The 71,183-nt window shown below is 43.9% G+C and overlaps 2 protein-coding genes across 8 annotated transcripts; one reads left to right on the plus strand and one right to left on the minus strand.

The window, feature by feature from the left end:
• Positions 1-1,666: 1,666 nt before the first annotated feature.
• RAB1A (RAB1A, member RAS oncogene family) lies at positions 1,667-31,714 on the plus strand. Its single transcript, XM_069583019.1, has 6 exons — positions 1,667-2,133; positions 17,411-17,483; positions 23,381-23,476; positions 28,039-28,134; positions 29,430-29,561; positions 29,905-31,714. The coding sequence occupies exons 1-6, from the start codon at positions 2,111-2,113 to the stop codon at positions 30,100-30,102; spliced, it is 618 nt and encodes a 205-aa protein (XP_069439120.1). The 5' UTR covers positions 1,667-2,110; the 3' UTR covers positions 30,103-31,714.
• Positions 31,551-58,331, minus strand: CEP68 (centrosomal protein 68). 7 transcript variants are annotated; one of them, XM_069583014.1, is made up of 8 exons: positions 58,189-58,331; positions 50,955-51,039; positions 46,894-47,288; positions 43,805-45,304; positions 42,294-42,416; positions 39,532-39,628; positions 35,708-35,880; positions 31,551-34,802 (listed from the first exon to the last, which is right to left on the minus strand). In XM_069583014.1, the coding sequence occupies exons 3-8, from the start codon at positions 47,245-47,247 to the stop codon at positions 34,779-34,781; spliced, it is 2,271 nt and encodes a 756-aa protein (XP_069439115.1). In that variant the 5' UTR covers positions 47,248-47,288; positions 50,955-51,039; positions 58,189-58,331; the 3' UTR covers positions 31,551-34,778. The 7 variants fall into 7 exon arrangements, with proteins under 7 accessions (XP_069439115.1, XP_069439117.1, XP_069439113.1 ...); XM_069583016.1 differs by lacking the exon at positions 42,294-42,416; XM_069583012.1 differs by lacking the exon at positions 31,551-34,802 and having other exon boundaries at positions 35,530-35,880.
• Positions 58,332-71,183: the final 12,852 nt, after the last annotated feature.

Raw genomic sequence — 71,183 nt, forward strand, 5'->3', positions numbered from 1 at the left:
TTTGTTGGGAAAGGAAATAAATAATTAAAGGAAGTATAGTCAGGTGGCTCAGGGGTAAAGAATCAGGAGATGTGGGTTTGACCCCTGGGTCTGGAAGATCGCCTGGTATAGAAATAGGCAACCCACTCCAGTATTCTTGCCTGTGAAATCCCATGAACAGAGGAGCTTGGTGGGTTCCACAGGGTCACAAAGAGCCAGACATGACTTAGAGTCTAAATAACAACAATATTATGGGTATAACTTCAAGGACAGGAACAGGTTAAATTTTTTATCTTTGGCTCAAGATGAATTCTTCAGAGATTTTCTGAGTTTTTCTTCTGTGCAATGACAATAAGCAGGAAGAGATGAGAGTCTAGGACAAAATACACTCTGTGGTGACTATCATTTATCAGGGTATTTTCCTGATGTGTTGATCACATTCATTTCAGAAGCCAAGATGATAAAGAGGAATTCTAGCGTACAGTTTGATGATATGGTCAACTAAAGCACATGTGTTGTATTTGTGTGCTAAAGGGGTACAGTGGGTAAACAAGTATAAACAAAAACTGCTTTCCTTCCTTCCATATTTTGATGTTATGGGAATTTAAAGTGATCTTGCAATGTCTTTGGAGATAATTTTCTTGGTTCTAAGAACAAGTTGGAAGATAAACTTTGACCAGTGTATTATACCATGCCCTTTGTAATTAAGTAACTCAAGATAAAATGTTAAAGTTCAGTGGAGATTTAAATTCCTGAGCTGATTAAAAAGAGCTGTTAATACGGTTTTTTAAAAAATGTGTTCATGTTACTTCTGGAGTTTCCAGGCATTATACAGTAATGATCTGCACTATCGCTTATACTTTCCAATCTTGTAGAATGGCTCAGAATTAAACAGCAACTAAAAATAAGTACATTTCAACCCGAAGGCTGGAACCAGGGCAGGAAGACTACTAATTTTTGTTTGGCTCAGGGTTGTGTCCTGTCCACGCAATGCGGAGGCACTGAAAGGTGTGGGGTTAGAGATGGAAATGTTTCAGGAAGATAAATCTGGATGTGAGTGCAAATGGCTTGGGGCAGAGTAGAGGCAGAGGCAGACAGTCCACTCGGAGACTGCTGCAATATCCAGGCTGAGGTGCTCAGAGCAGGGCTGGAAAGGGAACAGTAAGAAATCAAAAAATAAAATGGTCGTGCCAACACTGGTGGATAACCAGCCCAGTGGCGTTGGTTGAGTGAGGCGGAGAATGGAAAAGAAAGGCTTCGTGTTTTCCAGAGACCCAAAGTTTTCCGCAGAGGCCCCTCGAGTCTTCTTCCATCTTTAGAGCGGACATCCTGGGACCAGCGGGGAAGCTCAAGCCTGAAGCAGGTCAGACCAGCAAAAGGCACACAGGAGCCGAGACCCCCTAGTTCCCTTTTCCTCCACCTAGGCTCTCAGGCGGTCCCTCGGCTTCCGACCCCTCTCTCCCCAGCCCGCAGGGTCCCGGGATCCCCACCCCCTTCTTCCGCCAGCTGCCGGCACCGCCCTCTGTCCCTCCCCTCCCCTTCCCCTCCCCCTCCGCCGTGGGGCGCTGACTCGCCCGGCTGCCACGTCTCACTGATGACATCACCAGAGCCGCTCGGCCTTAGCCAATCCGCTAGGGGGAGTCCGAGCGAAGTCCTAGCCAGCGAGTCAGCGGGGAGGGGAGCAGGGAGAGGCGGAGCGAGGGGGGGTTGAGAGAAGGGGGAATGGGGCGAGCGACAGCCCCTCAAGTACGCGTGCGCCGTAAGCGCGGAGCTTGGCGGGAAGCTGAGTCCAGGTCTTGGCCCTGCACGTGGTTCCCTAGCGTCCGCAGCCGCGCTCGCAACTCTCTTTCCCGGCATGCCACGCGGTGCGGCCGCCCTTTGGGCTGTGTAAAGGCCCCTCGGTCTAAGGCTTTCCTATTTCCTGGTTCGCCGGCGGCCATTTTGGGTGGAAGCGATAGCTGAGTGGTGGCGGCTGCTGATTGTGTTCTAAAGGGACGGAGTGGGATAAAGACGTTTGCTCTCCTGGAACAGCCTATCTCATTCCTCTCCTTCGACTACCCGTGGCGCGGAGAGTCAGGGCGGCGGCTGCAGCAGCAAGGGCGGCGGTGGCGGCGGCGGCAGCTGCAGTGACATGTCCAGCATGAATCCCGAATAGTGAGTGCAGGAGAGCACCGGTCGGCTGGGTCCGTGGGCCACCTTGGGAAGGCTTAGAGGGGGCGAGGAGGGCGGAGAAAGGGGCCTCGGCCTCGGTGAGGTAAGGGTGATGGGTCAGGAGAGGTTGGCGGCTGGGAGTCGGGCCCCATTGTCTGACGGAGGAGGGGCGGCCGAGGGGAGGGGAGGGGTCGGGCCGGAGGGGTGAGCCGCCTGGGCCTGGACCCGGTTTGGTTGTAGTACTGGCCTGAGTGCCGGGCCGGTGTGTAGGGACAGTCCGCGAAGAGGGTTGGGGCGTCTGGGAGTCGGTGGTGGAGCCGTGGGAAGGGGTAGCTTTTTTTGGAGGCAGTGACTTTTCAAGGAGGGCCAGTTTTTTAAGGGGTGGGGATGAGGTGAGACAACTCTCTTAGAGGGCATTGTCAGACCCTACGCCCGCGCTCTGCGGAGCTGTCAGAACCTTCGGGGTGGAAACCAGCTTTACTTGTAAATCTTGAGCTTGTTGGCTGTTTCTTCCACCCTCCTCTCCAGGTTGCAGGTAATATGGATGCTTTTCAGGGCAGCGTGGGATTACGGGGAATGAATAGATGGTGAGAATCGATTTAAAAATTTTAGTTCTGTTTTTTTAGTTATTTCCTGGAGTTCTTTACGAACTCAGCGAGCCCATTGCCTTCCTGAAAAACCTGGGCGTTCGTGAGAATTTTTTTTTTTTTAAGAGGACACCGAAGTCCTTTTGCCTTGTGTAGGTCAAGGGAAAAACAAAACAAAACACTAGCACTAAACCTAGGGACATCTTTGTGGTATTACCAAATACAAGCAAGACTTTGCTGTAAAGTTGCGAGAAAAACGAATGGGCCCTTTGATAGATCTGTAGGTTTTGAATTACCTACTTGAAGGCTTGCAGATAGGGAATGAGGTTTCGTGACGTGTCATGAAAAGTTAATGCATTTCTTTTTCTTGCTTCCTCAAGAAGTCACCACAGCAGATGTGACACACCTGTCACCTTCCTGGGACCCGGTGTTTCTTTCCTTAGGAAGACTTTGTTGGGTTCTCCTTAATGGCCCTTAAAACAGTTTGCATTTTGAAATTAGTGAATAATTGAAGGAGATTTAATTGGTATTCCTGGGTGTCAGAAGGATTTGGGGGGAGATGGGGAATTTTTTAAAGCAGAGATCAATCTTTGACCTAAATGTTGAGTTTATTTGCTGTTTTGGTCAATTACTGCTAAATATTTCCCCTAAAAGGTACACCCATGGGTTTAGCTGACTGTCATGTGTGTGTCACATGGCTCTTGCAAAATGCATTCTGACTTCAACTTTTTTAATACTGTGGTTTGACGCAGAAATGTCCCTTTCTGTTCTGAACAGAAGCTGTAGTACTTTATTAAAATTTTATATACTTTAAGAAGTTGAAGATAGTGTTCTAATAGTGTCCTGTTGGCTATGCTGGCAGTTTTTTATCAAGAGCTCCAAGGACAAAGTTGGTTTTGCATAGTTGGACAGAGTTGAACTTGAGGCCTCTAATTTAGAAGTTGTCCTGGCAACAGTAAAGTACATGGATTTTCCATTTTATGGAGATTTGTCTTCTGTTCAGGGAGTTTCTTAAATTTGCTACATGTATAGACTCTGAATTTATTTCTCCTTTTGTAAAATTAGGACAACAGTGTTTATTCCTATTGGGGATATGTATATGTAAAAGAATTTGGTAAACTTGTAAGAGCAGGGTACATCATTGTATAAGGCTTTCCAGTCATAGTAAAATTTAGGAATATAACCCTTATCCTCAAGGAATTGATAATGGAATATTAAAAAATAGATATTATATATGTTAAATACCAGTAGATACGGCAAGTTCCAGATGTGTGACATGGATTGGAGCCACAAGATTTTAAAAGAAGTTGTGGGGTTGTGGTTGGCTGGTACCGTTCAGGAAGACCTTGTAGAGAATAAACCAGTAAGGGCATTATTAGCATTTGATTTGGAGAAGCAGAGGGAGTGAGAACGATTGTTCAGGAGGGAAGAAGAAAGAAGAATGGTTAATAAATGACAGGGATAGTAATTCTTAAGTAGAGTGTCAAACCATCCTTTGTTTTGACGGTTCTAGATTAATGACCTCAACAGAATCAATCCCAGAAATCATTTTTATATTTTTATGGCATGGAGTGTGCCAGTACCTGGGCTACTGTATTTATATTCTAGGCTGTCTCATAAGTAAAATAACCTAGTAGCTTGGAAAAACCTTTGGAAAAGCACTAATGAAAAGTACTTAAGGTGAGAAGAGGTGGTATTTTATTATGAAAGGTCACAAGGGCAACCAGTAAGCAGATTTTTAGAATCTGACTTGAGCAATTTCTTGTCTTTAATCAAGTTTATTAGCATCATTAAAGTAATTAGAGAAAAATTGGGAACTAGAGAAAAGAAGGAAATTCTTGGAATTTAATCATGCAGACACAAGCCCATTTGCTTTAAAACCGTGTTCTAAACTTTAAAATCCAAGGTTTTTTTTTTTTTAAGTTAAAACTTTTAATGGATGAGTACCTTTTATGATTCTACAGTGTTACCCTAATAGCTAACATTTATGGCCACTTATTATATGCCAGGTACAATATAGTGCATTATATAATACACATGTATTATAGTGTATACTTTATATGCTAATTTGAAACAATAGTATACAAGGGAATATTTACAGGTGCACCCCAGATGTTCCTTGTTTTGGTTTGTCATGTTCTTAGAGAAACTTTAAAAATCTGCTGTATGGGTGCTGCTGAATTTGGTAATAAAATGTGTTCTTGACAAAAGTTTGGTTCTCTCAGAATGAACAAGATTTTAGATTTGTTTAAGTTGATAACGATTACCTGTTGGTAGCTTTATTACTGAATGCTTTTATTTTATAATCTTTAAGTTGTAAGTTTTTGGTTTGGGAGTGAGAATAAGAAATATGTCCATTAATGATTAAATTTGAAGCTTTTTCTTTGACTACTTTCCATGTTATTTGGCTGATTTGGGAGAAATGGTCCTGGGTTATCTTTATTAGCAGAAATTAAGGGTAATGACTGACTCATTTGAACTTTGAATACTACAAACAAAAACAAAATGCAACCAGAGTGGAGTCTGAGCAGTGGAAAAAGTAGATGGAAAGTGTCAAAGCTCTTTTCTTTTTCTTCCGGAGATTTGAAGAAAGATTTTAATTTTCCTGAGCTAGGAGATGAAGCAGGCAGTGATTATTTCAGCACACTGGTTAAGAAATGCTTAACATTATTCTCATACCAGAAGCATTTTTCCTAATCCGCTAGCTTCTGTTGGATTTTTTTTTTTTAGTGTCAAAATCATTTTGGCTGCTTCATCTATAAGGAGTATGTTAAGAATGAAATACGTGTACCTATCTCAACCAGTTAACTCCAGTCAGAAGACCTGTATGTAGTAGTGTCTTTGGATTGGCTAGTTTTTTTTTTTTTTAAAGATCACATTTTTTTGGACATGTATATACTTCTTTATTTATATATTTTTGGCTGCTCTTAGTCTTTGTTGCTGCACGAGAGCTTTCTCTAGTTGCAGCGAGTGGTGGCTGCTCTAGTTTGGGTGCCCTTGCTTCTCATTGTGGTGGCTTCTCTTGTAGAGTTGTGGCACAGGGACTCATTCGTTGTGGCTCATGGGCCTTAGAGCGTGCAGGCTTCAGTCCAGAGGGCTCAGTTGCTCCACCATATGTGGAATCTTCCTGGAGCAAGGATGGAACCCATGTGTCCTGCATTGGCAGGTGGATTCTTACCCACTGCGCCACCAGGGTAGTCCCTGGATCAACTAGTTCATTGCAGAAAAATTTGTAAAAGAAAAAAATTTTTTAAACCTTGCTTTTTTACGTTTTAACATAATTATGGCATATATTTTAATCAGTCTCCTAAACTTTGTTTTGTGTCATGGTAGATTCAAGGAACATTTGACTTTTTTTTTTTTTTTGGACCAGTGCTCTGCTTTGAATAAGTCTATCTTTTAATTTAAGGATTTGAAAGTAAAAACAAGTTAATCAGTTCTATTATCTGGCTAACAGTGTAATTTCATTGATAAATACATCATTACTGCCTTTTACATAATTTTTAGTTAATTTTTTTTTATTAGAAAAGAAGCAGAAACCAACTAAAAATAGGTTTTATTTTTGTTGGTTGCTTTGATGACTTTTTGATGGTGTTAGTAGTGATTTGGGAAATTCAAAAAAGTTTAAAGAAGTATTCTCACTGTCCAAAATATGACTATTTAATGTCTGTAGAGAATCAGTGTATGTAATTTCTCTGCATAGTGTAAGTTCCCAGTAGCTATGTAGACTTTCCACAAAATGCATCTTACGAGTTTGGCGTGAGTGGATGATCTTGTAGGATCATTTAAAGAAACTGAAATTTTACATTTAAAATTTCTTCTCCTTTTCATCATGAATAGGTTAAAGTATAGGATGTTGACAGTGTCTTACATATTGAAAGTTTTTTTTTTTTTAAAGGTAGAAGAGCTTTAGAATCAGGTGTTCTCTTGCCAACTGTTGACTTTTAAAGAGAATTTTGCTTTGTGAGTAATTTTATTTCTTTAGTATTTCAATTTTTGTTCTAGAAGCAATAAGTGATTTTTCTAAGTGATGTAACAAGTGCTTAACGTCTTGTTATGTTCATATCCTGTCAGCAGTCCTTTGGCTGTGTATGTGTTTTTTGCTCTCCTTGGCAACTTCTGACTACAAATATGATGGTTTTACCACTTGTAGTTGTAATACTTAAGTTTCCTTTTTGATAGTTAAGAGCTTACTTTTGCTGTTACCTATTGGCTCTTTCCTAATGTATGAAAATGGGGTTAAATAAAATGCTTTTTAAGATTCTGAGATTTTTTTTTTAATTTGCAAAATAAAAAGATGAAGAGAAACTAAAAATGGGTGTAGGATGCCAGTGCCTGGGATATCTTAGATGTGTTGACTTTCCTGCTTTTTACCACTGTTCATCTGAACTGCATTTTGAAGTTTTAGTAAGAGTTAGACAAAATGACCACCTCCCTGCCCTGCTCTGGGAGAGGAGAACAGTCAGGCTTTTCCACTGTTTTCTTGTAGAAGGTGGGGCTGAGGAGAGATTGCTTCTTTGATATCAGGAATAGAATTCAGGGAAGAAAACCGAGGACTTGGCTTTTCCTTGGACCCACCCTGTGATGTTTCAAATTATAAAAGGGTAGTATAAAGGGAAAGTAATCCTGAGGCTTTAGAGAGCCAGAGAATAAATGTTTGTTGGTTTGTTTATTTACTTAAATATGTGAAGAAATAGGGTACAAAGGAGAAGTAGGAAATGAAATTTTCCTTGGTACTTTTTTGACTGATGGGTCAGTTTATTAAATCCAAGGTTGCTGATATAGGTTCCAGTTAAGTTCGCTCTGTTCCATGTTTATAGATTTTGACAGGTAGTATTACTTTTGCTCATAAGAACCACTCTTTGGGAACATTAATTTTGATAATAATAGCTACTAATTGACAAGTACTTACTCTCTGTGCCAGCTACTTGGCTAGGGTCTTCACATAGGGCATTTCATGCACTCTGTACCTCAGACTAGTGAGCTTTACAAATGAGATTGACTGAATTATATAATTGAAGTTTTCCAGGACAGTGATGAATTTAACGTGTCTGACTGTATTTTCTTTGAATAACAATAGTACTTAAATGGAATTACTACTTGTACTTGCTGCTCTGCCCGTTTAGGGCAGTTATTCTTAACCGATTTATGGTCATGTACCCTTGGGAATATTTGATAAACACTATGGATCTATTGCCTATGTATATACATACTCATAGCATTCTGCATAAAGTTGCAAGCTGTTCACATTCCCTGAGCGTATTCGTGAACCTCAAGTTATAAATGCCTGATGTAGAAGATTGAAAACAAAAGAGAATTTTCACTGCCATTCTTTTGAAATGTAGAAACCCAAGGGGGACAGATTTTAGCTTTAAATCTGGGATCTTGAACTAATTTCAAAATGGGAGATTTGTTTGGGTATGGCTTATTTTGATGACCTAGTCTGTGCTTTTCTTTTCTTCTCCTTTTATTAAAATGTTTACCTGTTTGGTTCTCATTAAGTTACTGATAGATGAAGTGTTTCCAACATTCTTGAAACAAAGACACACTAAGTTCAAACAGCATTAGTGTTCACATGAACAGCAATGTCATCTCTGCAGTTATCTTTATTGCCATAAAATTCATATGGATGTAATTAGAGTAAATGCCTAGATCAGAGTAATATGTAATATAGTCTTAATTGAATTATATGGGATTTATAAAAATAGTTAAATTTATAGAAGGATAGTTTAAGCAACTTTGTCAAATTATTTAGTGCTTAATTTATAGGTTGGTGGGTGGCATTTGTCCTCATAAAGAGCAATTGGGTTCATCACTTACTAAAGCTAATGAAGTCAGAACTCCAAAATTTACCATGCTGTTTTGAGCTGAGCTTACTCTCTACTAAAACAAATGTTCTAAGTTAATTTAAGCAGTAAGTTACACTTTATATGTGTTCAGGTTCTGTGTGCTAGTTCATAGATGTCTTGATTCATTCTGATAGGTTTTATATATAAAGTAGGACTTATATACTGACTTTATTATCATCTGAGAGTGTAAAATATATCAAGGGAATTGGTGAGAAATGGGCGAAAAAAAAAACTAACCCAGCATTTTGAGTTGAAAACCATAGGTTTAAGTTCAGAATACCACTTACTTCATACAGTCCATTTATGCCTTTTGAGCTTGTTAAATTTTTCTAACACATTTAATCATCAAACATGGATTACTGACCTATTTGAAAAAAATTTTCAATACAGATATTTAAAATCTTTCAGTGAGCATACACATGCACACGCATGTAGGTAGACACACGCAAAAATCTAATTTCCTTGGAGAAAAAGCTTGATAAAACAGCCAGCCTTTTGTCATTACACTATGCTAGGAGTTGAGGGGTTTTAATTTTTGATTATACAACAGAGACTTCGCTCCCAGATGCTTACCAGTTAGTTAAGATGACTCAAACTTAAGCAAGTATAATCAATTTAACAGTATTAGCGCAAATTAAAGCTTATGTTTTTGTTTTTTTTTTTGTAGAGACTAGGATGGCATAATAGTGCAAAAAAATTGGAGAAGGGGCCTAGGATTTCAATTGTTGACAGAAAGTTTCAGTTATGTTGATTTAGCTGAAGAAGAACACAGCACCGAGGAGGACGCTCCAGAAGCCCTGGTGCTAGTCTTGAGTTAAGATCAATAGGAAACAACCTGAGTTCCCGCCTCTAGTCAGAAATTTTACGTACGTCCATTATTTCCCCTAATCCAATGAAGAAATAGGGTCCTAATTTTACAGGAGTCGGAGGCAGAGAAGAGTTAAATGCAGTAGAATTGGAATTTTAACTCAAGGGCCTGTGGTTTTACAGTCCAGGTATGCTGGTTCCAGTTTACTGTGTGTGGTTAACTTCTAGGAATTTGAAATTAAGCCAGTTAATTAGGCAACTAGCATTTTTGTGGCCAATTATGTCTAAAATTCTTGATTGGAGAGGTCTGTTAAAAATGTTAAGAAAGTATACATACATCCTCTCCTTTCTATGGCTGATTCATGTTGAGTTTTGACAGAAAACAACAAAATTCTGTAAACCAGTTATCCTTCAATTAAAAAAAAAAAGGGTTTGTGAGGTATGTATTGTTAATAGGCCTTTGACTTTCTTCACATCTTGTGTTTGGTTGATCTTTAGAGCTTCTCTGGACTTGAAGTTAATTATTGTATCCATTTTCAGTTTTTCTACCCTCATGACTATTTTTTTTTTTCCTCATGACTATTCTTGACTACTTGGTGCCTTAAAGTCATGCAGGCCTTTTCTGTGAGAAAAGCAGGTAAAGCAAAATGCCTTTCTTTTACTGGAGAGGCAGGCTTATTTGCTGCAGACCATTTTACGGTTGTATGTGTTGCTAGTTTTGATCATTGTACTTATAACTGTTACCTGGTAATTTTTGCAGTTTTACTTTATATAAATTAAACTGGTAATTTGTCACACGTCATCTGTACAGAAACTTCGGATAAACAAACAGCTTCAACGTTTTTGTCTGTAGCTCTTGAATTTTTTCATCAGGTTACATCCTGGATTGGAGGGAGGAAGGGACAATGATAATTGCCACTTACTGTGCTCCTGTAATGTACCAGACACTGTGCTAGATATTTTAGAGGCAGTATTTGTACTCTTGACCAGAGCCTCATCAGGTGGTTCAGGTGTGTGCCTGTGTGCTCAGTGGGGTCCGACTCTTTGCGACCCCATATACTGTAGCCCTCCAGGCTCCTCTGTCCATGGGATTTTCCAGGCAAGAATACTGGAGTAGGTTGCCATTTCCTTGCTCCAGGGGATCCTCCCAACCCAGGGATCGAACCCTCATCTTTAGTGCCTCCTGCATTGGCAGGTGGATTCTTTATCACTGAGCCACCTGCGAAGCCCTCTAATTGGGTGGTAGTGTGCTAATGGAATCTTTTTACAGATGAAGAAATAGAGCAACATAGTGATAGGTGAGTACCTTGCTTTAAGATTTTGTAGCTAGTATTTGATGGAGCCTGAATTCAAATACAGGTCTTTCCAGCTCTAAAACCCATGCAGGCTTTGAAAGGTAAGGAGATAGTGGACACTTGGTGTGCTTTTCAGCAAATATTTGCCGTTAAATGCATTTTAAGACCATTTACTCTCTTGTCCTCTTGTATGGCTTACTACTTCCAATCAACCAAAGTTTCTCTCATTTTCCGAATTCCAGCTTTGGGTTTTTGGAACACCTTTAAACAGAGCCTAAAATGGAACCTCGAAAATTAATCTGTTGTCTCTAAATATGTTTTATTTAATTGTGGTTTTAGTGGTCAGTTGTAGGGAGAGTTTTTTTTTAATTGCTTGGCAATTTTTTTAAATATGAAGGAAAGACTGTTGCTCTCTCAGATCTTAATTGTTTATTTCGACTAACAGGTTGCTTTCGGCTATTACTGAAGGTTTGTTTAGTTTTTATTAATTTAATCAGGAAAGTAATATGTGCTCTATAAAATTCAAACAATACAATTGAAGCATATGAAAAAGTTCTTACCTCTTCTCTAGCCTAATGATCAATTTTGAATTGTGTTCTGTGGAGCATAAAGTGAGTAAAGAAGAGTTGATGTCATGCACAATTATTGCAGCTCCAAAGTTTTCTTAATCTTTTTAAACTCCAAACGCTAATAGGCTAGTGTGTAGTTTAAAGACGAATTAAAATTTGTTGGGCCCACTATATCATAATCTCATATCATGACTTTTGTTTTAAATTTGTTATATGAGCTTAGTTTTAGGCTGTTTTCAAGTATGATTTTATAAAAAGGTAAAACTACACGTTTCGTGTCATGCAAGTGAACTTGTTCTAGGTGAAAGAGAAGAAATTACAGGTTCCGTTTAACTTTGTAAAATAGCTGGTCTTTTCTAAGGTATACTTAGAGCTGACATTTTAAAATTTGTGTTTTGGGGTGTACTGTTTGGATAAAAACAATTATATAATTCTCCACTGTTTACTTTGTCTTGTCTTCCTTGGTGTATTTCCAAAGTGTATGTTGAAAGTTGTGTTAATGTCAGTCAACTTTCTTTTGTAACATTTTCATTGACAGGTGAACTGTATGTGATAATCCAAATTTTATTTCATAAAAGAAGATAAAAAATGTTTATTTTTATTTAATCCAAAAAGTTGATTCATATCTTTGTTGCTTATATTGGGAGTGTGCCAATGCTACCTGCTTCCAGCCTTGACCTACTCTGCCTATTTAGGTGTCACTTGTGTTAGGGCAGGTGTGCCGAAAGAACTCATTAGGTTGTTTAGTCACTGAATAAGCCATTGATTAAAATTTTTTCCTCTTCTCAAATAGCATTTTTTTTTTTCTGGTTAGAAAAGTAATAACAGTGTGATTGCAGACATTTTAAAAAATAGAAAGAGAAGACAAGTATAATCATACAGTTTAGAAGTGTCCCCTTCTTTCCCCAAATCTTTTATGGGTGTACAAATTGTTTTTTAACAATAATGGGTTATTCTGGACAAAGATGTTCTATAATCTTTTTACGTAATAGTATATCATGTAATAGTCTCTTGATATAATGGAATTCTGAGTAGTATTTTAGATTGAGCAACAAGCAGATTCATCTCCTTCCTCTTTTATGTATGCAGTTTGGTAACCTCATAAAAAGGAAAACATTTTATCTAAATAGAATTTTTAATAGACATGGGTTTTAAGTAACTTTTTAAAAATACTGTTTTCATGCTCTCACAATAGTGATTTTTTTTTTTTTAAGGTACGGAAAGTGTTAATGCTTACATGCAAAAATGGCACGGGTATTAAGATTTATGTTCAGATCATAAATAATGGAAATAAAGGGTCTGCAGTATTGAAAAAGTAGACCATGAGTTGACTGATAACAAAAAAAATTTTTCACTTGCTGTTGCCTTTGGCATCCCACCATCCAATTGTTAAAAGGCTGAATCTGCCCCACTTCCATGCAGTCTTAATCTTTGTCAGTCTTAACTGTCTTACTTTCTCACTGAATTATCTCCACTTTGCAGTAATTTTCTGAAAAAATACTTGTGCCTCAAAAGCAAAGTTTTTATTTTACAGATTCTACCATGATTTATGATTGTTGATTTAACTCAAGAAAACACAAAATATATCTCTCACATTTAAAAAATATCAGGAGCTAGCTTTTTTCAATGAGATTATACCTATTTCATTAATGTTCTCATAGTTTGTTTTTCTAAAATCTTTTTATTTTGAAGTAAATTTAGATTCACAGAAGAATTGTAAAAGCAGTACAGAGAATTCTTGTATGCCCTTTGTCCAACTTCCCCTAATGTTAGCATCTTATATACCATGGTACATTTATCAGAATTAAGAAATTAACATGGGTAAACTGAACTAAACTATAGACTTTTAGTTCAGTTTCTCCAGTTTTTGCAGTAATGTCGTTTTCTGTTCCAGAACCTAATCCAAGAGACCATGTTGTATTTAATTATTATATCATATTAGCCTCCTTCATCTGAGTTTCCTCAATGTAGATTTTCATTATCTTGGCAGTTTTGAAGAGCTTAGGTATTTTGTAAATTTCCCTCAATTTGCATTTGTCTGATGTTTTCTTTTGATTAGATGGGGTTATAGATTTGGGAAGAGGTGCCATAGAGGTGAGACTTCCCTGTAGCTCAAACAGTAAAGAATCTGCCTGCCATGCAGAAGACCAGGGCTCTATTCGTGAGGCTTGGGAAGGGGACTGGCAACCCACTCCAGTATTCTTGCCTGGCGAATTCCATGGACAGAGAAGCCTGGTGGGCCAAAGTCCGTGGAGTCGCAAAGAGTCGGACATCACACACAGACACGCACACAGAGACACACACACACACACAGACACACATAGTCTGTGGGGTTGCAAAGAGTCGGACATCACACACAGACACACATACAGAGACACACACACAGACACACATAGTCCATGGGGTCGCAAAGAGTCAGACATCACACACACCCACACACACACCCCCCCCCCCAGTCATTAAGAACCAATGCACCCTCAGGGGAAGGGAGCTAAAGAGGCCCCATCTCCTGGAGGGAGGAGCATGCATCGGATTTGTGGGCCTGTGTTAAAACCACTGCAGTAATAAACATTTGAGGTGGGGGGCGTGTTTTGAGGTCATGCAGATACCTTAACTCTCCTTGAAGTTTCACCCACTAATTTTAGCATTCAGCAGTGGATCTTGTCTGCAGCAGTGAATCTACTAGTGATTTTCTACTTCTGTTGTTCCTTCTACATGTATTATTTGGAATCCTCATGTAAGGAAGAGTTGTCCCTTCTCTCCTCTTTAGTTAATACTTGTACCCTTATGGACTCATGGATATTTGTTTTATTTTGGGGGTTATAATCCAGTACATGATTGTTTACTCTGTGGCTCAAATTGTTGCCTTGGCCTTTGAGGTTTGCTATCTGTCCTTTTAACATGCCATGTTCCTGTAGACTTTTTTCTCTGGCATTTTGCCCAAAATGTTACTCGAGAATGACTATTCCTTAGCTGTTACTCACAATGAGAGAGACCTGATTAAAAACACAAAATTAAAATGTTCTCTGAACTCTTGATACAGTGCTTTGTTAAAGGCACAATATTATATTTTGGATGAGTAAGTCAGTTTACCACCACACAGACAGATACCTTAAACATCAGAGTGAGGAAAAACAAAACTCCAGATTACTATGGGGAGAAGGTATAAAGTATCATTGTCATTGTAAATTAGACATGAAGAAGACTAGAGGAAGTTTTGATTGAAAACAATCTAGTTTAGGAGAGTGTCGATTATAGTTGTACTGTAATCTGTAAAGATTACTTTTACAAAAATTTCTCAACTGATAGAATTCAGTTTTTCACATAAGTCAAAATGGTATTGCAGACTGAAAATTCAAATTCTTGAGAATAAAAGAAAGATATATTTTGCTAAATTATCCTTGGCTCTGTACCAGAACTGATCTTGAGCTTTCTAACTTTAGATTCACATATTTCCTATCAACATTATTACTTGTTCTGTTTTGTAAATTATAGTTACAGAAATATCTTTAAGTGATCTCAAGTCTGAGTTATCATACTTCGTGTATATTAATAGTTTAGAAATAAGCTACTACAGGAGTAGGTAATTTAAAACGTTCCAATGCAGGTAACGTGCTGTTGATCATAGTCTCTTGGTGTGTAAATTGGATAAGGCAAGAAATTTGTTGGTTGATTTTGTTTGCCATTCTTTTCCATGTGTCTTGTCACGTTAGTGAAACTGATGGTTTGGGAGAGAAAAAAATAGGCTTCTTTAGCAAGACTCATTGCGGAGCACAGTGCTCAGTTCTTTATATTATTTATAATGGCTCTGGCCTTTAAATTATCAGAAACACATAAATGATGTTTCAGAATAATGCTGTTTGTGAAATTTAAAAAGAATGTGATAATTGAAAAAGGTAGTTTTAAAAAATTGACTACTACTTTCTTTGAAACCATAATGTAACTTGTAACATAGTTAGGAAGCATTTATGTTTTTCTCCAGCCTCATGGTTATTCTGGAAGAGAAAAATTGATCTTTATGGTAATTAGTGACGTCAGAGGTGACATCTGTAGCCCATTGCTGTCCTTTACCAGTACCACTGATTCAGGGCATGTTTATTGAGTGTTTACTAGATACCTGGCACTGTGCTCAGGAAAGTTGGTAAATTCAGGGCATTTGCTGTGTCATAATTTCTGTTAAAAACAAAGTAACTGTAGTTGTGTTGGTGCTGTGATTTTTCTTGCTAACTGAAATGTAAACTTGTAAGATACTCATTGCTAGTGTTCAGTGTTCATCATTCTTAAGAATTCATTTGGTCTAATTAAAGAGAAGGGTATCAATAGTACTGAAGCCAGTCAGCAAATGTACTGACTAATAGAAGTTGTTTGGTATTAGGTATTAATAATTTATTAAGGGTAAATTTTTATAATACCTATCCCTACTATCCCCTTTTATTCTTTAGGCTCTCAAATGGGAAAGGGTGTTACTAAGTTCATCCTGTGCTTCAATCAGCCCTTCTTAATCACTTATTTTAAAAGCTTATTACCTTTTGTGACCTTTATTTTGCCATTTACTAGGGCAGGATTTAAAAATTTTTTTTTCCTTTTTTGGTATAATTAGGGACAATAAGTGTACTACAGTAACTTGGTAAACTAGAAAGGTATGTGTTTTTTGTTTGTTTTTAAATATTTTTTAAATTTAGTTGGCTGCATTGGGTCTTAGGTAGCGGCCTGCGGGACCGTTCCTTGTGGCTCACAGTCTCTAGTTACGGTATGTGCACTTTGGTAGTTGCGGCACTCTGGCTTCGTTGCTCTGCAGCATGTGGGATCTGAGTTCCCCAACCAGGAATCGAACCCATGTCCCCCCATTGCAAGGTGGATTCTTAAATACTGGATCACCTGAGAAGTCCCAGAAATCTGAAAGTTTTAATACTTATCACTGTATAAACCTCGGTGAAAGTGGAAGTGTTAGTCTCTCAGTCATGTCCCACTGTTTCGATCCCACGGACTGTAGCCTACCAGGTCCCTCTGTCAGTGGAATTCTCCAGGCAAGAAGACTGGAGTGGGTTGCTATTCCCATCTCCAGGGGATCTAAACCCAGGGATTGAACTGAGGTCTCCTGCATTGCAGGCAGATTCTTTACTAGGAAAGCCCCCCTGGTGTTATAAGTCTCGGTAAACAGTTGATTAATAATCCCAGAGATAATCATGCCCAAACATATTGCTTACATGTAAATACACTTGTAATCTACATTTCATTTGCAAGTGATATTTGGGTTTCATTTTAAGTGGATAGCATTTTATAAAAAGTAAGTCACAGGGGAGAAATTTAAGAATCCTGTATGTCTTCTGAAAAAAATCTGTAAATTCTGGATTTTCTGTCATTTTGAAATTGCTTTAAAAGAACTTACAGAACTGGGCAGAGTTGGGAAGAGTAGAATCTATGAGTGGTTCCTTTGACCATGGGATGACTGTTGTCTTGAGATTTATGAAAGGCTCTCTGGAGATAATTTTTGAGATAGTCTCAGTGATGGTAAATGTGCATAAACATAGCCTAGCTTTCAGTGTTTTTTTTTTTTTTTTTCCCAGTGTTTTCTGAAGTATGCTTTAATACAAGCTTAGAATGTTGGCAAAGTTGTGCATTTACACGAACAGCCTCCTTGTTTTTATTATATCTCTAGTTTAAAATAAAAGAGAACTCCAGGTGGATGCTAGGGAAGGATCATTCATAAAAGCCCTTTGTTGGAGGATTGCTATGAAATAAGGATTTGAGATTTGAAGTTGAAGGAGAGATTTGTTTGTTTCACTGGCAAAAACAAATGAAACTTAACTCCCTGTATTCTAATATTGCAGAAGAGTGGGATTTTTCTAGCGAAAGTCTGTTGGACTCTTCCAAGAATGCATATCACTTATGTTTCCTTTCATTCGTTGCTTGGACGTGGAAGTTCAGTGATGTTAGAGATAAGGGTGACATTGTCTATCTTATTTATACATAATCCTGTTATGTTCAGTGATTCATCAAAAGGGCCCCAAACTGCTGTTTCTTGGAGTTTGGGCTTCTATAGGGCGTCCATGGGCTTTTCACAAGCTGTAGTCTTCCTCAGTGAGCTATTAGTCTTGGCTATATTTTTGTTGTTGTAGAACTTATAATACAGTATGCTTTTTATTAATGTGATTTTCTTTTTCTCTTTGCAGTGATTATTTATTCAAGTTACTTCTGATTGGCGACTCTGGGGTTGGAAAGTCTTGCCTTCTTCTTAGGTTTGCAGTAAGTTGAAATCAAAAATGATTTTAAAGGAATTAATGCTGTGTATATTTTCTGGGTAGACAAAAGATAAAACTGTTTTATTCAGGATATTCTTCCAGAATTTTATATGTGACGCCTCCAAATACACATTCCCAGTGATATCTAGACTCTTTAAATAGAGGAAATACTGTTGTTCCTAAAAGAAATTCAGGAAAACTGTGGATATAAAGTCAAAGTGTCTGATACTCTCCTTGGAGGTCAAACAATGTTTCATTCCAACATAAATAATGAGTAAGGGAAAAAATGGTAGGTTTGTGTTGAAAATGACTTGATGGAAGACAAATCTTCAAGTAAAACTTTAGTAGAATAAAAAGAAAAAGCAGGGCCTGGTACAGACTATTTATTTTTTTGACAGTGGCGTCGTCGTCATTTAAATTTAGGCTGATAAATAACTTAATAATAACTTTCAACTTAATAAAATGCACGGACTTGTTCATAGTGTTTATGAACTGCCTTCAAATTTAACATGTTTTCCTTCTCACTATCTTGATCATTGCTTCTTAAGATGTGAACCATTGGGGATTATCAAGACCCTCCTGGAGTCCATGAGATCAAAAACTACTTCCTAATAACATGAAATCATTAGTATTTACTGAATAAATAATTACCTAGTAATTGTACTAAGACAAAAGACATTTGCCTTTTTTCACTCTGTTGATCTTTGCCCTGATGGTGCAAAAGCAAGTGCCTTATTAGTCCTATGTTGATCGCAAAGAGTTGGACACGACTGAGCGACTGAACTGGACTGAAGTAATGCTAAGCCCCAGATTATGCTCATAGTCATGGTGTTTACCTCTATTTGCTCATAGGGGAGGAAAAAAATACCATTATCACTTAAGTGTGTCTTTGATGAAACAGGAAAAAATGATTAATTTTTTTCATACTTTTAACAATTGAGGTGTAGTTGATGTTCTGTGTTGATGTTCTGTGTTATATAGCTGTTAGATGTACAATATAGTGATTCACAATTTTTAAAGGTTATATTCCACTTATTGTTATAGGATGTTGGCTATATTCCCTGTGTTGTACAACATGCCCTGGTAACTTTCTGTATTATACATAGTAGTTTGTACCTCTTAATCCCTTACCCCTATTTTGCTTCTCCTCCTTCCCCTCTCCCTGCCAAAAACCACTAATTTGTTCTCAAATCTGTGAGTCTGTTTCTTTTTTTGTTATAGTCATTAGCTTGTGTGTGTTTTTTCTAGAATCCACGTGTAAGTGACACCATACAGTATCTGTCTTTCTCACTCTGACTTAGGTAGCGTAATACCCTCTCAAGTCCATCCATGTTGTCGCAAATGTCGAATTTTTATTTTTCATGCCTGACTAGTATTCCATGGTATGTATATATGTATGTATACATCTCCTTTAGCCATTCATCTGTTGATGGACACTTACTAATTTTTAAAGATTTTGATCCTTGTTGAGTGTTTTTAAATATTCTGTGTGAAAAAATGAGTACACATAAAACAGTTTTACTGAAGACTGGAATGTGTTGGTTGTCTTAAGGGAGAGAAAAGCGTTTGTATAGTTGTTTCCATTATGAGCTAAACTAGCTGCTTTTTTCATTGAACTTTTTTTTTTTAACTTGAAAGAACAACTAACAGGCTACATTTATCTAGAACTGAGTATTGGGTATACATTTTATCAGATGAACAGACTTGTCACTTCAAGGAAAATACCTGATACCATTTGTTGCCTATAATAACTTCAAGCTTTTCAAGGGAAAATTAGAATTTAAAAAAATTTAAAATCCACCACTGCAAGCTTGACAGCATCTCAATACTTAATATTACTTTTCTGATGAGATATTAATAAGTCTCATGTATATTCATTATATATAAAATAATTTGAAAATAAGACCATGTAAGTACCAGAATAAAACCTAGGTGGCTCTTTAATCATATGTAAAAGTATTTTCTAACAGGAAAAAAATCAGGAAAGAACAGACTGTTAAATTTGATTTCATTAAAATTAATGTTGACACATAATGTTAGAAAACAAAAGGTCCTAGCAAAAAGTATTTGGAGGAAGAGGTGATAGGCTCAGTATATAAAGCACATTTGTACACTAATGAGGAAAGGGTATTTGTCCGAATGGAAATAAGAATGAATGCATGAGTCAGCAGTTTACAAAAGGAGAAATACAAATTGCCAGTAAATATGAAAAAATGTTCAGTTTTATTTGTAATTAAAGGGCTTAAAATTTTTTTTTTTGTTTAGCTGCTCAGCTGTGTCCAACTCTTTGTGACCCCATGGACTGTAGCCCACCTGGCTCCTCTGTCCATGGAATTCTCCAGTCCAGAATACTGGAGCGGGTTGCCATTCCCTTCTCCAGAGAATCTGACCAGGGATCGAGCCCAGGTCTCCTGCATTACAGGCTGATTCCTTACTGTCAAAATTAGATAATACTTAGTATTTATTAAAGTGACAAGTATTAAAAAAATTAATTCTTAGTATTAAATCAGTGATCTGGGTAGGTGGAAAGAAGCTAGCATTTCTTGAGGGAAATGGCTGTAGCCTGAGGTATTTGCGCTTCAAAGAAAATCCTTTCCAAGTTCCTACAGACCTAAGTCACAGGTTTTCAGTATTACCTACACAGAATCAGCCAGGAAGCATTTTTAAAATACTGATTCTCAGATCCCTAAAATAGATTCAAGCTGTAAAAAGTATGATTAAGAAATGTATAATAAGCTTTGAGAGCACAGAGGGAAGAATCTCTTTAACTACTGGCCAAGGAATTGGGGAATGTTTGGACAATCACTGTTGCCTGAACTCAAATTTGAAAAACGGATAAAAATTGGCAACTTGCCCACGGGCTAGGGAGCCAGGGGGATAAAGCTTGGGAGTGGGGAGAAAGAGATACTGAAAATTTGGACAGTTGAAATGGCAGGTTCAGTGGCTCAGAGGCACGCAAGTAAGGGTTATTTAGGGGTATATAAGAATTCTGTTAATAATAGCATTTATAAGTTTTTCTAACAAAGCACCTGCCATGTTCTAGTGCTGAATGTTCTCTATCCATTTTCTATAGTACGTGATAACTTACTTGACAATTTAAATTTAAAAAATGAATATCTAATAATGATGAGTATTTTGTCAAATTGCATTCAATGCTTCAAAAATATCCTTTTACCCAGTGATTGTTTATACCGAAATGTGAATATATGTGGAGGATAAGTCAACATAGCTGTCTCTCGCCACTTGGAACTCTGATCACACTTTACAGTTGTCTTTAGCCATCTTTGTCTCAGTGTCATGTACACATCTGATTCAGCATTATCAAGACTTGCCCACACTCGTTTCATGTTGTCCTTTTTCTCCTTTTGTTGGAGTGCTACAAATAAAAATCCCAAATGTGTCATTTCCCCTTGCATACTGTTATTTAATACAGGGTTTCCCTGATCTCACATGGTAAAGAATCTGCCTGCAGTGCAGGGGATCTGAGTTCGATCCCTAGGTTGGGAAGATCCCCTGAAGAAGGAAATGGCAACCCACTCCAGTATTCTTGCCTGGAGAATCCCGTGGACAGAGGAGTCTGGCAGGCTACAGTCCTTGGCATTGCAGAGTCAGACATGACTGAGTGACACTCATACACTATCATATAAAAAACATTTGTTGACTTACAAAATAAATGTTCTTGGTTATCTTAAGAAGTGTGGTGTTAGTTTGAATCACAATTCAAAACATGGTTCACACAGACTTATTGATGTAGGGAACAGACTTGTGGTTGCCAGCGGTGGGGAGGGGAGGATGGAGAGAGATGGGAGTGGGAGTTTGGGGTTAGCAAATGCAAACTTTTATATATAGAATGGAAAAATAAGGTCCTACTGTATAGCACAGGGAACTATTGAGTTTCCTGTGATAAACCATAATGGAAAAGAATATGAAAAAATGTCTATATATGTATAACTGAATCACTTTGCTCTATAGCAGAAATTAACAACATTGTAAAGCAACCAGACTTCAATTTTTTTAAAAACCCATGGTTCATACTTTCATTTCGTTGTTTTGCTGCTTAGTCTTTTAGAGTTTTTCCAACTTCCCACTTCCCACCTCCTCCTTTTTTATTTATGTATTTTTCATGTCACTTTCTTTTTGCAGAAACTGGGGCAGTTGTCCTATAAATTGTCCAGCATTTTAGGTTTGTCAGTTTGCTTCTCTGTGGTGTCTTTAAACTTGTCGCTCCTGATTTCCTGTTTCTGTAATTGGAAGTAAGCCCCAGAGCAGTGCTTTATATATCATTATGGTAGTTACTAGGCCCTTGCGATTATTTAAATTTAAATAAAATTGAATGGAATAAAAAATTCAGTTCCTTGTTCTCACTAGCCACATGGAGCTACTGGCTACTGTATTGACAATCACAGTCTATAGAACTTTTCTGTCATCAAAGAAAGTTCTTTTTAACAGTGCTACTCTTAATAGATTTAGGCTTGATTGAGCCTAAATCCATTTTTGTTAGCAGAATACTTCCTGGGCGGTGCTTTATGCCTGATAATTGTACAGTGGGGTTACATGGTGAAAGTGTGATCTCTCCATTTACATATATTTTCACTTAAAGAAAAAAAACTGAATTTTGTTTTCATTATGAGTAAAATAATTGTAATAGGTACTTAGGGAAAAAACAGGTGTAATTTTAAAAGTTTAGCCTTGGGTTAAACATTGTTCACACAAAAACTTGTACACAGATGTCCATAGCAGCACTATTGATAAAATAGCTAAAATGTAGAAACCCCCCAGATGTCCATGAACTGATAAACAAAATGTAGGATATCCATACAGTGTGCTGTTTTTCAGCCATGAAAAGGAATGAGGTACTGACTCATGCTGTAACATGGCGGGGGCTTCCCTGGTGGCTCAGTGGTAAAGAATCTGCCAGTGCAGGAGAGACAGGTTCGATCCCTGGTCCAGGAAGATCCCACATGCTGTGGAGCAACTAAGCCTGTGCGCCACAAGTACTGAGCCTGTGTTCCGCAACAAGAGAAGCCTCTGCAAAGAGAATACCCTCATGCACTTCAACTAGAGGATAGCCTCCACTCACCACAACCAGAGAAAAACCAGACCCAGCACAGCCAAAAATAAAATAAAGTGTGTGTGTGTGTGTGTGTGTGTGTGTGTAAAACAAAAAAGGCTGAACCTTGAAAAGTTTATGCTGAGTGAAAGAAGCCGAACACAGAAGGTCACATTATATGATTCCATTCATGTGAGGTGACCAAAACAGACAAATCTGTGGAAACATAAAGTAGATTAGTAGTTTCCAGAGTCTAGGGGGAGAGGAAGAAATCTGACTGCTGCTGGGTATAGGGTTTTCTTTTGGAGTGAAGAAAATGTTTTGGAATTAAAATAGTTGTGATGGTTGCACAGCTTTCTGAATATACTAAAAACCACTGAATTATGTATTTTGAAGGGGTGAATTTTATGTAAGTGAATTATATGTCAATTTTAAAAGTGATATCTAGGAAATAAAATTGACTTATGAAAGAATTTCGGGAGAGGGACATGATCATAGGTTTGTGTTGAATAAACTGAATAACCAGTGGGGGTGGAGGAACAAGAATTCTGCTGATTAGCAAATTAGAAAAATCATTTGTAATCATTCAAAATATAAAACCTTCTCTGTATGATACATATAAAGAATTTGCCAAGATATGATTGGAAAACTAAAGAATAGCTATTGGAAAAAAGCCATTTTTAAGTAGCACTTTGTCTTCAGAATGTGAACTGAGTGCAGGAACAGGATGGAGTGGCTGTTCTCAGACTGTTATGTCTTACGAATTTTATCAGCTTTCTAGATAAAAGTTAACATATTTCTTTCTTACTCTATTGAACATTCATTTTAATTGTTAACTTTTTTCCCTTTAGGATGATACATATACAGAAAGCTACATCAGCACAATTGGTGTGGATTTCAAAATAAGAACTATAGAATTAGATGGGAAAACAATCAAACTTCAAATAGTAAGTAATTTTTGGACTAGAAATTTTTTGGAAATTATTTTGGTAAATTTAGAATGTCTTTGTTATTTGTAATATGTTAAAATGAAAGTATCTTAGGAATCATTCATCTGTGACAGAATGGTAGAGTAAGAATTGTTTAGATTGAAAGTGATTTAAGATTACCTCCTTCATTGAGTTTTCTGTTCATAGAGTTGAGAAATACATGTTTTAAGTCAAACCTGGTCCCAGTTCTTTTTCTTGCGCTTTTATCAGGTCTAAGGGGTCTAAGTTGATGTTTGTTTACTTCGTCTTATAGAAGAAGTATATTGAGCAGTTTTCATGTCTTTTATTGTGCTGAATACTCTGGATCCAGGAAATACCTAGGAGAGGTTCTTCATATTTGTTTTAGTTGAGTATTTATTAGATAGTATGTTCCAACTCTGTAGAAATGTAGAATTTTATTGGAAGGGAATTTAGCTTTTCTTACATATTTTACGGCTCAGAAAATGGATGCTAAGAGATTTAATGACTTGCCTACCATTACTGGCAGAACCATATGACCCATAGCTCTCTGTTTTCAGTATATTGTGTTCCTGTGCCATCCTCACTCCCTTACCCATCCTTAAAACCCCAACCCTGAATTAAAAATAGGCAGTTGTAGTAGAAACTTAATATAGGTCTGGGGACTACCAGGAGGGACATACCTTTGGTCTTTAAAAAAAAAAAAAGAATCTCGGTTATCTTTTAGAATTGGCTCTTAGTATGAGGTAACATAGAAAACAAGTGACTTCTCTTTTTTATGGAATTGATAACACTCTGAACTGGAAGGAGTTCTGAATTGGAGTCAGAAAACTTGGGTTGGTTGTGTTCTTTCTGCTGTTTATTAGTTGGAGAGTCATGGGTTTAACTTAACTTCAGCCTTTTTCCTGAGACTCAGTTTCTTACCTCTAAAATGAGTGTGATGATAGTTGACTTACTAATAGGGAGTTGTGAGAACCAAATCTATAGTTCTGTGTATGTATGTATGTTAATCTGTGTAAAAACCCTTTGCAGTTGCCTAGTGAAGTAAATGCCACTCAGTCGTGTCCGACTCTTTGCGACCGCATGGACTGTAGCCTACCAGGTTCCTCCGTCCATGGGATTTTCCAGGCAAGAATACTGGAGTGGGGTGCCATTTCCTTCTCCAGGAGATCTTTCCAACCTAGGGATCGAACCCAGGTCTCCCGCATTGTAGGCAGACGCTTTACCACCTGAGCCACCAGGGAAGTCCTACATCTGCAGTTGCCTAATCAAAATTAACTTCTGTTGGCAGCCCGCCATTTAGATTGGTCTTATCACAACCTGTCATTCCTTCCTGGAAGCATGTTTTCAGAGCCGTTTACAATTTGGGTTACTCCTGTGTAAGTGCCACGTACTAAAATATGATTCCTGAAATCAAAGACAAGATAGTATCTAGCCAGTGTGGACTACATGGGGTAAATTCTCTATTGATTTGGTCTCTGAATTTCTATTTTTTCCTCTCAGACTTTAGGGACTCTTGCCATTTTCTCATCATTGGCCCACACAAGGACAGAAAGAAAGCCTGAGTTTACTACATTTGCTATCTCAATAACTATTTTACCTACTAGTTGGGGTCTTACGGTTTTGCTTTGTTTTTTGTTTAAGTCTTATATTTTGTGACTAGGGCGTTAAAAATCTAAATGCAAGATTTTACTTTTAACCCTGCTACATTTCACTTTGCCTGGCTTGAATTACCCATTCATGTTTTCCAGGTCTTTAAAAAAAATGATTGGGCTTATCTATATTTTAATTATTTTTTCTGCTTTTCCTGCTCAAATGTGCCATCAGGGTCTTTATCACAGTTGGTGATTACAAAATATTCAGCACTGCAGGGCATGTATGGAGTCTAGTCCCATGAAAGGCCTCCTTCTGTGACTTGATTCATTCACAAAGCTTTATGGAAATGCTCACATTACACAGGCATTCAGATACATTCAAGGTTGCAGGGAGAGATGAAACATAGCCCCATAGGAGAGAGACAGTGGGAGAGACACAGCAGGGAAAATCAGTTTACCTCGTGATTATGAGGGGTCATGTACATAAAGGGTGGTCAGTTACAGAGGGAAGGTACTGTTAGGATGTAGAGTCAGAGTTTTCAGAGTGGCAAGAAGATAGCAGAAATTTCACTCTTTGGATGCCGTTGCTTAGCTACAATTTTTTAACGTGTATTCAGAAATAGTTTCTTCCTGTTCTTGTCCTATCCTTGTGAAAGGGGTTAGTGGTGGTGAAGAGAAGGGAACTAACATTTTATTGAGTAGCTACTATAATGAGGTATTGTGCTACTGCTGCTGCTAAGTCGCCTCAGTCCTGTCCGACTCTGTGCCACCCCAGAGACAGCAGCCCACCAGGCTCCCCTGTCCCTGGGATTCTCCAGGCAAGAACACTGGAGTGGGTTGCCATTTCCTTCTGCAATGCATGAAAGTGAAAAGTGAAAGTGAAGTCACTGAGTCATGTCCGGCTCCTAGTGACCCCCTGGACTGCAGCCTACCAGGCTCCTCTGTCCTACCAGGCTCCTCCATCCATGGGATTTTCCAGGCAAGAGTACTGGAGTGGGTTGCCATTATTGTGCTAGGCATTTTGTAAATATTCTTTCATTTAAACTTAGCAGTTTTATAAAGTAGTGATATCTGGAATTTATGGATGAAGAAACTGTCATAACCAGGAACTAAATTTAATGTTTTGAAGTCAAATTGACTTTACTCCAGAGATCCTGCTTCTCCAAGGGTATCCGGAAAGACTTGAGGCTCCTTACTGATGGTTTTCTGACTCTAATAGGCTAGTACTTTGGATGAAAAAAGTAGCTTTTGCTTGTTTTAGAGGAACAATTGTTAACATTACTTTATTACTTCATTATTATTTTTCCCCCTTGGAGTATGTTAAAGTGGTTATTGACATGATATTTCACTACAAAAATACTAATTATGCATCTATTTTACTATGTAACCACCATTACCACCTCTAACAAAACTGACACTAATGCCTTTAAAAAATTCTTTTTTTAACTTTCTGTTTTGGAGTATAGCCAATTAACAGTGTTGTGGTAGTTTCAAGTGGACAGCAAAAGGAGTCAGCCATACATACATATGTACCCATTCTCTGCCAGACTCCCCTCCCATTCAGGCTGCCACATAGCACTGAGCAGAGTTCCATGTGCTATACAGTAGGTCCTTACTGGTTATCCATTTTTAATACGGCAGTGATACTAATGCCTTAATGTTATCTAATATTCAGTCTGTATTTAAATTTCCCCAAAATTGCAGCTTATTTTTAACAGCTCTGTTGGCTGGGTCTTAAAAAAGGAAGTGATTTCACTCAGTGCTCCTGAATTTTTTTTTTTTTTGGCCATTTAGGACACTAGTGGGGATCAATGTCAAGTTCACATATATATTCCAGAACTTTTACTTCTTCCCATGAAAGGCTGTTTCATCATAATCTCCACTTGTATTAGGCTACAAGTCTGTTTTTTGTTTTTTTAATTGTTAACTATTAAGTAACTGTTCGGTTATTTCCCCATCAATCAACTATTTTAGTGTGGGGTGTGCTAAGGTGCTTCCATCTGTCTGACTCTGTGTGACCCTACGGACTAGAGCCTGCCAGGCTTCTTTGTCCATGGGATTCTCAGGCAAGAATACTGGCGTGGGTTGACATTTCCTCCTCCAGGGGACAGGACTGAGGGATCTAGCCTGCGTCTCTTATATCTCTTTGCCACTAGTGCCAGCTGGGAAGCCCGTTAGTGGGGCAGGTAGCTTTTCTAAAACAACATTCTTCTAAAAAAAAGAAAGGTCATTATTTACTAGCAATTGAAACAAAATTCTCATTGCCCTTGTTAAAATCATGGTTTTTAAAAGGAGTTTACCTGATATTTTTCAATAGTTTTAACTGCAAACTTTAATGTGGCAGTGTATTTGTTTCCAGTGTTGGAACCTAAATGGTTGAAGTGTGGTAAATTGCTCTTAAAATGAATCTTATAAAAGTATTTGGAATCATCTTCCTTACATTGTTTTCCCTAGGATTAAAATAATTGTTCCTTAGATGGCTAAAGTGCTGTCTTGACTGGTAGTTATCTGAATTCGGTCCTTTCAGTGTTTGCCATGATGATAAAATGTGCTAGCAACAGACTTTGTGTTACGTTTGATGAGAGTTGTAATGTGTTAACAGGGGCACTAGAACAGTAGATTTGCCAGTATCAAGTCAGCCCATCTTTGCATTCATAGTGTAAGCTTGGCACAGTGCTAAAGGCTATTGAATATATGAAAAGTATGACGTAGTTGCTGATCGGCTTATAATTAGAATATTGGTAGCATTAACTGCAAGCTAAATTAGACACTGCCTTCTTTTTTGAACCTTCAGATATTTGGCAGTTTCTTTGTGATTTAGTAGTGTGAACACAGAGAGCTAATGTTCCCATAGCAAATCCTGGTAATCCACAACTACGTAAACTAAACTGTTCCCCCTCCTTGCTGCCTTTTCCCCAACTCTTGTTTTAATGGAATTGCTTGGATTTCTTGATTGTTTTCTGATAGTGGGACACAGCAGGCCAAGAAAGATTTCGAACAATCACCTCCAGTTACTACAGAGGAGCCCATGGCATCATAGTTGTGTATGATGTGACAGATCAGGTAAGCTCCGGAGAAGACTGCGCTACACTGACAGTGCAGCGAGTTAGTGTCTGAGTAAATGTCACTCTGCTTACTCTGCACACAAGCAATGAGCATTATTTATGTAGCAGACTTTATCCACCCCGAATGAAGTGAACGATACAAAGACACACGTCAAACCAGTTATCTTTTAAGAACAGGTACAGTGTTATATTTTCTCCCCTACATCATTTGAATAAACTGGTCAACCAAAATTTCCTATTTTCCTTTAGTAAACAGAAAACTTAGTAATTGGATTTACATTTGCTTTCAAGGGACCCAAATTATATTTATTATCAGTTAAATCATTTTGTCAAGGGTTTGTAGGGAACTGGGATTGTTTGGCTCCTATTGTGTCCTTGGTGATAGGTGTTAACAGAAATTTGCCCGGTAATTAGACCTGTTGGACTTGCCAGGAGTAAGATTAAGGGTCTCTGCCTGTGGCGTGTGTGATTCAGAAATAGGGATGAGCTTTGAGGAACATTCTAAGACGACAGTGAAAATCTAAAGATAAGCTTGTTGAAAGAAGGTAGGGGGATGTGAAGAATAGTGTAAGAATGGTTCAAAGGCAGTAATTGTTTTTTTGATCAGAAAGTTAGAAAATTCAGGGTCCTTTTGCCTGCCAAGGATTGAAAGATGAACTTTGAAAATTACAGTGTGTAATTCTTGTAGTAAATGTTCAATCTCCAGTCAAATATGAAATCAGAGCTAATTAGGAGATAACTAGAATTATAAACTTTAGATTCAGCACCATTAGGAGTACTATTTGATAAAACATGAAGAAATCATTGCTAGTTAATAAATCTCAAGTCATTTCCTTGTAATATTTAAAGTGGAAAATTTCCTCCCTTAAATATGACTGTGGAAAACAAGTATCTTTACACTGGACCCATTTATAACATTGGACATCTCTAGTAGTTAACAGTTAGGCTACCTTATTCATAAGCCAGAATTTTGACACATTTCAAAAACTACGTTTTGTTGTGCATATAAATAGCATATTCCAAAACAATGGGATTTGCCTGAGCTATAGTTTGAGCTGTATTTCCTTCTCAAATAAGGCATTATCATCCTCAAGCTTTCAAATTCTGTATTCTTATTCATATAAGTATGTATCGAAATGTCAGTTCACATCTTTCCCAGCATTAAGAGTTCTTTTTTAATAGCTATTATCGTCTCACTAGCTCTTCTTAGGGCAGACACTTCTGTTTATCACTTGCTTCATTAGAATAGTTATGTTCAGAACTATATTATCACTCTTTAAATTGTCTTTTTAGGAGTCCTTCAATAATGTTAAACAGTGGCTGCAGGAAATAGATCGTTATGCCAGTGAAAATGTCAACAAGTTGTTGGTAGGGAACAAATGTGATCTGACCACAAAGAAAGTAGTAGACTACACCACAGCAAAGGTATGTTTAAAGTTTGACTTTCAGACTGAATTGGAAGGTGCTGAATTTGAATTATATATGGGTATGGAGTCACACAGTGGCTGCAACCACCTTAGCTTTTATTGTTAGTTTCCCAACAAAGGATTGAACCCATGCCCCCATATATTGGAAGCACGGAGTCTTCACCACTGGACTGCCAGGGAAGTCCCACCTTAACTTCTAAAATACATGCACTAGAAACTTTGACAGTGATAATTCGTGCATTGTCTTTTATCTGAGTTCAGTAAACTTAGTCATTCATCATTCCTTATTTCAGATGGTGAAAAAGATTTTTCAATTAATTTTGCCTTACATATTCTCTTAGGAATTTGCTGATTCCCTTGGAATTCCATTTTTGGAAACCAGTGCTAAGAATGCAACGAATGTAGAACAGTCTTTCATGACGATGGCAGCTGAGATTAAAAAGCGAATGGGTCCTGGAGCAACAGCTGGTGGTGCCGAGAAGTCCAATGTTAAAATTCAGAGCACTCCGGTCAAGCAGTCAGGTGGAGGTTGCTGCTAAAATTTGCCTCCGTCCTTTTCTCACAGCAATGAATTTGCAATCTGAACCCAAGTGAAAAAAAACAAAATTGCCTGAATTGTACTGTATGTAGCTGCACTACAACAGATTCTTACCGTCTCCACAAAGGTCAGAGATTGTAAATGGTCAATACTGACTTTTTTTTTATTCCCTTGACTCAAGACAGCTAACTTCATTTTCAGAACTGTTTTAAACCTTTGTGTGCTGGTTTATAAAATAATGTGTGTAATCCTTGTTGCTTTCCTGATATCAGACTGTTTCCCGTGGTTGGTTAGAATATATTTTGTTTTGATGTTTATATTGGCATGTTTAGATGTCAGGTTTAGTCTTCTGAAGATGAAGTTCAGCCATTTTGTATCAAACAGCACAACCAGTGTCTGTCACTTTCCATGCATAAAGTTTAGTGAGATGTTATATGTAAGATCTGATTTGCTAGTTCTTCCTTGTAGAGTTATAAACGGAAAGATTACACTATCTGATTAATAGTTTCTTCATACTCTGCATATAATTTGTGGCTGCAGAATATTGTAATTTGTTGCACACTATGTAACAAAACAACTGAAGATATGTTTAATAAATATTGTACTTACTGGAAGTAATATCAAACTGTATGGTGATAAGTATTGTTTTAATTCTTATGGCTAAAGGGAAATAGAGCCTTGCATTATACTCAAAACAGCCATTTGTGTGTGCAACCAGGGCATTGTAGACCTATCTTAGAGCAGCATCCAATATGCTTTCCAGATAATATACCCAGTAAATGACCTAGGGAGGCTTGTGTGCTGCACAGGGATTTAACCAAGCTTAGTGGTTCAGGGAGATTAAACTGTATGAAAATAAGTTTTAGAATGTATGCTACCTAGCCTATTATCTCTGATCCTTCTCTAGAACCATTTGAAATGGCTTCATTGATCAACATTTGATTCTTCTGTGGTAGAGGTGGAAAATACCTTTCCTTAATTGGCAGACTAACACGTGTGCTTATATTGTTTCTTCCATGTTTGGAGTCAGATGTCAGCTGTTTTATTCTCCGCAATTGTATACCTTAGGTTGGAGATGAGTTAAAACATTGAAGTAGGAAGCAGGAAATTTACTATTTGCCCTAATTTTAGAAAATATGTCCCTTAAAATTAGCTGAAAACATGAATGCTGGGTGGGAGTAGTAAATGAGAAATATTTATTTCAGTTGAATTTTGCACATGTGAAAAATTTGTTTGGTTAAAGATCCTAGGGTTTGTTTTTATTGTGGGGGAACAAAAATCTTTTGCCAGCTCTGGCATTTCACGGTGGTAGAAGTCAAAGATTGTTTCCTTCGGGTTGAAATAGTAACCAAAATATTCTTTACTTAGGGGCGTGGGATGTGGCTGTTGGCTACACATTTTATGGTGGGGTCTTTAATTCAGTGATAAAATTTAAACTAAAAACAAGCCAAAAATTATAGGTTTCTTTATTTTCACTAAACAGGCAATTGAAATACATGGTACAAAAATAAGTGGTAAGATTATTGTAAAATGAAATGGACAGAATAAATATTCAATTTAATTTTCCATCTATGAGAATTTCACAATAAAATCACAGTTTACTTTGTATTATAGATGTGCTTGTTGGGTCTATTCATCTTCACATAAGGCAACTGAAAAACTCCTCAAGCTACCAATAGTCGATTTGGGTGAATTTTTTTAAATGCTTCAAAAGGTTTTTTTTTGCCTTATCAATACAGTACAAACAAATAATTTAGAAACATTTTTAAAGTAGATGATACAAATTTCAGACAATGTAATGCTCTCTTGTTTTACACAAGCAAGTTGTTCAAACTGTCAGCTTTTTCTTGGTGAGTCAGCAAAAAAATTATGTGAATTTGAGGTGTAAGCATATTTACATATTTATTTTTGAAAATTCTAGTGTTCTTTTCCATGTGGTAGTCAAGACTGGGACAAGATGTTTCAGCATGCTTCACTACTCGCTTAATAAATGCAGTTTGGGGGGAAAATACTCCCATTCCTACCCCCATTTTCAAGTACAAATATTTCAAGCTACATTATGGGCTTTTAATAATCCATTCACTCAGTAAAGGGAATTATTGCTTGCTGTATTTTGTAAGTGGTTGCTATGAATTAGCTCCCATGTTCTAAACCTAAGCAGTCAGTGTCTGGAAATCCTTGCAGAATGATGGCCATTCTGGTCTAAGCAATGACTTTTTTTGACTTTGGACCAAAATTACCTTTAGCATGTGTGTTGTCATTGCAGCATGTTTCACATCTGCCCTTGTGTTCCCATTTAAGCTTCAAAATAGCATTGTACTGACATGGTCTATTTGCAGATGAGCTTAAGCCATGGAGCTGCAACGAGAACCCAGGTTTTGAAACTGCCAGTCTAGCTCCCAGTACTGCCACTTTCCTGTGGACTTAAGTTCTACTACTTTAAGGGGACTACTAGGGAATTATACTACAGGTAAACTTGGGGTTTTGTAACTACATGATGAGTCACTGTGAGCCACTGCTGTCCTTAAGGCTTATGTGTACCACAGAGCACTGGCCAGCTGGGCCGCTAGAAGCAAACCTGGCCGTGTTTGCTCACGAAATGCTGCTGGCAGCATCTGCCTAGTCAGAAACGATTTCCGCTTGAGTTTTAAGGGAGGTCTTAAACCTATAGCACTGCCGAAGATACCATTAATAGCTGTGCTGATACTCTTCAGTGACATTCATGAGTAGGTCCAGAGTAGGCAAAGGAAGTGAACAAAAATATCTTTAGATCATTGCTTTGTAAAAGGAATAGTTTACAAAATAGGGTACTCTGAAATAAAATAGTCTGAAAATTTCCGTCGGCTGAAGCTAATTATTAGATCGAATGGCACTTCCAGCATTCAACTACTATAAAATACCATTGGTCACTTTGAAGATGACAACCCTATAGAAACAGTTTTTTTGCTAACTAGTTAAGGCATTTTCATGCCTAGCAAAATGTCAGTAAATAAATGGGTTTAACTCCCAAGGGCTTATCCTGTAATACACTCATTGGAAAGGCATGTACCAATTTATAGTCACATCAAGAGAAGGTGAAATAAGAACAGAGGCTTTTAGATATGCCTTCTTTGCCAATTAAGGCCTTTAAGACTATTTTACATATATAATAATCTGCTAGGAAGGTGTTTTGTCTTTTTAAATCTATGTCCAGAACCAAGATTAAAACTGAGACAGTAGAATCAAAATTATGCCTTTAAGCATTTTGATAAATACTAGAATGGCAGAGGCATTTGAAATACTCCACTTTATATAACTGTTACTGAATTTTATAGTTTCCCTTTAGAATTAAAATCTTTAAACATTAAAACTTATTAACAGCTTATTTTCCAGTTTAAACTCTTGAGGATTTTGGTTCAGAGATGGATGAGATGGTGTTAAGTTGCTCAGCTTTAAGTTCTAAACTTCTCTTAAAGAGGATAATTTTCTATTTAGTATTTTATTCTGAGGGATATCAGAAGACTGCTTTATGAGAGTAACTGTTCCAATGTTACCTGGTCTGGGTTCAGGTGATTTGTCCATTTCTTTATAAATGAAAGTTATCTTCCTTTCTTAAGCACCCTCCATCAAGTGAGAACCTAGAGTTTGAGAAAGGATTTTGACTTTCCTGAAGTGTTTACCACATATTTGAGTGCGGAGAACCCTTTCCTCAGGTCGTAGCTTACTGGAATACAAGTAAACAGGGAAAGTGCTTTCCGCCTTCCGTGTACATTCACAGCCCAATAAAACATTTTTAAAGCACTTGTTTTTTGCAGAATGTGTGGTTACCAGCAATGGCCAATCATTTTACTTTAAAAAGCTACAGAGCTGGCTTTAAATGGTTGCTCCTTGGCCCCCCCGCCCAAGGTATTCACATGTCAGCTCCCAAAGCAACAAAGAAATCCCTTTGCCCCTCACCATGAACAGCCTTCACTTCTATAGCTATTTAACCAGGCTGTGTGAGCCTATCCATGCCCTTCTGACTCTTCACAGGGAGGAGTGGAGGATGCCTCCTCCTGGAGGTACCCTGAAGGCAGGTCATTAGTGGGCTCAATGGCAGCTTCTTAAGCCCCTATCACATTCTCCTTTAAAATGTTAGGCAGGCAGATGGAGCCCTGAGCACTTAAGATGATAAAAGGTATCTTAGCAGCTCAAAATAATTTGCAGAGGTTCTATTTGTTCAAAACTTTCTATTAATTTGGAGAGTTTGAGTGTCTTCTACATTCTTCAAAGAGTGATTTATAAGCTTAGTCATGTCTCTTGGATCCTCTTGTATGTCTGAGAATACCAAGTACTGGGTACCTTCTTTCTCATACCAGCTTTCTTTAAATGATCTCCGTACATGGACTAGTTTAGGAGTTCCATCTCCTCTTTTTAACTGGACGGAGGGAGAGGAAATCCTGTAAGCCTCATTCGCATTATTTTATCAACAACTGCAAAGCTACATGCTCTTTGTAGAGAAGCACCAAAGGAAAACCTTAACTGGAAAGAACTCATTTAAATAAAAACAGTAACTCAACAGCCCTTACTTTCAGGGAAGAGAAAGGCATTTTAAAGCTAGCACAATAGAGTCACATTTCCCCCTTGGTTTCAATATTAAATGGCTCTCACAAGGACTTCCGAAAGTTTCCCAATAGCCACATTTTGACTGACAGATTATTACATCTCATCCAGAGAAGATGCCTAAAGAGAAAGAGAAGCATGTTACAGGCAGAATGCTGCGGGGGAAGTGACATGGCAATCATCTGCATTCATTTTAGAATTAAAATGACTATCTAGATTTATTTAATGCAAATACAGGGACTCCCTGGCTCCTGACATACCTGGATTTACCCCTTACCTTCGTTTATCTACAGTGAATTCTCTCCCAGGAAATCTGAGTTAAACGCCAGATTTCGGCTGTAGAAGTTTCAGAAGAAGCGTGCTCGTTGTGGCGGCATATGGTAGCCCCACCGTGGGCAGCAGTCCCTCTTTGCTCCCAGCTTCTGTTGCTATCTGTGACATCTCCAAGGCCTGGTGCTCCCATCTATCCATCCCCTGGCCCTTTTTTGGAGCGGAATGGTGTGTGACGCTTACAGAGAGCGTTTTCAGGAAAAGAAGGTGTGGGGAGTTGTAACTCAGGATCCCTGTGGCTACCTGGCACTGTCAGGAGCTGCTTACAGATGGAGCACCACAAGAGCTGGGTGGGAAGACCCTACAGGATAGAGGCAGCCTGTACCAGAGAAGTACATGTGCAGACATAAGAAAGTTGGTACAGGTAAATTCCAGTCGTTTCCATGGGTGGGGAGGGGTGGCACGTCGGCCATTTAAGATGGAAGCACAGAGCACCCTGGTCCTCAGCAGGCACAAGGCTGAAAGTGAGCAATGGAACGTGCTGCTTTCATCATCACAGAAAGCGTCCCCCGCCCCACTTCCTGGCAATGGCAGCTCAGTTCCAGGGGCTTCTCCCAGCCTCTCATTTGTTTCAGTAGCTTTTCTAGTTGAAGCAGCTTCTAAGAAACAGCCAACTATTACAGCAGAAACTCTGTTCCAGAATCAGGCACTGGGGTCTGAGGACAAATTTTCTCCTCTGGGGTTGCTCTACTTACCAGGCTAATCCCCTTCACACCGGCGCTCCTGTGTGCCGTTGGCGTGCTGTCAGGGGTGAGGCTGCAGCCGGCCAGTGTGTCTAGGGAGGCCAAGATGGTGTCGTACAGGTGATCCGCGTGCCTCTCCAGCGCGCTGGGCTGCCTAGAGATCCTGCCCAGGACATCCTTTAACACTAACAAATGAGTTTTAAAGCAGTAAGGCCAAAGAGACAACACAAGTGTACCTTCAAGGAACATACCAGGGTATAGCAGAAAGCAGGAACATGGCCAGTTTCACAATGTCCACTTAGAAAAAAATACTCCCCTGGACTGAACTGCACTGCAGACTGAATTGCAGTGCGGAATCTATGTTGTTAACTTGTGATTGATGCTGAATTGTTTCACTGGCTCCACTCTGTGGAGTTACACAATTCACAAAAATGCACGAGACATGGTTGTCTGATGACTGGTATTATCTGACTTTTAGAGATAAGACCCCTGGCTCACACCCAGATCCTGTGGGGCTGAAGCCTGAAATGAAAACAGCAGGCCACCATGAGGACTCTGGGTCCTGCTGCCAGATCCTGTCAGCTTCTGTTGGCTGTGGGACTGTCATTTAGCACATATATGGGTGATATGGTAACGTAACATGGGATCGCTTGTGAACCCTTTTTGGTGGGTCCTAAATAGACTTCAAGAGAAAATTACCTCAAAGTAGGCTAACACAAGATGGTTCATGAGGCCAAGATTCTAACCTCTATAGCCCAAGTATTTGAGGAAGGGAGGGGCCAGGTTCAGAGTGCATCACACACAGCAGGCTTTTCTTTTAAAAACTTCAACTTCCTTTGTTAAACACAAAGGCTGCTTTTGCTTCCTGTGCCTTTTATCAGCTGTGTTCACCCTCTCCCTAATTTCCTGCCACAGCTGCAACATCTGTGAGCAGAGGAAGGGAAAGGGGAAGCTGTGTTCTCCGCAGAGGATGCTGACGGATGGGTGGAAGGAGGAACAGGCTGTGGAGGTCAGCCCCTAGGGAAGCGACAGCGGTGCAGCAGCATCAGGGCGAAGTGCTGACCGACACCTGAGAACGGCCAGCAGGGCAGGCTGAGGAGCGCAGCCAGGGCACGGCACAGCTCACCTGCAAGGGCGAGGGGTGGTTCTCTCCTCCAAGTTCACCAGTCATGTGAACAGTCCTGTGTGGGGTCAGTGGAATTCAGGGGGCCTTTGTTTTTTGAACTTTTATTTTAAAATGTTAGAACATCTGGTTGGGGCCAAACAAAAGGAGAGCTGGAACAGTGATGAAATTCTCTTTCCCAGTTGAGACTTCGATGTTTTCATTGAATACATGCATACAGGGGCCTGGTTCAGCTCGATGTCAATAGGTTCTAGTCGTCTGATCTAGGATAATGAGGAGTTAGGGCGTAAGGCAGGACTGTTACTTCATGCACCAAGGTGACCAGGTCAAAATGTAGTGAAAACTTGCCAGATGACCAAAGGAAAACCCGTTAGCTGGAGGCTGAGATGAACACATTTGGAAGGAATTAACTTGATTGACCTGTCCCTCAGGTTTTGCCTGTGGCTGAGGATGAAAGCGGGCTCTGAGGAAGTTTGTGGGGACTGGGGTGTCTATGCTCGGGCTCCACTGACTCTGACAATGTGATCTGGAGGGAAGAGTTGTGCGCCTAGCTGAAGACCCTGTGGATGTCTAGGGGAACCTGTGGTTTTCACAGATTAGTCCAAACAGAGAACTGGGAGGGGCATGGTGTCCATCTGAATGAGTCTGGATACAGATCTGAAAACCACAAAATATCCCAAAGCATCTTTTTTTTTTTTTTTTGGCCATGCACAGCTTGTGGGATATTAGTTCGTCAATCAGAGATTGAACCTGGGCACACAGCAGTGAGCGCGCCAGCTCTTCCTCTCTGGACCACCAGAGAGTTCCCTAAAAAAAAGTCTCTTATTTAGGCAGTAAAATACCTCTATACTCCTTTGGAGAGAAGAGCAAAGTGGGACATCATTACCGATTAAGTACTGAGAAGTACTACTGAGTCGATTTTTAAATGAAGGTCCAAGAACAACTCGTAGCTTTTAAGAAGCCCACTGTTAACATGTGGCCTCCAGGAAACTTCCTGGCACTGAGGTCTTTATGCTGCTGTGTGTGTGTGGAGGTGCAGGAGCCTGAGTCGGGAATTAGCACACAGGGACTGGAGCCCAGCGGCCCCATGCAGATCCACCGCTCTGTGAAGTGAGTATCAACTATCCACCTCATGGGGCTGTGATTAAATGGAAAAAATGTCAACGGCTCTGGCATGGTGTCTGGCACATAGTACTCAAGACAGTGCTGGTATAACAAGTGGCAAAAGAGCTTGGCATACCAAATTTCTGCCCCAATAAAAATTTTAAAACTCTTAATGCCAAGAGCACAGTGGATGAGCCAAAGCAAAGGTGTCCCAAGGGCAAGGGACTGCTGTGGGCTCACGTGACTGACAATGGGTAAGTCATGCCTGCTGAAACCCTTCAGTGGCTCCCCCCAGCAAAACCCCTCTGCCACGCTCAGTTTTCAGTCCTGGTTGTTTCTTCCTTCCCAGGGGATATCTGGCAGTGCCTGGAGATGTCTGGGGTTGTCAAAACTGAGGAGGTTTACTACTGGCGTTTAATGGGCAGAGGACAGGGATGCTGATAAACATGGTGCAGCAACAGGACAGCTGTCCTCACGGCAAAGCGTCACATGGCCCAGCGTGTCAGCGGTGCTCAGGCTGGGACACTGCGCCACCTCCCTACCACACACCACCCACCACTGCTGGTCAGAAAAGCGCCACCTCTTCCCTTCTCAGGCCAGTGGATCCTGCCCACTTTTGTTTACACTGTTTTGCTTCCAGTGGAAATCCCACTTCACTCCAAAACTGAGGCAAAACACAGATGAGCTTTTTCAGCACTTGCTTGCTCAGTCTTAAAGAAACATAGGGACTGCTTTGAGGGGCCCCTCAATTCCTTGCTTCACCTTAGCATTCCCCTGTCATATTCATCCTATCATACCTGCCCCCAGCAAGGGCAAGGCCAGCTGTAAACACCTGCACCCTGAGATGCACTCTTGAGTCTGATTTTCACACCTTTCTAATCTGGGAATCCATCCTGCGAAAGGGGCTCAAGCTTCGTTTGTGTACCACCGTCCACCTGTCCCCTTCTCATCAGTTCACTTCTTCCGTCAGTCTCTTCCCAAAGAACAGATCGACTGCTCTCAGGTCCTGGAACAAATCCTCCCCCAAAGCAGATAACCAGAGAGGGGTTCAGCCTGCAGGGCAAAAGGAAGGGAGCCCTGCAGGCTCCCCACTGTGTTCTTGGCTCCCCTAAGCTAAGGGGAGCTGGTCTAAAGCCAGCATGCCCCCCAAGGACTCCACCAAGGAGAGGCAGAAGCTTAAAGAGCACTGTTCTTGGGACTTCGGTGGTCCAGTGGCTGGGACTCTGTGCTCTCAATACAGGGGCCTTGGCTTGATCCCTGTCAGGGGACTAGATCCCACATGCAGCAGCAAGGTTCGCACGCTGCAGCTAAAGCTCCTGCATGCTGCTAAGACTGAGCACAGCCAAATACATATTAAAGAAAAACAAGTGCATCTTTCTTGCAGGCTCAGTGCCTGACTTCTCACACCCGCAGGGCTGTGACTGCCTCATCACGTGTTTGTGGGGCCTTGAAGATGCGAGAAGCTGGCAGTCGACTGTGGTAATCAAAGGCAATGGGTGTGGACACGAGGGATTCTTGTACTACAGGCTCCGCCTGGTGACAAAGTGGGTCCCAGACTTGCACTGAGAGGTATTAAGCACCGGCTAAATTCAAAACCCAAGCATCTCACCTGGGGTATTATCCAGCAGGCTCTGAAGCAGGATTTCCCCTTTCTGTAAGACACTCTCCGTCAGGGACTGGTGTTCATCTATATCTTTCTTAAATTGCTTAGAGCATAATAGAAAAAAACAGGAAAAAGCTTCATTACCATTTCACGAAAGTCATTAACAAGGATCTTTTGTTTGGTAGTTGGACTCCCCTTTAACCCACCCAGTCTTCAGGATTCCCCAGGTAAACTGCAGTAGTTTAACCTCATCTTCTTTGAGCCCAAGGCAAACCCAGAGTCAATCCTTTTTTTCTGTTTACAATTTGACAAAAGCAGAGTTTTCTTTTCCCTGGCAGAACCTGGCTCCTGAACAGCCTGGAGGCAGGGATTCCTGTGTGGGCTACACCTCACAGGGTCCCCTTTAAGCTCACGGGCCTGTTGAGACGGTCTTCCATTCTAGTGGGCCCGCAGAGCCAAAGAGGCGCCTTCAGCGTGGCCACAGGCAGCTGCAGCCTGCCCCACGTCCTCCCTGTCCCGCTCTCTGTGGACTTGAGGCCGTGGGACGGCGTCAGGGAAGCTGTGAGTCTCTTGAGCAGCTGATTTCTTTTCCCCTTATAGTACCAAGCCTTGTAGCCGTTTCTGGTTTTTCCTTTAGCTGCTAAGATGTAAAGTCACATCCATGACCAGCTTCAGCACAGGGTGCAGTTCACATTCTGAAGCTGCAGTTTTACTTTTGGATTTACTATATCCCTGTCTTGTTTTTGTTTGCCCTAATTACCTGTACTTATGATTTTCTTCTTTAGTACTCTGCAGTTTATATGCTGCCACAAACCCACTGTGTTAAGACAAAATACACAAGACAGGGTCACAAGTGAAACGTGTGAACCAACGTACACGTGCTTATGTCTGGTATCTAAGTAGGCTCCAGGTAGCTCACATGTGGGCGTGAGCCAGGCACCATTCTGTGTGCAGCAGTGCTGAGAGTGAGGCCCCACTTGGTGACACAGCTGTGTGGATGACACAAGCGGGCTAGGCTTCGCTAACCGGCAGTGACTCCCAGCTCAGCTCTCAGCTCTACCCACAAAGCAAGACAGGTGCATGTGACCGGCCTGGCAGCAGAGACACGCAGAGGACAGGAGGAGGGATAAAGTGGTGGAACAGAGCTGCTGTGAGACACCTGTTATGAGGGGAGTGGGGCGGGGGCCCTCTGGAACGGCCACCCCAGTAGGTCCAAACTCCAAGCAGTGCCCTCTCTCTACGGTGGTGCTGCCCTGGGCCTCTTGGGGGCGGGCCATCACGCTCAGCCTTCCTCTCCTCTCTCAAGTGTGCTCTGGGAAAGGAACTCTGGCAACCACCCTCCACTCAGCAGGAAGCAGCATTCCCACGAGGGTAGAGCAGCTGGCCCACCCAGGCAAGGCTTTGCCCCTCAATTTTAGTTGGCTCCAAGTTGGAAAACAAAGGGTCCCCCCTTGCCTGGGTGTGGAAGGAGCTCTGAGTTGGGTGGTGTGGCCCTGGCTTGGTCACAAGTAAATCACACTCCTATTCAAAGAACTGTCCCAGAAAACTGGACTAAAGCACAAGTTCAGGCCACAAACACTACCCCTGCTCCTCCGGAAGAGGCGACAGAAAGACTTGGTCAACCAGACAGATGTGCTGTAAGCCAGCAGGGGGCTCAGTTGATGTGACTATCAGTATCGACTGATACTTTATCATCCAATTCAGAACACTTCTGAGAATGAAGAGGGCCTACTGATAATTATGCCAGAACAGCACAAAATGTCACAAAATACACCCATTACAAAGTTAACCAAGACCCACAAAAAGATCGTTAAAATAACAAAATCTAAAAAGAGGTAACCCCTACACCCCCCTCCCCCGAATACCTTGAGAAGCAAACTGGGTCATATTTTGGTTTAAATACCATCAAAATGCCTTGTGTGTATTCTGGAGTCAGTGCAATTCAGCTCAAGCCCTAAAAATACCAGTCAGGGCTGTCCAACAGTCTTCTGTGATGATGGAAATGTTCTAAAGGCTCTATTCAATATGGTAGCCACCAGACAAATGTGATGACCAAACATTTGGAATGTGGCCAGAACTGAAAAACTTAAACCTTTTAATTTTACTTAATTTCAATAGTCTTGTGATTTCCTAACAATGAAGATCTCTGCTTATCAATCCCTGAGAATTTGGAAAGTGAGTCAGTTGTGTCCAACTCTTTGTGACCCCATGGACTGTAGTTCATGAAATTCTCCAGGTCAGAATACTAGAGTGGGTAGCCTTTCCCTTCTCCAGGGGATCTTCCCAACCCAGGGATCAAACCCAGGTCTTCCACATTGCTGGTGGATTCTTTACCAGCTGAGCCGCAAGGGAAGTCCAAGAATACTGGAGTGGGTAGCCTAGCCCTTCTCCAAGGAATCTCCCCAACCCAGGAACTGAACCAGAGTCTCCTACATTGCAGGCAGATTCTTTAACAACTGAGCTATCAGGGAAGCCTGACACATTTGGAAAATCACACTGCAAACAATCCTGAAGTATTCTGGATTGAAGACAGATAAAATGCACTTTCCTCAAGCTCTACTTGGTCTGGGAAGTAACTCACACGTTAGTTTTCAGCATTGAGGATTTGAAAAGAATTCGGTTTCCAGGAGGCTCTCCGATTAGATTTCAGGAAAAAGTCAATGGATCATGACATACTGTGCATCAGTCATTTGAACTTTTACCTTCTAATCAAGTAACTTACTACCACTCTAGTGAGTGAACAGTCAGAAACCAGGACCACTTATTACCCGGTAAAGCTGCAGAGAAGACTTGAGGCCTGTAAGGCTGGATCTGGGTGCAGTGAGGTGGTCAGTAGTGTCTGCAACGTTATACAGCCAGTGGATCAGCTCTTCCAGCTGACAACAAAATGTCTGTGTAGACAAATAAATCGTGTGTCACCCGTGGAACCGCAGGCTACATTTTCACAGGCTAAAAATATCTGGGGGATCCCAGGCTACAGGCTGCACCTTTCCAGAGCATTCCCCACCAAGGCGTTGTCTCCTCTCTGTTCCCGGTCTGTCCCCACCCCATGACTCCAGACTTCTGCCAGGAGTACATGGAGGGCTCACCTTGGCTCTGTGTCCGCTCAGTCTGTGAAGGGCCAGGCCTGTGTGCAGGGACAGAGGAGGGCACGCGAAGGGAGAGGGTGGCGGGGAAAGAGCAGCCCAAAAGGGACCTGCCTGACACAGAGATCAGTTCCTCGCTCAGCACTGTACTGACTATAGAACTGCTCCTGGGGAAGATGTGGACATAGGATATGGGACCGTGACCAAGACTGACCTGATCCTACACCTGAGAACAACTGAACTGAAGCTGCTTGTCCCTGTGCGGCTCCTACGCGCCCAGGGAGCCGGGCCCCAGACTCCTGCCAGCCACTCACCAGGGGCTGTGAGCCCAGGCCTGTAGCCCAGTTTCGCTCTTCCACATGCTAACACCTGTACCACCTGCTCCACGGTACAAATAAAGTCCACACGACACCACGGGGCAGGTTAAAGCCCTCCTTGAGCGCTAGAAAATGTCTGTGATGTCACTCCTGGGGACACAGCCCTCGACTGGCTGCCCTGCTGCCCTGTGGACACATTTCTGGGCGCTCAGGCAGGAGGCAGGCCCTGGGCTCTGCCAGTGAGTGGACAGCTGCACACCTGAACATCCTTATGTGAGGGACTGTGCAAGGTCCGTGACATGGAATATTTCATTTAACCCACACAAAGACCAAAGAGGCAAAGCTCCACATCCTACCAACAAGCAAACTAAAGAGATGGAGCCAGGAGAGTTGACACTGACAGCCCTATTCCATGCAGTATTAGCTCCACCTCCTGACATTCTCACACGGTCCACGAGTCTAACAAGTCTAGGCAATAGTGTACCGGACACTCTCAAATCTGCAGGTACAGGCTTTTGTCAAATTAAAGCTCTGGGAAATCTTTTGGCCAAGAAAACACTTTTATTGAGCCTCTACTTCCTTAAGGCATCTGAGCACAGGGCCCTCTTGTGCAGAGGGCCTCTTGATCGTCAAGGTCAAGCAGCCTGGGGACTGATTAGCAGCACAGGCTCTACTCTCACTGACCGTGAAGGCGCAGGTTACCTAACATCTCATTGCCTTTTCCTCCAGCAGTGACAAGAGCACGCCAGTAGTCATCAGGACGGGACAGAAGGCGCAGTACAGTGCCTGGCACCTAAGTGCTCAGTGTTACCAAGCTTCACTACGAGGTCAGTGGACAGGGGAAGAAGGCAACACTGCTGAAGACACCGAGTTTACCTGCACGCACTGCACGAGGGACTCTCTTCCCTGCTCTCCGCCCTTCCTGGGAGGCTGCCCTTCAGCATCTGGATCCAACACTGCCGACCAGGAGGCGCGGGTTCTCACTGGTCCAGAGGAGACTCCCAGGGCCTGGCCGCTCACCAGGCTGCCCTCCCCGGCAGAGCGCCTTGCATGGATGAGGGAGCGCAGCAAACAGTGCTTCTGGTCCTCAGCGCTCCAGGACCCTCTGAGGGTAGCCCCGGAGGGAAGCTGGCTTTGGCTGGAGTCTGACGGGAGGGAAGCTGGCCCATCACTGTCCGACACGTCCAGGGAGCTCTGCCCTTCGGCAGCATCCGTGGACAGGGGCACCAAGGTGGGAATGGAGCCCAGATATGAAACCAAGCTAGAAACCTGTGTCAGCCGAGAGGGTAGGGCCAGATACTCGTCGTCACTTTCCACCTCCTCTTGGGGTTTCCATCCAGACTCCGTGCAGGTGAGGCGCCCGAGGCCCTGGCTGGCCCCCTTCTCCCTCTCCAGCCTGGGTGAGGACCACCCTCTGTCCCTTGTCCTCAGGTGTGGAGAACCCAGCTCAAGGTGCCTGCCCACAGGTGGCCAGTCCCTCAGGTTCCTCCGGGCTGGCTCTCTGCTCACCCAAGGAGTGGTCCTACCGCCTGGAGCTCTGGGGGTAGAGGCAAAGGGGCTGCAAGATGCTAACCCCACACCACCCTGCTTCTGGGGTACTCCAGAGGGCCCCCGCTTAAGGTTTGGCTCTCTGGGCCCAGAGAACGGCAGGGCAGCAGCCTCGGCTGGTGGGCAACTGTGGGAGACGTTAGTGGGTGACTTGAGGGTGCTTGCCGGGGAGACAGAGAAGCTATCCAGGTCTATGCCCGAGTCCTGCAGGACGGGCTCAGCCACGAGCTGCTTCGGGAGCCGGGGCCCGGGCCTGAGGGGATAGGTGTAGTCCAGCAGGTCTTCGTACTCTTTGTTCGGGTTCCAGAGCGGGGAGCGGCGGTCTGGGGAGGGAGGCAGGGAATCGGGCAGCACACAGGCCCAGTACTCGGCCTGGAAGGAGAGGCGTCTCCTGCCCAGCCCGGGGGCATCCCCCGCTGAGGACACAGGCTGGGGCAACCACTGGAGCTGAGGCCCAGGGCCTACCACCGAGGGCGCTGATGGCGGGACAGCCAGCTCCAGGGAGGAGGAGACTTTGGCGAGGCAGCCACTCTGAGGCTCTGCCTTTTCCTGGTGATCCTGGAGACTGCTGCCTGGGGAGGAGGCGGACACGCTGCAACTGGAAGACGGTGGCGCGGGCGTCCCTGGGCTCACGGCCGACCTCCTCCTCGACGGGCATGGGAAGCCCGAGATGGGAGACTGTGGGCAGAGGTCTGGCACCTGCGGGGACTCCACAGGGGACGGGTCATCTTCGGTGTCAGCATCGTGTCCCGAGTAAACAGCAGCAGCTCTGGGAATGGCACGAGCCCGAGGCAGCGCCTCCGGGACAGGAAGCCTGGTCTCCTCCATCTACAGTGACAGGAGGGAAGGAAAAGGTCAAACAGGCGAGCCAGACTCTCTTTGGGGACAACTCTGGGGAGGTTTTGGGGACCCAGATGACCCGGAGGAAAAGTTCTTGAAAAGAGCCTGCTACCTGTGCGAGAGTCAGACACAGCGAGGGTGCGGCTAGAGATGGAGACGAGGGGAGCAGACAGTCCTTCCGGAGCTGATCCCCCCAACCCCTACCACCGTTCTTCCCCAGTTCTTCCTGCACAGATGCCTCCTTCAGGAGCGAGCAGAACTCAAATAGCTCTGTCGTGCTGAAGCTGGAACACACTGCCTAACCTCTGAGAAGCGCGCTCTGGGCAAGCAGGACCTCAGTAATTCTGCTGCTGACAGGACACACACCCGAACCTGGCAGTCAGGCAGCCCACCAGGCCCCACCCGGCTCGGCTCACACCCAGCGGTGACTCAACAGTGGCAAAATGAGTCATTCACCCCAGCCTCCTCACTCAGACTTTTAATCAGCTCCATGAAGAGACCACCCTCAGGGAGGCAGGATGGCACTAGAGGTTAGGGTGTGGGCTTTGGAACCAGACAGCCCTGAGGCCACCCCCTAGCTGCCAGCTCCCAGACTCACTTCTGAGCCTCACTTCCCTCACCTGCAAAGCGGGCTTGGTGACCGCCTCCTCAGGCTATGCGGATTAAACGAGCTCCAGGGTGAACAATGACAGCTCAACAAACAGCAGCGCCGCAGCAAGCAGCAGACTGACACTCACAAACAGCCCATCTCTGTTCGCTCCCTTGCCGCCCACCTCACCGAGTTTGACTCAGGTGCCCTGAGCCTCACAGTGCCCCGGCCCCCAGCAGGTGGGCCTAGCCTCTGTCTTCTCCCAGGCAGTCATGCTTACAACCTCCTCATGTCACAGGGCTCCGGGCAGCAGCACGTGGCAGCCAGTGCCACGATGACACGGCACAGATCAGAGCCGCCACCGTGAAAGGTCTTGGCAGGCAGACCACCACAGGCTGTCGGAGCTGGGAGAGACAGGTCGATCAGGCAACCTCCCCAACTATCCTGAGGGCCTGCCAGATCCAGTGGTTCGCCCGAGGTCAGAGACAGGCAGGGCTCCTGCTCCACATGACACCCTCTAAGTGAGGCTGCCTGTATTCAGGAGGCCCCTGAAATCCTCTTTGCCCATTGACAGTGCTGCCAGGCCCCCAAGGGCCTAGTGGGGTACAGCCCCCAGGAGCCCATGTTCCTGGACCCTTCTTCCCATCTCCCCAAGGGCCCCGGAAAGCCTCCACATCACCAAGTTGAACACAGGACACGGCTCCCCCACTGGGGCTCCCCTGCCTGCCCTCTGGGCAGGATGTCTTGGTCACAGCATCCCTAATCCTCAAAAGGTCACCAGTCACACTCCTGAGGAAGAGGAGATGCTGTGGACAGAGCTATCTGCTGAGCCCACCTGTCTGTGAACCTGCAGAACAGAAATCAGCACATCCAAGCTACCTGAGCTCTCCTACCTCCCCGCCTCACATGGGCGCTGGGGAAGCTGTAAGATGGTTAGACAGTGCTTGAGTGGACTCTCAAAGGACAGCCCCACTACCCTGGTGCCTACCTGTTTTCCCGCAGAGGGCAGATCACCAGTCTCCAGGCCAGCAGGAGAAGGCACGCAACCGAAAGTAGGCTTAGACCCACCAGCTGCTGGCTCCCTGCTGGCCCCGCTCGCTGGTGGCTGGCAGGCTCTGGAGGGGCCAGGGCCAACCCCACCATAGCAGGCAGGGCCAGGGAGCCCCTCGGTGCCCGCAACAGGAGAGGCGGGTCCTCCCTCAGCTTCCAGGCGTGGCGGCTGCTCCCCGAGCACAGGCCCTGCGGGACTCAGCTCTTGCTCCCCGCGGCTCCAGCTCCCACAGGAAGGGGCCTTCGTGTCTGAGGATGCCTCCCCCTCTGCCTTTTCTGCTCCCAGGGCCATTGAGATGTCCCTGGGTCAGGGCTCTGCTGAAGCTTCAGCTCCTACAAGATGGGAACGGGAGAGAGAAAGATAAACTTCCTGCTTCCATGACCAGGAAACCTTTCATTTCTTAATGGTTAAGACAAATTTTTTTTGGCCAAAAGAACAAATGATGGCTACTTCTTCAAAGAAAAACAGAGGTCTGGCTTTTCCTCAGCTCCAGACCCTTCCAAAGGGGATGCACGAGCTGTTATCCTGTCCTCTGCTGTTATGTGGCCAGAGCCCATCCTATCAAACCTGCCCCCAGCAAGGGGCTAGGCCAACTGTAAACACCTGCACCCCAGGATGCACCCTGAGACCCAACAGATGCCCAGGAGGGTCAACCCAGGTCCAAACCAGAGTCAAGCTTTGTGCTGTGTGCTAAGTCGCTTCAGTTGTGTCTGACTCTTTTCAACCCCCTACACCATAGTCCACCAGGCTCCTCTAGTCCATGGGATTCTCAAGGCAAGAATACTGAGGTGGGTTGCCATCCCCTCCTCCAGGGGATCTTCCCCACCCAGGAATCGAACCCACATCTATTATGTCTACCTGTACTGGCAGGTGGGTTCTTTACCACGAACACTGGGAAGCCTGAGTCAAGGTTTGGTCCTGCCTAAAGTCACCCTTGCTGTCTGAGCCATAATATTAAAAAAACCTAAGAGCATGGCATCCAGTCCCATCACTTCCTGGCAAATAGAAGGGGAAAATGTGGAAGCAGGGACAGATTTTCTCTTCTTGGGCTCTAAAATCAGTGCAGATGGTGACTGTAGCCATGAAACTAGAAGACAACTGCTTTTTGGCAGGAAAGCTATGACAAACCTAGATGGCGTATAGAAAGGCAAAGACATCACTTTGCTGACGAAGGTCCACATAGTCAAGGCTACAGTCTTTCCAGCAGTCATGTATGGAATGTGAGAGCTGGACCATAAAGAAGGCAGAGCACTGAGGAATTGATGCTTCTGAACTATGGTGCTGGAGAAGACTCTTGAGAGTCCCTTGGAGAGCAAGGAGATCAAACTAGTTAATCCTAAAGGAAATCAACCCTGACTATTCACTGGAAGGACTGATGCTGAAGCTCCAATACTTTGGGCAGCTGATGCGAACAGCCGACTCACTGGAGAACACCACGATGCTGGGAAAGACTGAAGGCTGAAGAACAGGGTGACAGAGGATGAGATGGCTGGATGGCTTCACTGATTCAATAGATATGAACCTGGGCCAACTCCAAGAGATGGGGAGGGGCAGGGAGGCCTGGTGTGCTGCAGTCCTTGGGGCTGCAAAGAGTCAGACATGACTGGGTGACTGAACACACAGCCACCTGTCCCTCTGGCCCAGCCGCACGGGACCAGGGGCCTGGCTGGGGCCCTCCCTGCGCCAGCGCTGCAGCAGCTGCCGTCACCACAGCCCAGCAGCAGGCAAGCGGCTCCAGCCTGGCTCTGACTGCTCTACTTGAGGCTGTGGCTGAGCGCAGGGCTCCCACAGTGCCTGCTCTGCCGGAAAAGGAGAGGCAGTCGGGAAGCCACACCCTGGGCTGTAGAGCAGGTGGGCACTTCTCATTCCAAGGATGGCCAGGGCTACGGCACCAACTGTCCTCCCGCTGACCTGGGCTGCAATTAACGGGTAACCGAGGGAAGCCGTGGAAGTCCGGGGGGATGACAATGGCAGTGGTCACACGGCATACACGCATGTGACAACAACAGGGAAGTACACAGGCAGCAGCGAGGGGAGAACCAGGGTGAGCCCTCGGGGAGAGGGAAGGAACGACCTGGGAGCTGGATCTGAGAACAGAGCCACTGCAACAGGAGCTTCAGGGACCACAGAGGGGGACCCTGAGCATGAGTGCACAGGTGAGGGCTCTGCTGGGAGCCAGGGCTGGAGGAGGCTGGGATAAGGCGGGCAGGAGACCTCCAGGAGGACTGAACGGGGAGGCAAGGGAGCGCAAGCGCCCAGGATCTGGGCAGCTGCCTGGAATGCACTGCCAACCTCAAAGCTAAAACCTGGCCAGAAACAGCCTCGTTTCCTCAGAGACAAGAAGGCACTGATGGCAACAGGAGGTGCTGGGGCAGCAGGGAGGCCTGAGCAGGTGGAGGCGGCCACGGAGGGGGCTCATCCTGCTCGGCCCTCACACCGGAAACACCACTGGTGGGGACAGCGCGCCCGGTAAACAAGAGTGTCCTGCCCGGCCTGGCCGACTGGCAAGGCTCCAGTCAGCAGCAAGCCAAGAGCAGAACACAGGTCATGTGCACACTTACCACCTTCTCCTGGCCATGGCGTGCACAGGGACTCATCAGAAGAACGACTGCCTTGAACCGGCTACATGTGGTTCAGACATAGAATACGCTGCACATGCAAGTCTCCCTCCCCTCCCCCCAGAGGACACAGGGCTCGTGCACAGCGCCTGCGCACAGGGGCGGGGCGGGGGCGCCGCGAGGAGACTCAGCTAGTGAAGCAAGGCACCTTACAAGGAGCAAAGGAGTCCCAACAGAGGAAGACGAAGCCGCCAATTTTTCATATAAATCAAGCAAAAATATCTACCACTAGATACTCCCACAAAAAAACAGGTGGGTCTAATTAATGCTGTGTGCGTTTCTCATCTCTTGATGTATACGTAGACAAACACAAAAATTTATTTCATCTTCCCCCACTGCCCCCTTTAACACGGAAGTAGTTAACCACACAGGACGCGCTGTTCAGAATCTTGCGTCTTTTTTCAAATGAAATACCTGGGAGGTCTTTCCTTAGCAGTGCACGGCGAGCGCCTCCTGTTTTCTGCCCCCACCCAGCACTGTACTCCACTGTAAGGATGCATGCTAGCTTATTCCACCTACTGGTGGATATTTCTGTGATTTCCAACCTTTTGCTACTAATGCTGAGATGAACAAGCACGCACACACACACGCGCGCACACACACACACCACTGCACATGTACTAGCACACCCACAGTATCAACAGTCAGAGGAAACTGCTGAGGTGAAGGGGACTCACGGGTACTTTGGGCATCTGGTACACTCCCACCTGTGGCCTGAGAGCATGCTAGTTTCCCACAGGAGGTGGGTCTTCTTATCCTAATTTCAGAGCTGGGAAACCTTTCAGAGTCAAATCCAGGCCTGAGTGACTCCAGAACCCAAGCTCTTTATGAACCAACTGGGGAACAAGCACACACAAAGCAGAAGAGGGTTAGAGAGACTAGTGAGGGACCAAGTCCCACAGGGAAAGACCTTCACGGAGCCACGTCCTCACCTAGTGGCTACTTAAGAAACGGCACATGAAGACAACGACCAGCAAACTGTTTTCACAATTATAGGAACAAGCTGAGCCCACCAGCTGGAAAAATTAGGGTGAAGGCTGAACCTAATCAGAGGCCCCACGTTCTTGCTCCATTTCTAGACATTCTCTCAATGGCCAGAGTCAGGCCATGATGGGTGGCTAACCCATATTTACTCTCCTGGTCCCCCTACACTAAAGCATGTGGTCTTAATGACAGGGGACTGGAATAAGATGATGCTGGGACAATAGAGGGGTACAAAGAAATGATCTGTCTTTTTCTAACAATGTGTTTTTTATCTGTCTTGCCTGGATTTCACTATTCAAAAAGAAGGTATCTCTTCATCCTGGGGATGAGTGGTGGGCTAGAATTAAAAGCCCCTCTGGAGATATCGCTAGGTAACTTTCAAGTATAGATACAAACCTGAACTAAGTGAACAGTGTCGCCAGAAGTCCTTCAGCAACCAGGAGAGGTCTGAAATTCAGTGATTTTCATGGAAATGGTACTTCTGAAAAGACAGATTATAAATGGTTATTTTCTCAGTCTGGATACATAGTCTGTTCATAATCTCACTTATTAATCTGCCTAACAAATCAAGGTGTATTTTCCCTGTGCCACAAAGCTTTTTTTTTTTTTTTTTTTAATGAGAATTAAAGCAGATTTATGTGAAACGAAAAAAGTCTACCATGGGTGTTCAATCCAAATTGTACATAAGTATTACAGAAAACAAAAAAGGGAGAAATCAACTGGGATGGGGAAAACTCCTTGAAGGAATGACTGCTGAAAACATCAATCATCAGCCAAGCAAATGGATAAAGGGCTCAACTCTGTGGGGAAAGTGCCAGGTGGGCATCTTAACACTGCATGACAGTCCAGCTCTCATTTCCACACAGATTCTGGATTTTACACATCCCCGTTTCTTCTCACCCCTCTGAGGGTGAGGGTGGAGAAGGGGATTCTGCTTGAATCCTTCCAGTGAGACAAGCTTCCTCCTTTCCAGAACACCAAATGGACTGCTCAGATGAAAATGTGCAATGCTGTCAGTAGCGTTAAACAATCTGCTACTCTTTGTGGGTCATCCCTGCTCTCTGATCACACACTGTATTTACAGTGTTTTGGGAGGTCAGCAGCTCCTAGGTGGGCAGAGGCCCCAGTCAGCCGCCTTTCTAACAAGAAAGTGACAAGAAATTGGACTGAGTGACTGGAGGGCTCTGAGCACAGACAATGAAACAATGAATTCAAGCCTCCCATCTGAGAAAGATCCGCACACACCAGTTCAGCCCTGTGCTTGGCCAAGTCAAGAGACAAGCCACTTGAGCTGCAGGATGAGAGAGCAAATCGCTAACATTCAGTAGATCATGGAGAGAGCAAAGGAATTCCAGGAAAACATCTACTTCCACTTCACTGACTACAAAAAAGCCTTTGACTGTGTGGATTACAACGAACTGTGGAAAATTCTTTAAGAGATGGGAATACTAGACCACTTACCTGCCGCCTGAGATACCTGTATGCAGGTCAAGAAACAAGTTACAATCAGACATGGAACATGTCTGATTTTCCCTTTCAAAATTGGGAAAGGAGTATGACAAGGCTGTAGATTGTCACCCTGTTTATTTAACTTATATGCAGAGTACATCATGTGAAATGCCAGGCTGGATAAATCACAGACTGGAATCAAGATTGCCGGGAGAAATATCAATAACTTCAGATATGCAGATGATACCACTATAATGGCAGAAAGTGAAGAGGAATAAAGAGCCTCTTGATGAAAGTCAAAGAAGACAGTGAAAAAGCTGGTTTAAAACTCAACATTCAAAAAACTAAGATCATGGCATCCAGTCCCATCACTTCATGGCAAATAGAAGGGGAAAAAGTAGAAGCAGTGACAGACTATATTTCCTTGGGCTCCGAAATCACTGTGGACAGTGACTGCATTCATTAAATTAAAAGATGCTTGCTCCTTGGAAGGAAAGCTAAGACAAACCTAGACAGCATATTAAACATCAGAGACATCACTCTGCCAGCAAAGCTCTATATAAGCAAAGCTAATGGTTTCCAGGAGTCATGTATGGATGTGATAGACCATAAAGAAGGCTGAGCAGCAAAGAATTGATGCTTTCCAACTGTGGTGTTGAAGAAGGCTCTTGAGAGTCCTGTGGACTGCAGGGAGATCAAATCAGTCATCCTAAAGGAAATCAACCCTCAATATTTATTGGAAGGACTGATGCTGAAGCTCCAATACTTTGGCCACCTGATGTGAGGAGCTGACTCTTTGGAAAAGACTCTGATGCTGGGAAAGACTGAAAGCAAAAGGAGAAGCAGGTGGCAGAGGATGAGATAGTTAGATGGCATCAACTAACTCAAAGGACATGAGTTTGGGCAAACTCCAGGAGAGGGACCACTTGGAGTTTGGTATTAGAATTCTGTCAGTTTCCAGGACCCGCAGAGACTGTATGACCTACCAGAAGAAATTAGGAATGATGGAGGCTTGGCTTACTCTTGCCCTACAGCGAAGATATGCTCATATATCATGTATGGGGTCACACTAACTGGTTAAGTCTGGACATCTGACCCTTTCTGGTACTGGCCGCACACTCCTTGTGCAGGCCTGTTACAGTTGCTAGGACTTCCTCCCACTCACTCCTGTCCAGGATGGAGAACAGAGAACTTGGAAGTCCGTATGTGGGTGGAAAGGGGGGGAGGTTGAAGGGGGCTGGCTATGTTCTTCTTTTAACTAAACCATTCAAATGTACAAATGCTCAACTTAAGGGGCAATCCTCCTCTGATTAGGAATTTCTAAATCACAAGCTCACAAACCATCTGATTTACAGCAACTCTGCCCAGGAAGCCAGGTTCTGCGTGGGACCCATCTCTGTACCTGGGTGCGCAGAGGGTACCTGTGCCAGCCATGGAGGCCAGGTGCTGCCTGAGCCAGCCCTACCAGTTCAGGGGCTGAAGCCCTCAAGCTCCGAGCTGTTTTCGTAGGAGGCCATAGGTGTAAGTGGTCAATGAATGCCACGCACACACAGCGGCAGAATCAGGCCGGAGAGGCAGACAGAGGCTCTCCGTGCTGCCCTTTCTCCAGCAACATGAATCTCCACACAAGGAAGAAAGGGGGGGCGGTGGGGTGGACCCAGCACTGCCAGTTTTGCTGGAAGGCTTCTGGGGGAACTAGATGGATGGCAGAAAGGGGCTCAAAGGCAGAAGCCAGTCCAGGCATGGGAGGCAGTATGAAAGCAGGTGACGACGTATGTGGGGAGGCCAACAAGAGGGGCAGTCACAAGAGGCCCAGGCCGGCCTCAGAGTGGGGTGGCTGCCAGGAACGCTGTGCGGGGGGGTTGAGACTGGGAGCCCCATGGCTCAAAGCCACCCCCTTCCACCTGCTCCTTCCCCGGCTGTGCAAGCCCTGCAGCCCCTTCGGGGCCTGAGCTCCTATGACTGTGTGACTGTGCGTGAAGCACATCTTACTACTGCACTATTTTTGTTGCTTTTGTTCATGACAAGAACTGGTAACATGAGAATATACAATGTCTTTTATGCAACCAGCTTAATAAAGAAGTTAAAAAAAAAAAATCAACCAAAACTGTGTTCTCTGTGACTGGGGCCACAGAGAACCTCACAGCAAGGCCAATCTTTTAACTTGTCACGAGAGGTCTTCAGATGGCCTTTAAGGAGATGCACTGCCACATCTACAAGGATCGTAACTGAGCTTCCAGCCACCCCTCCCCCCACCCCAAGCTCTCTGGCCTCCTTGGCAGTAGATTATTGCCAACCAACGAAGCTCAGAGTATGAGGATGATGGGGACTGAACATGTCCATTAAGTGGACCCTCTGTTCCCACCTAGGTCTTCCCTGTAGCTCAAACAGTAAAGAATCTGCCTGCAACGCCAGAGACCTGGGTTCGTTCCCTGGGTCAGGAAGATCCTCTGGAGAAGGGAATGGTGACCCACTAAAGTATTCTTACCAGGAGAATCCCATGGACAGAGGAGCCTGGTGGATATAGTCCATGGGGTTTGCAAAGAGTTGGACATCAATGAGTAACTAACACTACTCTGTTCCCACCAAAGAGCAAGGTCAAAAAAAACATCTGCCCCATAACACAAATCATTTCTACTGTCTAAAGAAGCTGGCCCTGGACCACATTGCTGCAGCTCCACAGGCCACTGCTTTTACTGTACTGACAGTTTTCTGTAAGTCCATCAGGCCACATGATGTGAAGACTGATAAGAACCTTGCTGATATTCGGGAGGTGCCATTAAGAACATTTCTTTTTGGAGAAGAATTCTCAGGTCTCTGTAACAGACACTGCGATTTCACTGAGTAGCCAGTTTACTCTTTTCTTTATACAGGTACTGGCAAAACTCATTTTTAAAAAATTCTCCTCTTTGCTCTTGCTGCTTGGAAGCTCAGAACCGAATCAGTAGTCTCACGCAAGTAAAATGCAGAGGCCAGAGAGGCATTCACCTTTGGTATTTTTCACCTGATCTGTCTCAATCACTTTTATTAAAAATCTTGTTACACTGAAATGATTTTGGAAAGGTTACTCAAACAATTTTTGGAAAAAAATAGAGGAAGTGTTAAAAACAGAATTTTTTTTAAAAAAAGCTCTAAATCCAACATTTCATCAAATGCCAGAAAAAAACAAAGCCTGTTTACCAGTACGTCTAAAAATCAAATGTAGATCCTTATGTTAGTATCTTTCTACTCAAAGTGTTGTCCACAGAAAAGCAGCACCTGAATCACCTCAGGGTTGCTGGGAATGCAGATTCTCAGGCACCAGCCCAGAGCTCTGGGGTCACAATTTGCATCTTAGCAAGCTCTCCAGGTGGTTGGTAGGCACAGTAATGTTTCAGAACCACCAAGTTAGTAAGCCTGTTTCAGCATCCTGAAAGGGAAATACAAATGGCTTTCCTACCATTCATCAAGTACCCACCTTACGCAAGGCAGACAAAAGTAGGAAATTTATGGTCCTTGTCCTGAAGGTCCGGAGAAGGCAATGGCACCCCACTCCAGTACTCTTGCCTGGAAAATCCCATGGACAGAGAAGCCTGGTAGGCTGCAGTCCATGGGGTCGCTAAGAGTCGGACACAACTGAGGGACTTCACTTTCACTTTTCACTTTCATGTATTGGAGAAGGAAATGGCAACCCACTCCTGTTCTTGCCTGGAGAATCCCAGGGACGGGGGAGCCTTGGTGGTCCATGGGGTCGCATAGAGTCAGACACGACCAAAGTGACTTAGCAGCAGCAGCAGTCCTTAAGGTCCTTCCAACAGGACACTAGGAAAAGCTCACACCTTGTGGCAAGTTTCTTAATGGTTAATGACAGGATGTCACAACTGGAGGGCATCTTCAGAAAGAACAGTGTTTCCTTAAAAGGATTCCAGATTCATATAGCTACACTAAAAGCACAATCAGAGACCAGAATTCTCCTGTGATAGTTACAAGTGAGAGGAGACAGGGTCTTTGATTTGGAGATTCTGAGTAATTTAAGAAAAACTGACATGCCAAGGGGACCTACAGCTGGCAGGAAACAGACTACTTAACCTGTTTCCTGTGACCAGAAAGTGGTACAGGAAAACCTGGAAGTGAGGCAACCTCCCCCTAGAGGGTGCATCTGCCACCTCACGGTCTAGCAAATAGATTCAGAGCTACCAGAAGACTTCTTCCAGTGTTCACAATGTTTGTGAACTTTAAAGACAGGAGGCAGTTTTTTCACGAAAACAGATTTAAGTTAAAAGGAGAGATAACATCTCAAGTCCACTTCCATCTGAACCAACTTTCTTGTCAGCCACATCAGCTTCCCTCTCCTCTGCTTTTACATGACCATTTTCAGTAACAGACCACATGAAGAGTGCATCAAATAGTACTGCAATACTTGGCCAAATTGTTATTTGGCACTCCATCAATCTCCAGTGGGTGACGGTACTTTAAATGCATAAACAGGTAATCTTCCATGGAAATACGTTTACAGTGGGAGGAAAAATCTGGAATGGCTAAAGGAATGTTTTTAAAATCAAGGAACAGGTAAGGACCAAAAGGCAGACAGAACCTGAGGGTTAAATACTATACAGATGTTCAGTATTAGTGAATCTGCTCAAATATGTTTATTTTTATCCTAACAAGTGTTAACAGCTAAGGAACATTTTCCCTGTGCCAGGGAACTATGCCAAGCACTTTATGTCAATATTTTATTTATTCCTCAGAAATCATGAAGTAGGTACTACTGTCACTCCCATTTTACTGAGGAAACTGAGGCACGAAGAAGTTACCTTAACTTATCCAAAGGTAGTAACAAGGTTGAGCTAAGGGATTTGACTTGAGAGCCACAGCTCAATTGCTTTCCTCACCTGTACGAATAACTGGCCCAACATGTTACTGGAATTAAAGGGTTTTGTCGACTTTTGGCTACACTACTGATTTTTTGCTTTCTTTTGGCTTCCTGCAACCACTGAGTGTCTTCTGTGCTCCAAGCGCTGTCCTAGGGGCTGGGGAAACCACAATAAAGTGTGATGTATAAAGACAGAGGCTACAAAAGGCAGACCAGATTAAGGAGTGATTATCAGTTGAGGGGTAGGGAAAGACCTTTACAAAGCTTTCCAGAAGAGGTGAAACCTGAGTTATTTGCTCTTTTCTGTAGCAGGAGACCCAGAACTGACTGACCCAGGTGGTGGAAGGAACAATAATGAGAAGGGATGACCTCTACCTTTTTTTTTTTCCTTTTATTGAAGGATAATTGCTTTACAGAATTTTGTTACCTCAACCTCTTTTAATCAAGCCTTGTACCGTTGATTTCTTGACCCAAAACACTGTCATGCACTTTAACAACAACCTTCACATCCTAGGTCTAGGAACGTAAGGGTTTTTATGAATGTCAACTATCTTCGGGTGCGCCCTCCCCACCCCCCTCCAGTAAACTCCCAGTGAGGTCCAAATCTGCTGTGGCACTGGCTGGTTTCCGCTCATTTTCATTACAAACAATACACCGAACCCAACCCAATAATTATAAAGGGCCTGAAACAGGTTTTGGACTTGTGCCCCTGGGCTGAGAACCATTCTAGTGATGACAGTTGGAAAGGGTGGCCTTTCCAGGCAAAACATGTGAGACGAATTGCATTTTCTCCTCGGCAGCGGGGGCCGCCGCATTCAAACCGACCAGAAGGCATCGTTCGTCTCCATCTTAATAGCCGGAATGACCCTGAGCGGGTGAGAGAGGGTCTCTAAGGCAGCCCGGATCCAGGAGCAGCTCGAGCCCCTAACTCCCGGAGCACCTGGGCAGGGCGAGCGCGCAGGGTAATAAACAAGACACGCCCGAGGCGAGGCCGCAAAGGAGAGAGTTCTCTGAAACCCGGGCAGCAACGCGGCGCAGCTGCTTGGACAGGATGCCCGGACACGCTCGCTCCCGCGGCCAGATTTCGCCGCGCTCAGGCTTTTCCAACGACGGCCTCTCGCCTCCGCGCCCCGACTCCCGGCCGCTACCCTCATCCGCAGTTCCGCCTGCAAAATGGAGGCTCAGGCACGAGGCGCCCCCTGCCCCTTAAAGCCTCGGCGCCCTTAGAGGAAGGGGACGCAAGGCCCCGCGGCCCGCCCCCGCAGGGCGAGGGGGCCGGGCCGCAGCCCCCCGAACTCCGCGCCTGTGCACCAGCCGGTCGCTACCTACCGCGTCCGGAACCCTTCGGACTCCCCGAACGAGCCGGCGGCGTCAACAGTCGCATGCGGCAGCTCCGAAGACGGAGTCCCAGGTGGTCACCGAGGCCCTCCCGCCGGAGTCCTGAACGCCTGGGGCGGGACCGAGCGCCGGTCACGCCCTCCGCTGCCCCGCCTCCGCGCCAGGGCGCCTTCGGAGAGGCGCGACCAATCCCAGCCCTCAGGCCGGAGGGTCGACCAATGCACTACCCGCTCCTGCAAGAACAGCCCGCCCTGGTACCACCTTGGCCTATGGGAAGCCGGCGCTTCTTCGGTCGGCCGTCCTTCCTCGCCTTCCGCGCTGGCGGCTCACGTTCTAGTGTCCTGGATGAAAGGGGTAGTGAGAGGGCGCGTAGTCCCCGGCCGCGAGGAACGGTGGGTGCCATCGGGCTCTCTGTTTTAGGTAGTCGGCCGCAGCCCAAGTCATGCCCCCGTTCATTTCCATTCATTTTGGGCAAAGCGCCTGGCAGTGTTCCTGGCACGCTTCTGCCAGAGAGGCGGACCCAGTCTTCGTGCGTCTGTTTACATTCGCATCTTAACAATTAGGCGTGTGACCGAGGCCTGAACAGGTGCCACAGCGCTCGAGCGCCGGAAGATGGCGAGGTCCCTCCGGCCTGATGGTTGGGGACAGCTTTAGGTGGAACCTTAGGCAGGCTCGGAAAGGATGGGAGGCTTGTGAATAAATGAACCAGGAGTTGCTTAGCGGCTCTCCGAGCAGCCCGTTCCGATGGGAAATCGGTGATGGAATTTGAGGGGAAGTGGGATCCAGCTCGTGGGAGGCCACGATGCACATCCTCTTCCGCCACCTCCTCCTCTCCTCCAGCTAGCATGAGGCCTGGGAGCTTAAATGCACAGTTTGTACTGCTGAGCGAATCCTGGGATATAGAAGAACTACCACCGGCCTGGAGTGGGGAAGGGATCACCTGGTAATCTGTGTCAGGCCCCTCCTGCGTTCTGATACGTTTACCCAGCAGCACTTGAGCAATCTGGCTTACCTTGAATGTCTCTCACCAGTTCATCAAACAGATCTGTAATTGTCTGAACCCCCGCTGTGGGCAACTTGAATTCCAGAGCACACATTCTTTACCATTAAGCTCTTTGGCCTCAGAGAGGTTACCAGATAAAACCTGTTGGGTTTTCCAGAACCTGCAATGATAGCGGGGGGTTCTGTCTAATCCAAGAGTCATAAACTTTGGCAGAGAAGAAATTAGCCCACATGGTTTCTTGGTTTTACTTGGGCAACACATTGATTTTATTTGCTTTTGCTTTTTAGGCAAGAAATTTAAATCCCATAAGCACCACTTCTGTGTTAAGTAACAGCCAGCCTGACCCTGGAAGATGTTTTTGTTTGTGGCCCTTGGTCTTCTCTGAATACACAGAAGACCTTGGGCTGTCATCCAGTCCCACTGGTTGAGACTTGGGGCTTTCCTAGCCAAGACAACCAGCTGGACAGAGAATGAACCAAGTCAAACAGGTAACCAGGTCGAGGATAGAATCAGGCTACCAAATACAAGTGAAGGGAATTTGAAAACAAAATCAAGGGCAAATAAGTAAGCTCTCAAAAAGCCAAGGAAGTTATGGGAGGTGGAGTTTGAAATAAGCAGACTATGAGCGCAAAAGTAATCCTGAAGTTGGCAAAACAGCCCAGTACCCCTGTTGTATGTCAGGTCCCAGATCAAATCCCACCTTGATCTCCTCAACCTGATGTGCCCTCTTCCTCCTTTCAGCTCTGCAGCACTGTGTGTACCTTGTGCCTAGCCTTTATAATTTTCAACCCTGTACGGTTTCCTTGTCTGTAAGAGGGCGTAGGATGGATGACTCCTGAGGTTCCTTTTAGCAATGTTCACATCCATGCTCAGTCACTCAGTTGTGTCCGACTCTTTGCAACCCCATGGACTGTAACCAGCCAGGGTCCTCAGATTTTCCAGGCAAGCATCCTGGAGTGGGTTGCCATTTCCTTCTCCAGAGGATCTTCCCCTTCCAGGGATGTATCTCCTGTATCTCCTGCACTGGCAGGTGTATTCTTTACCACTGTGCCACCTTTTAGCTATGACTTCCTGTAATTATGTGTTGTGAGCATCTTTTGCTTTTGCCTGAGAAGTGATCTTTCCTTTGAGGAATTGTCTGAAATCCCTTGGATCAGATGAGTCTTTAGGGGCATCACATTTCTCACCTCCCAAGGCAGGAAGGATAGAGAACAAGAAGGCGTGGAGCCCAGGGCAGGCCAACTATAATCTCCTTCCTCTTCTCCACAAAGGTGTGACCCAACCTGAGATGGCCTGAATCCCTGTCTGGGATTTTAAAGAATGAGGCTGAGAGAGAGAGAGTTTCTTACCTATGGTGCCTCTAAGCTTAAGCAAAATAAATCTAGAAATGTATATGGTTATATTTCTTATATCAGAAAAGCTGGGAGACCAGGTCTGGAAATGGTAAAAATCCAGTAAGACTGGGGAGCAAGATTCTCAGCCCAAGCCACACTGCTCCAGCCGCTCTGGTTAGGATTTATGTCTGCACTTTCAGTGCCACCGTGAAGTATTTTCCAACTCTTCTGTGATGTTAGGTATTTATTCAAGATTCAAGTTTTGGGCAGGACTGAAGGCAATGGCACCCAACTCCAGTACTCTTGCCTGGAAAATCCCATGGATGGAGGAGCCTGGTGGGCTGCCGTCCATGGGGTCACTAAGAGTCGGACATGACTGAGCGACTTCACTTTCACTTTTCACTCTCATGCATTGGAGAAGGAAATGGCAACCCACTCCAGTGTTCTTGCGTTGAGAATCCCAGGGACGGGGGAGCCTGGTGGGCTGCTGTCTATGGGGTCACACAGAGTCAGACACGACTGAAGCGACTTAGCAGCAGCAGCAGCAGCATTGACTTGTCTAACTGTAGGTCATATTCCTGTGTTCTAACTACCATTAGGCAAGGAGAGTTCTGGTTTCTGTCGTGGTTTGTGCTGGATCAGTTGGCTTCTAGTGTGGGAGAGGGGCCCAACCTCAATCTAAGACTCAGAGTAGGGGGGCTCACTCCAAATCAGAAGGATATTCAGGTCCTGGTGGCCAAAAGGACCTCCACTATAGTCCATTTCTGAGGCTGCACAATGCAACCATGTCTCCTACAGCAACAAAAAATGTCCTCATGCCTGCCCCAAAGGAGAAGAGTTCGAAGGCTCAGCGGTCATTGTGTCTGGTCCCGGGGCCAAGTATGCAGGTGATGGTCCATTTGAGACAGGCTGGGACCTGGGACCCTTTACTGCAGTGCTTGCACCTGGACATCTCCTCTAGCAACAAAATACAAAGAAACTATAAGAGACTAAAAATAACTGCATGTGTGAGCAGGTGGCACAAACTATGAACAAAAAAATACAAAAAGGCCAAAACCCAACTGCCACTTCTGAGGTTCCGGGAGCAAAAGCAGGGTGCCATGCATGATGCTTGCACATAGCACCACAAAGGGGTGGGCAGACCACTCAAACCCCTTCTGGCCCCCACAGATCCACCCCTCCCCTCACCCCACTTAAGGAACCAGCTGCCCCCTTCGGGGAGTGGGAGTGAAAGTGAAAGTGAAGTCGCTCAGTCGTGTCCGACTCTTTGCCACCCGTGGACTGTAGCCCACCAGGCTCCTCTGTCCATGGGATTCCCCAGGCAAGAATACTGGAGTGGGTTGCCATTTCCTTCTCCAAGGGAACTTTTTACTTGACTTTACTCCCTCATGCTACAGCACTAGTCCCCATAGAGCCTTGCCTGAATTCCTCCTCTGTCCTCTTATCAGGGTCTATTGATTAAAGTCCGGGTTGGTAACACATTCATCTTCTAAATCTTCATCAGTACCCTATCTCAATGTAATATTTAGACTAAATTTTGGAGTTAACCATCACTGATATACTTTAAATGCAATAATGAAGAGAAAGAGGATGAAAATCGCTTAAAAATCAGTGAAAACTTTACATTTGTAAATACAGCAAGAAGGGAGTCTACACTCCTCATTTTTTAAACTGGTATATGCTTGCTTGTGTGCATGCTCAGTTGTGTCCGACTCTTTGAACCCCACGGACTATGGCCCACTAGGCTCCTCTGTCCATAGGATTTCCCAGGCAAGCTTACTGGAGGGGTTGCCATTCCCTTTCCAGGGAATCTTCCTGACCCAGGAATGGAACCCCTATCTCCTACATTTCAGGCAGATTCTTAGCCACTGGGGAAGCCTGCACAATGTGAGAATTTTGAGTTCAGTTTTATTTAGGGCAAAATGAGGACGATAGCCTGGGAAACAGCCTCTCAGAGAGCTCTGAGGCACTGCTCTGAAGAGGTCGGGGAGGAAGTCGGGACATATGGGAGCTTAGTGAAGGGGTCACTTGCACTTAAGCACACATTTTGGCAGAAGGTTGCTTCAGTCATGAGGGACAGATGTCTCTGGTAACAATTTTAGTGCTTTTCTAGGTAGTGGAGGAGCCTGGGGGGCTGCAGTCCATGGGGTCACTAAGAGTCGGACATGACTGAGCGACTTCACTCTCACTCTTCACTTTCATGCACTGGAGAAGGAAATGGCACCCCACTCCAATGTTCTTGCCTGGAGAAACCCAGGGACAGGGGAGCCTGATGGGCTGCCGTCTATGAGGTCGCACAGAGATGGACATGACTGAAGCGACTTAGCAGCAACAGCAGCAGGTATGAGGTATCAGAAATTGGGCTCATGAAAACTCCTCCTGAAAACATCTAACTAACTGAAGGCCTGTCCTGCCAATTTTTCCCAGAGCACAGAGTGCCTCATTCCTAAGGCCCACCCTGAACCTGAAGGATGTGCTGAAAGTCAGAGAGTGCAGTGGCCAATGACTTCATTCTTGTAGAACCAGAGGATGACTGCCAATTTTTATTTGGTGGTAACAGACCATTCATTAGCCTCTGAAGTGGTACCAGATGGAAAAACTTCTACAAAAGAGCTGCTAAACTGGGGGTGCCAGCAGGCATCTTGAGGCTTCTAGGTGGGTGTAGCGTCAGGGAAGGAACTTCACTTGGCCTGTATACTCCATCTCGCTGACAGGAAGAAGACATGCACAGAGAAGGTTGACTTGCGGGTAATGGTTAACTTTGGACATAAAGTGAAAGTGAGATGTCTAGTGGTGCTGATTTGCGGTTAGTTGGAGGCATATAGAGCTGAAGTTCAGAAGTCAGAGCTGGAGGTGAAAATGAGGTAGAGATATGTTAAGATTATTAAGCAGAAACCTCAAGTAAATCGAGTTTAGAGACCAGAATGGGGGCTCACTCATGCCCTGCAACCATAGCAGAGCCCAACAGAAAGAAGAAATGACACCTCTTCTTTCCTGGCAAGGAAAAGTTAAGGACACTGTTTACTACAGCACTCTCCCATGCCTTTGCCCCTCTAAAAAAGCAGTCTCCTTCCCTTAAGGTGGGGAACTTGCACGACAGAGTTGAAGACCCCCGCCTTGCAAATTTCAGTTGATCCCAAATAAACCCATCTTTATTGGAAAAATATCTGGCAGTCTCTTTTTTAAGATGTTTTGAAAAAAATGTGGACTGCTTTGAAAAATCTTGATTTAATTTGTTACAATATTGTTTCTTTTTATGTTTTGGTTTTATGGCCAGGAGGCATGTGGGCTCTTAGCTCCCCCAGCAGGGATTGAACACATACACCCTGCATTGGAAGGCAAAGTCCTAAGCACTAGACTGGAGTGCCAAGGAAGTCCCAGTCTATTTGTGTTAGATCACAAATGTGAAATAACAAAAGCTACAGACAGGAAAGAGATTTCCACAGGCATGGAAGAGACTGGAAAAGCAGAAGGTTACTGTTGTAATATATCTATTTTTTCAACCATTTTCCCCTCTTCCCCTTCCTCAAGCAGGTAGCAGGCCTTGTGTTTACTTTCCTCAGGGGAGGTTTGTGGTGACATGAAAGAAGAAGCTGAAAAACATTCCCTTCCTGGCTTTGTTTTCAAAGTCTACCCCACTGAGGTGACTGAGTGTACAGTGGGGAGAAGAGACAGGAAATGGCTCTGAGGGAAACCTGAGCAGAGGCACTTGTGGATTTTCTCCAAAATAAAAGATGTCCTCTGGCCAGGGGAAGAGTCCAGGCTCCTGTGACAGCCAGCACCTACACGCTCCTCCCTGACAACTCCCCACCCCCTCCTAGCAGGTGCTGGTCAGACCTCAGAGGGAACAGTGAGGTGTCTCCAACCTCACCAAACTTCCACATGCCCTGAGGGTGACATGGAAGCTAGTGACTGTTAGACCTGAAGAACTAAAGAGCCTCTTGATGAGGGTGAAAGAGGAGAGTGAAAAAGCGGGCTTAAAACTCAACACTCAAAAACCTAAGATCACGGCATCCAGTCCCATCACTCCATGGCTAATAGATGGGGGAGAAGCGGAGACAGTGACAGACTTTGTTTTCTTGGGCTTGAAAGTCACTGGGGACAGTGGCTGTGAAATTAAAAGAAAGATGCTTCCTCCCTGAAAGAAAAGCTATGACAAACCTAGACGATTAAAAAACAGAGACGTCATTTTGCTGACAAAGGTCCAGATTGTCAAAAGCTATGGTTTTTCCAGTAGTCATGTACAGATGTCATAGAGTGCAATATAAAAGAATGCTGAGTGCCAAAGAATTGATGCTTTTGAACTGGGGTGCTGGAGAAGACTCTTGAGAGTCCCTTGGACTGCAAGGAGATAAAACCAGTCAATCCTAAAGGAAATCAATGCTGACTATTCCTTGGAAGGACTGATGCTGAAGCTCTAGTACTTTGGCCACCTGATGAGAAGAGCCAACTCATTGGGAAACATCCTGATGCTGGGAAAGACTGAGAGCGGGAGGAGAAAGGGGTGTCAGAGGTTGAGACGGTTGGATGGCACCATCCACTCAATGGACATGAGTTTGAGCAAACCCTGGGAGATGGTGAAGGACAGGGAAGCCTGGCAGGCTGTAGTCCATGGGGTCACAAAGAGTTGGACACAATGAGAGACTTAACAAACAACAACAAACCTGAGAGAACCAGGTAAATGGAGACTGGGGGCGACCAGGGAGGACTCATAACCACAGTCTTCCAAGGACCTCCCAAAGATGGCAGGAGACAGATTTTCTTATTGTTGGGAGTTGAAAGTAACTTGATATAACTTGATATATAACTTGATAATTTATTCCATAATGAGAGTTTTTAAAAACTTGAAGGGGATGAATGTACTACATCGGTAATACTGCCCTGATCATCTTTGTGAACTTAAGCTTTCTCCACCCACGGGATTCTTTATGAAAGGTAGATTCACAGAAGTAGAAGAATTACTGATTGAAAGGGTACAGTCACTTTGAAGACTCTTGGTATATATGGCTTAAATGTCCTCTGGATGGTCTGTGACTTTTCAGATTTAGAGTTTAAAACTAGGACCAGGACTTCCCTGACAATCTGGTGGCTAAAACTGCGCATTCCCAGCGCAGGGGTTAGTTAGTGTTAGTTGCTCAGTCGAGTCCGACTCTTTTGCAAACCCAACGACTATAGCCTGCCAGGCTCCTCTGTCCATGGAATTCTCCAGCCAAGAATACTAGAGTGGGTAGCCATTCCCTTCTCCAGGGGATCTTCCTGACCCTGGGTCTCCTGCACTGCAGGCAGATTCTTTATCATCTGAGCCGCAGCGGCGCAGGTTCAATTCCTGCTCAGGAAACTAGACCCAAATGTTGCAACTAAGAGTTCACATGCCATAACTAAGACGCAGGGCAGCCAAATAAATAAAAAATTAAAAAAAAAAAACACAACAACAACTAGGACCTTTCCTCAGTGGGCTGGGATGGAGGGGCAGGGAATGGAAACTTGTTAGGAGGCTACTGCAGTATTTTACGTGAGATGTGAGGAAGGGCCAAAGTAAGATTATAGCAGTGGGGAAAGAGGAAGAGACACATTCTAGTGTCATTTAGGAGGTGATATCAGTAAACCTTCTCTGCCTATCTGTGAAGGAGAGATAGAGTAACCAAGAGTACCTTACTGTTTTCCAATTTCAAAACATGAGTAGATGAAAATCCTATTAATCAGGGGGCAGTGAGGTTTGCTGGAAAGTCTGGATTACGTATTTAATTGACCTAGTTCAAATTCCACCCCCCACCACGTCCCTAATTAGCTGTGCGGCCTTGGGCAAGTTACTGAAACTCTGAGCCCACATACTTAGATTTCCTCACTTGTGAAATGGTCAGAGTAATATACATCAGTCTCCCGGACTACTGAAAGGATTAAATGTGAAAGTGTTTTTAAAGCACCTGTCCTACTGTGGCTTTGAAGAAATTAAAGAAAACCAATTATATAGAGAGAAGAAGATGTAGAGACTTAGAGAATAAAGAATATACGTGGTTTGAGAGGAACTGTGTTTAAGCCGTCTGCATGGGATTCCATGCAGTAGACTGGGCGTACTTTTGGGGGAGGTGGAGGAGGAGCTGTGCAGAATATAGGATCTTAGTTCCCTGACCAGAGATGGGGCCCGAGTCCCCTGCGGTGGAAGCACACACAATCTTATCCACTGGACTGCCAGAGAAGTCCCTGTCTTGGTGTACTTTTTAAAGTGAAGTCGCTCACTCGTGTCTGACTCTTTGTGACCCCATGGACTGTAGCCTACCAGGCTCCTCCACCCACGGGATTTTTAAAGAGACCTAGAAATACGTGAGGGCTTCCCTGATGGCTCATCAGTAAACAATCTGCCGGCAATGTAGATGCCGGTTCAATCCCTGAGTTGGAAAGATACTCTAGACAAGGAAATGGCAACCCACCTCCGGTTTTCTTGCCTGGGAAATCCCACGGACAGAGGAGCTTCACAGCTGCAGTCCATGGGGTCACAAAAGGGTCAGACAGGACTCAGCGACTAAACAACATCAAGAGGTACGCTGCTGCTGCTGCTGCTGCTGCTGCTGCGTCGCTTCAGTTGTGTCTGACTCTGTGCGACCCCATAGACGGCAGCCCACCAGGCTGCCCCGGCCCTGGGATTCTCCAGGCAAGAACCCTGGAGTGGGTTGCCATTTCCTTCTCCGATGCATGAAAGTGAAAAGTGAAAGTGAAGTCGCTCAGTCGTGTCCGACTCTTGGCGGCCCCAAGAGGTATGAGAACTACAAAAGAAGGGGTGATGATTCTGCTGCCCTTGGGCAGTGGTGCAGTTCTCAAATATGGCCACAAGGTGGAGTCTGTTCAGTGCAAAAAGGTTCCCAAGTGAGTGAAGTTTCTCAGTAGTGTGGGACTCTTTTGCGACCCCATGGACAGTAGCCCGCCAGGCTCTTCTGTCCTGGGATTTTCCAGGCAAGAATACTGGAGTGGGTTGCCATTTCCTTCTCCAGGGGATCTTCCCAACTCAGGGCTCGAACCCACATCTCCTACATTAAAGGTGGATTCTTTACCACTGAGCCACCAGGGAAGCCCATATTAATGGGGTGGGAGTATAGTACTGATCTGCCAAACATCTATGGAGCATCTTCCCTGTACTGGACTCTGTCTTTTAGAAGCATCCTGACTTGTATAACGGGGGATTCAGCTTGGTGGGAGGATACAGGGGTACCATTGTAGGGGTTTAGGCTTTGACTTAATCAAGGGAAGTTTTTCTTCCAGGATGGTGACTGATATATCTGACCAGGTGCAGAGTCAGCTGCAAAACTCAGTTCCCTAAGGGCTTGAAGTACTTTTTGTTTCTGAAAATGCACTTATAAAACAGAGAACATTTAACAGAACTCAAGCGATTTCCTGGAGTTTTCTACCAAAGCTCTTCCCTACCTTTGATTTCTTAAAACAAAACAAATAAACAAAACCAAAACCAAAAAAATGAGAACACTGACTCATTTGAAAAGGGCAAATCTGACTGAAGGCACAAATCTTCCCTATAAAGTGTTGATGAACAGTAAACCTCTATTATCTGGAGAAAAGAAAATGCCTTATTAATAGGAAGTAAACTGTTATCGTGTCAGACTTTATTTTTTTTTGGCTCCCAAATCACTGCAGATGGTGACTGCAGCCATGAAATTAAAAGATGCTTACTCCTTGGAAGAAAAGTTATGACCAACCTAGACAGCATATTAAAAAGCAGAGACATTACTTTGCCAACAAAGGTCCATCTAGTCATGGCTATGGTTTTTCCAGTAGTTGTGTATGGATGTCAGAGTTGGACTGTGAAGAAAGCTGAGCGCCGAAGAATTGATGCTTTTGAACTGTGGTGTTGGAGAAGACTCTTGAGAGTTCCTTGGACTGCAAGGAGATCCAACCAGTCCATCCTAAAGAAGATCAGTCCTGGGTATTCTTTGGAAGGAATGATGCTAAAGCTGAAACTCCAGTACTTTGGCCACCTGATGAGAAGCATTGACTCACTGGAAAACACTCTGATGCTGGGAGGGATTGAGGGCAGGAGGAGAAGGGGACGACAGAGGTTGAGATAGCTGGATGGCATCACCGACTAGATGGACGTGGGTTTGGGCAAACTCCGGGAGATGGTGATGGACAGGAAGGCCTGGCATGCTGCGATTCATGGGGTCGCAAAGAGTCAGACACGACTGAGCAACTGAACTGAACTGAAACTGTTATCAGCATTATTAATCTAACTGTAAGTTGAAAAAAGATGGATTTATGAGTTATAATCCAAACAGCAACTTTAGTTTTAAATCCCATTATCCCTTTCAAAAGTGGTTGTTGTTAAGTTGTGTCTGACTTTTTGAGACCCTGTGGACTGTAGCCCGCCTGGCTCCCTGGTCCAAGGGATTTCCCAGACAAGGACAGTGGAGTGGGTTAACACTTTCATTTCCAGGGGATCTTCCTGACCCAGTGATCAAACTCAAGTCTCCTGCATCAGCAGGCAGATTCTTTACCACTGAGCCAGGGAGACAATTAAATACACAAATAAAAAATAAATAAACATTATGCTACATGCCAGAAAAGAGACAAATGAGGTGTTGAGAGAAGAAAAATGCTGATGGCCTACTTCAGATTGTGTGGTCAAGGAAAGCTCCTCGGAGAAGGCGACATTAGGTGAGGCTAGAGAGATGAGAGGCCAACAAGGACAGGGAGAACATGAGCTCCAGGCATCCAGATGGGCACAGGCTGTGAGTGGGTAAGTGCCAGGTGCATGGGGAACCTATACGAGGCCCGTGGCTGGAGTGAGGTGGGCAAGGGGCACAGCCGCAGGGATGAGGCAGGAGAGGTGGCGAGGGTTCCTGGATAAGGGTGTGGATTCTGTTCTGGGTGCAGAGAGGAGCCACTGAAGGACTTTAAGCAGAAGTCATCATTACTCCAATTCACATCTGAAGATCACGCAAGAGAAAGGGCACATGAATCTGGAACCTGCTGCAACTGTCCAGGTAAGAGATGGCAGAGAGATAGGTGCCAACAGTGGGGTGGAGGAACCAAGTGAATCTGAGATCTAGTTTAGAGGTAAACTCAGCAGGAGTGACTTACTAATGGGTGGGTAGGAGGTGAAAGAAGAAAGTAGAGGAACTCCTCAGCGGCTGGCCTGAACAGAGTTGTGCTGATGGAGGTGGGAATCTGGAGTATCCAGCAGAGGCCTCAACACATCTCAGGTCCTAACTGCAAATTCCAACAAGAGTAACTGGCTTCCTTTGGGTCAAGTGCCCGCCCTAATCCACTAGCTATGCAGAGATGGGGGAAGGTATACAGAAGCGAGTGTATGAGGGCCTGCCTAAACATCCCAACTATCTTTTAAGGTGGGAATAACCACACAAATAACTAGGAGACAAAGCATCACAAGGCCCGGGACATATACCATTTGGCGGTGTCTTCTCAGCCCCACCAGCCATTCGCTGCCCCCTTTCTCTGCAGTTGGCCCACCTGCCCTGGGGTGGGGGCCAGCTACAGCTGATGGCAGAAAGAGACTCTCCTATGAGAAAACAAAGAACAACAACAATTCAGTGGAGAACAAGGTGGAGCATGTCCGTAAACACACCTCGCATTTTGTGTCTGAAGATCTGACAATTCCACAATGACTTTTGTCTACTTTAATCTCTCATTGATTCCAAGTTACCTCATTTATATACATAATTAATCTATCCAATAGATTGGTCATTTTTTTTCACATGCCAGAAAAGATTTAAAAATGGTTTTCAAGTTACTTTATGGATCTATGTTGATCTAAATTGCCTGCCTGATAGGCCCTCTGAATCCACGGAAACTTCTTCATGAATTCTTGTTTACAAGTCATTCAGGACCTCTGAGTATTTTGGTGTACTGATGTCTACAAATTCACTGTATAAATGGCCTCTCTATCTTTATGTCTAACTTCTCTATCTTTATATCTAACTAGAGAGAAAGACAGGCTTCCCTGGTGGCTCAGACAGTAAAGAAGCTGCCCGCAATGCAGGAAACCTGGGTTCGATCCCTGGATTGGAAAGATCCCCTGGAGGAGAATATGGCAATCCACCCCAGTATTCTTGCCTGGAGAATCCCCATGGGCAGGGGAGCCTGGTGGGCTACAGTCCATGGGGTCGCAAAGAGTAAAACGTGACTGAGTGACTAAGCACAAGAAAGAAAGAAATACATGGATAATGTTGGCCTAAAGTTTACCCATTTCTGGTTTCTATCCTAAAAAACTATTTTTGGCTGGGTGACCAATCTCTTAACCTTTAATTTCTCATTTGTAAAATGGCAATTGTAATAGTGCCAGCCTCACTGGGTTGTTCTGAGGATTAAATGGGATAATCTGTGTAAGCCACTCAGCACAGTGCCTGGCACATGGTAAACCAAATACTCAATTACAGTTGGCAGCTATCCACCTGAAAGAAATAAAGAATATGTCTAAATGCTACCATGGTGTGGTCTCCAGCATGTATAGTGAAGTGAGAAAAAGCAAGGTAGAGAAAGGTGTACAACCATAAAAAATGCATAAAATATTAAATACATTAATGTATAGATTACATGTATATATACACATACACACACACTTATATTTAAAAGCCAAGTGATGGAAAAATTACCAATAAAATTTAAAAATGGTTACCTATGGGGAT

This window comes from Ovis canadensis, chromosome 3 (genome assembly GCF_042477335.2).
Source record: "Ovis canadensis isolate MfBH-ARS-UI-01 breed Bighorn chromosome 3, ARS-UI_OviCan_v2, whole genome shotgun sequence".
Taxonomy (NCBI): domain Eukaryota; kingdom Metazoa; phylum Chordata; class Mammalia; order Artiodactyla; family Bovidae; genus Ovis; species Ovis canadensis.

Excerpts from the sequence above, each read along its gene's own strand:
- RAB1A (XM_069583019.1), top strand. The coding sequence starts at position 2,111 with ATGTCCAGCATGAATCCCGAATA. Across the intron at positions 2,134-17,410 it reads TCCAGCATGAATCCCGAATA|TGATTATTTATTCAAGTTAC; the intron begins GTGAGTGCAGGA and ends TTCTCTTTGCAG. Across the intron at positions 17,484-23,380 it reads GCCTTCTTCTTAGGTTTGCA|GATGATACATATACAGAAAG; the intron begins GTAAGTTGAAAT and ends TTTTCCCTTTAG.
- CEP68 (XM_069583012.1), bottom strand. The coding sequence starts at position 47,247 with ATGGCCCTGGGAGCAGAAAAGGCAGAGGGGGAGGCATCCTCAGACACG. Across the intron at positions 42,417-43,804 it reads CCCTCGTGCAGTGCGTGCAG|ACATTTTGTTGTCAGCTGGA; the intron begins GTAAACTCGGTG and ends TTGTCTACACAG. Across the intron at positions 35,881-39,531 it reads CCTGCTGGATAATACCCCAG|TGTTAAAGGATGTCCTGGGC; the intron begins GTGAGATGCTTG and ends CTCATTTGTTAG.